Source organism: Physcomitrium patens, chromosome 15 (assembly GCF_059467195.1).
Source record: "Physcomitrium patens ecotype Gransden chromosome 15, ASM5946719v1, whole genome shotgun sequence".
Classification (NCBI taxonomy): Eukaryota; Viridiplantae; Streptophyta; class Bryopsida; order Funariales; family Funariaceae; genus Physcomitrium; species Physcomitrium patens.
This window is the reverse complement of record NC_143424.1, coordinates 2,816,732-2,887,563: the sequence shown is the minus strand read 5'-3', so window position 1 is coordinate 2,887,563 and position 70,832 is coordinate 2,816,732. Positions and strand designations below refer to the sequence as shown.

Here is a 70,832-nt window from a genome sequence, read left to right as displayed (position 1 = left end):
CACCATCGCCTTCGATCTCGATGGCTGCGTTGTCTTCGTTCTCAAATCTGAGATTCACGTCAAAATGTACAATACGGTGAGGGTGCATCAATTTGACCATGTAGAAATATAGAGTACAACATAAAGCAAGCAGAACTCCATCCCACCGGAAGAACCGACACGCAAACGACTCAATATATGTATAGAAAGGTACATAGTTATTTCCATCTGCAGCAGACCGTGCACCGGACATCACCTAGTAGCTTAAGGCCTCTACATACCAAAATCAAGAATAGAAGCAGGGATAGGGTCAGACGAATTCATTGGAACACCATTCATCTAGGTCATGAGAGTTTGCACTGCGAGGTGCAGAAGAAAGGACCAAAGGGAAGCTTGAATGTGACAAAAATGTCACTTGTTTTGGTTAAAACCACGAAGCATTACAACACAATTACACAAATTTCAGCGCTTCATTCGTGCTTTGCCATAATAGCGCAAGGAGCGAGAGAGGAGATCAAATATTTCCAGCTGAAACCCTTAACTAATTCGTGAAAAGAACAAGTGTAGCAAATTTTGAACATTATTGGTGTGAAGGGTTTCAATGGCATGGAAGACGAGAGCTGACATCGTTTCAGCTAGATATGGGCCACCTCGGAGGATTGAGGGAAAAAGAGACGCGAGATGACATTAGTTAAGTGTGACGAATTCTAAGTAGAGAGCCACAGCTCCCGCGCAACAAAGACGACACCGCGGAGGGACAAAAGCCCTTCCGCACTCGTACATTCCACCAAATGATTGGTTCACCTCGAATGAAATCACTCCCAATCCTACACTAGATTCAACACGCAACATCACCGCAGCAGGGTTAATTCAACCAACTCAAGCCACCGGCACTAATCAAACAATGCCTAATACCAACACTACGAAGAGAAACAAGTACCACGCAGGAGAGGCAGAGGATAAGAACGCACCCAGCTTCACCACCAACGGCGGCGGCTACAAACGACCTGCGGCTATGGGAACCTCGCGCGGTTTGCCGAAATGTGGGCCTCAGAGCAACAGCTGCAACCCCAGTCCGTCGCAAATGCATCATAGACGCAGACCCGGCATAGCCGCTACTGGTCCTCTCACCTTGCACCATGTGCAACGCGGGCTGCTGCCCCATCACCAACGCGGACGCAGCCGCCATTGCTGCCATTGTTACACAATTTCCTCACAAGCTCAAGCTCCCTCAGATGGGTTCCTCGCTCTTGGCTCCCCCTCTTAGCAGCAGCTGCTGCTGCAGCACCCAGATTGTGTGAGAATCGTATAGCGCCGCTCTCCAAAACTATCCCTCTCAACCAAACCGCTTCTCGGCACTGCGACTGCTTCGTCCTCGTCCCTCGGAGTCTAGATTTGCTTAATGTGTGTGACTTGGCTGCTCCTGGTCGTTTCATCAATCACCCCCTCTTTTTTCTCTATAGATATTCCTCATCGCCATTTCCGATGCGGGCCCCCTGTTTCACGGCATTCGGCAGCCCCCCCAGTTAGGAAAAATGCTGCAGAGGAGAATATCCCCCCTTCCTCCTCCTAGTCCTCGTGAATGTCGCCGCTTGTTCGTTCGAGCTGGGATTTTGTGGGTGAATTCGACCTCCCTGTTCTTTGTGTGGGTGAATTCACAACCCAGATGAGGTTTCTATTTCTATTTTTATCTTATTACATTTTCTTCTAGAGGGCGTTTTCGTTTCCATATTAGGAGGTGAGTCCACAACGATGTGTATGTTTGTGGGTGGTGAGCAATATATATATTTCTATATATTTGTGCTGCTTCATGAATGGCTACTTTGGATGGAACTTTGAGTTAATGCTGGATATCATCCACATCCAATTAGGGTAGTTGTTGTGAAGGGGAAAAAGTTGAGGTGAAAGTTGGTTTGTGCCATTATTTCATGTTACTGAATTCGATTGCCCCTCGAAGGGTAACCCTAAGTGGAACCCATTTTACTGATACTAGTAATATTAACATTTATGGGTATTAATGGTATTATAGTTTTACATTAAAATAAACCCCATCAGTTATCTAGTTGTACTCTTTGTGGCAAAGAATGACCTCAGTTTGAAGGTTCTGGAAACTACGAGAGCCAAATGGCTTCCGTTTCACACCCACCACCACCATAACGGAGCTCTCAATCTGGCTGCCACGTTTTATTATTCTGATCAGTAGTTCCATTCCCTTGAAAGAGGCCCCACATCTCTAAGAATCTCCTCTTCCCTTCTTACCTTTTTTTCACCTTTCTGCTTTTTTGCATGTTTTAACTTTTTGCTAATCATGTGAATATAATCTAACAGAAAAGAAAAATGATAGATTAGCATACTCTTGTATGTTTCGTGACTAGCTATTTCTACACAATGATTTTGTGACATGTCATTGTGATCCTTCCACTATGTTGCTTTCTTATCATTTATCTACCTATTGAATGAATACTCTATTGATAATTTATTGAGATCTTTGCATGTATTATCTCATTGTGACATTGGTTGTTTTTTATTTACCATTAATTTGGCTAAAAAGTTGATGTCAGACTATATTTTTATTTTGTTTGAAATTTTCCAAATAATATATGATAATGGTTTTGAAACCAAACTAGAAGTATGACATATCAATGCTAGAGATTTATAGTTGTTTAGTTTTGTGAATACTTTGATTTTTATATTATTATAAAGTCAAAATTCATATGTTTTTAATTAGATAGAATAAAATATCTTCACTTTGATTGATTTCTAATCTTTGTTTTGAAATAGTATTGCACTAAAATTAATTAATTTATTTGATACAAACACAATATTGTTAATCATCTTAGACTAGCAAAAATATTTAGATATAAGCCCTTCTTGTTTTAGCATCAATAGTTGTGTGTATTAATGTACATAAAATCTTACCTTGTTAAAACTATAGATCTAAAAAAACATGAATTATCATCCCACTTAGCATAATTCTATTGGACTATCTAATATCTTTTGATTCTAGTAGTTTTCATGCCATCTAAGTTCTATTCTATCTACACAAGAACTTCATACTTCACATTAATTATTTTTTGATCTTATCTTTATTTATTTATTTTTCAATTAATCTTATTCAAATTAGTTTCTTTAAATTGGTATTGTTTCATGGTTCTTCCTAAAGGATTTTGTATTATTTTAGATTTATATTTTCCATATCCATAGGATTTGTAATAATGACCATATTAAACTAAAACATTTGAATTGGAGAAAAAGAGGTATTATAAGTATTTTTTGGTCTTGTATTTTATTTATTTACTTATTTATTTTTATATATATTCCAATTTTTTTGGCCAAAGAACACTTTTTTGATAGATAATATTTTACAATTTCATATTCTTTAGACTTATTTACTTCCAAAACTTGTATATGATTTTTTTGTAGTTTATAAAATATAGAGCACAGAATTAAGAAAGAATTTAGGTTTAACTTAATCTCTTTATGCTTTTATAAATAAGCTTTTAAGCATTATTTTTTAGAAGAATAAATCTTCCTTCTTGGTTTGATTTTTGGTCTACATGTCTTTCTAGTCAAATTGGTGATTTGGTTGTATATCAACTTTGTAAAGTGTTGAAATATATTCTTAGATCATAGTGATAACATATCTATTTCTAAAATTAGAATTATTTCTTAAATTTGAAAGATTAATCTTGACAAAAGATTAGTTATTTTGTTATAGATTCCAATCTATTCATATGCTTAAGGGCATTATAACCAAATATTTAAAATTCTATACCAAGCTATAAAAATAGAATTCAAGAATAATTTTAAAATCACCATGAATTTTTGTTATGGACATACATATTTATTCTAATAGATACCTAGATATTATGAATAGATAAAAATAGATTAATTTGATAATATCTTATATAGAAGCTTTTTAAAAGCTATATACAAGTGATTTCACCTTTATACATGTCTATAGATGATTGGTTAACAAATTAGCCATATATTGCATGTGTTGGTAGCTTGTGGTACAAACTAACAATGTAGCACACATACAAGAAACTTGCCTTGCAAGTTAAGATACATGTCTTGCAAATTAAATATGTATTGGAGGTCATATAGAATATTAACATGATATAATACAACTACTAGGTGAAAGAGTTATAGAAATTATTATATTATAAAATATCTTACTTCAAATATTGTAGCAAATTATCTTACAAAATAGATAAAAGTCGAAAAGAAAGTAAAACTAAAGGTATATATGCTATTTTTTTATAAAATAGACTTCTATTTACTTTGTAAGGCCATAAATAAGACAAAACAAGGTATACTAGAAAAATAAAGGATATAAGATTTTATAAAAAAAAGTTAAGAGTTGATTTTAACAAAAATTAACTCAAAAAGACAAAATTTGAAATCTATATAGGACCAATTATCAACTTGGATCGAAATCAGACCCTGAGGCACAAAACCTAGCAACTATAGCAACTTTGGGATTTTTTTTATAGATCAAAGAGTGGGATTTGAAAAAAAATTTAATAGGATTTCTTTGGGCATTGAATTTGAGTGGTTTGAGTGTATATTGACTTTGTAAGAGCTTTGTAAAGTCATAGTTGTTTTGGGTGATTTTGGAATTTGTGAAATAAAAAAGATATTACGTTTTGGAGATTTTTGTGAATTTGGTAGTAGATTTATAATTCAAATTTTGAGGACTTATATGAATAGTTATTTAGAATGTATGCTCTAAGTTTAAGCTTGATCAAATAGTTGAATTGAAGGTTTTTTGAATTTTAAGTAGTTTAAAGTCTTAAAAATTGGACTTTAAGGAACAGTGTCACGGACACAGAAATACAGACTCGAGATCTAACAAGAAGTTCAAGAAGAACTGGCAAAAACTAGATTAATCAGATGAGAACAACACCAGAGAGGTGAGCTAGAGCTCCAAGAGATGTGTTGTCGAGACTGAAGAACTCTTCAGCCTCGATTCCAATATATACTTCTATTTAGGAAGCTTCTCAAGCAAATTCTACCAACTAGGAAGCTTCTAGAAGGTTCCAAAGACTTGCTTCTAGAAGGTTCTAGAAACTTATCTCTAGAAGGTTCTAAGGACTATGTCCCTAATATCTTCTACCAACTAAAAAGCTTCTAGAAGGTTCCAGAGACTTGCTTCTAGAAGGTTTTAGAAACTTGCCTCTAGAAGGTTCTAAGGATTATGTCCCTAACATTATCCCCTCCTTTAGCTTCGAGGTCTCTGAGAAGCAATGTTGTTGATCACTACCAACGCAAGAAAATGAAGATGTGTCGCATAACATCTGCTATGAACTCCAAGTGTTATTCACGAGGCAAGTGGTTCATTGGCCCTTGAAGCCAACAATAGTGACCTACTCCTTCAACTTCAGACCAAGCATGAACTTTCGTGTCCTCATTATGAAATTGTCCTGCAAACATGCCTTCTTGCTGACCATCGTAAGCATGCTCGGACTCAAATACAATCACCAGTGATCAGTTACTCGGTATCCTCCGTCGTCGTCATGGTGTATGCAATTCTTCATCTCGGGGTCGCCTTCGTGACCTAGTCGGTTGAGATAATCTGACTGGCATAGTATCTATCTCTTGGCTATCCATATCAAAAGACCAAACTATGGCTACTGAAAAAATTCTATTTTATCTTGGAGAAAATAACTACATCAACTATGAATTTTGGTGGTGCTCTCCCCCTTTTTTATATTCTTGGGTGAGCAAGCTTCAGAAGGAAGCTATCGTCGAACCGGCTTAGGTTTATAAGGATGTTGTTGATGAAACTCTTGTATCTTTTGCGGCGCATTGGCAAGATTTTCAGCTGGCTCCCACGTTTGCTCATTAATGTCGTAGCCCCACCAATGAACAAGATACTCCAACTTGTCCCACCTTCGTCGTGAATCCAGTACCTTTTCAACCTCGTATTCCTCGTGGTTCTCAATCTCAATACTAGGTGGCGGACATTGTACTCTTCCAAGAAAAGACGACTCTCGATAAGGCTCTAACAGAGAAACATGAAAGACTGGATGTACCTTCATAGAAGCCGGTAATTCCAAACGGTACGCCACTGGATTGATTTGCTTCTGTATGATAAATGGTCCCAATCTTTGATAGTCTAACTTATCACATGGTCGCTTAGTCTTGATATTTTATTGTAGAAGCCATCATTTATCTCCAATTTTGAAAGTAGGAGCTTGATTTCGAAATCTATCTGTAGACGCCTTGTAGGATTCTTGAGCGGATTGTAATTGAAGCTTCAAGATATTTTGAAGCTCTGATAGTTGTTTCGTAAATCCTTCAGTTGCTGGATTGTTATTTGTTGACGGACTCAATAAATCAAGCTTTGGATGATATCATAGTTGAAAAAGAATGGTGTGTATTGAGTCGACGCATGGAGGGTGTTGTTATATGCAAACTCGACTAGCGAAAAATATGTGGTCCAATCGTCTTGCTGATAGTTGATGCTGCATTGTAAGTATTGTTCCAAGACTTAGTTCACCCATTCCGTTTGGCCTTCAGTTTGAGAATAAAAAGCCGAAGAAAGCTTGATATTGACCTTTAGTATCTCAAAGAGAGATCTCCAAAACTTTGATACGAATTGGGTTCCTCGATCTGATACGATATCATCTGGTAGTCCATGATATCGATACACATTATCGAGAAAGAGCCTTGTTGTGACTTCACTGGACGATGTCTTCTTGCAAGGAACAAAGTGTGCCATCTTTGTAAGCCGATCTATCACGACAAAGATGCTGATGGAAGGTCCGTGATGAAGTCCATGGAAAGTGAAGATCATGGTCGACGTGAAATCGGCAATGGCTGTAGGAATCCATAAGGGCGATGCCGAGGATTCTTGGATTTTGAATAGATGTTGCAGGAGAGGACAAAATCTTTCACATCCTTCCACATTTGGGGCCACCAAAAATCTCGAGAAATAAGCTCCAAGGTCTTGTTGAATCCAAAATGTCTTGCAGCTGGAAAATCGTGGCGAGGTTAAAGAACTCGGAGTCGTGCTGGTCTTTTTGGGATATACAACCACTCCTCAAAGTATAAAAGATCTCCCTCCACCTTGAATTTGTCGTCATTGGCACGCTACTTGATATCAATGGCTACTGAATCTTTAATGGTCGCGGCTCGTACTTGATTCAAGAAGACAACATCAATTGGCACAATAGTAGCATGAAGCCAAAATTGCTCTAGCTTCAACAACGTCATACATTGTTAATCAAACGCTGCTTCTCTAACCTTTGGTATAAGATACGATCTCCTCGACAAGGCATCAGATAGTCCTTGCTACTTTCCAAGTCGATAAATGATAACAAAATCGAACCTAGATAGCAACATACTCCACCGAGCTTGACGTCGATTTAGAACTCGAGCTGACATGAAATACTCCAAATTCTTGTGATCTGTGTATACGGTCACTGGGTGTACATCTCCTTCAAGAAAATGATGCCATTCTTTGAAAGAATCTACTATAGCAAGAAGTTCCTTATCGTGGATCTCATAATTGATTTCAACAGCAGAGAACTTTCGAGAATAGAATGCAACCGGATGGAGCTTCTTGTCTTCTCCCATTTGTGAAAGTACAGCTCCCAAAGCAAAATCCAAAGCATCAGTTTTTAAATAAAAGGCCTTTGTAAAGTCTGGATGTACCAAGATTAGAGCCGTAGTAAATGCGATTTTTAGGTCTTGAAACGCCTTATCCATTAGAAGTCCCCATTCCAGCTTATCATTGTGTATCAACTGAGTGAGAGGAGCAGCAACTTGAGAGTAATTCTTGATGAAGATCTGATAGAAGTTGGCAAAGCCAAGAAAGCATTGTACGTCTTTCACCGTCTTCGAAACCTCCCAGGACACGATTGCTTCCACCTTCTTGGGGTCCATCTTTAAGCCTTCCGTAGTCGCAACAAACTTCAAAAACTCCATCTCTATTTGGTGAAATAAACACTTCTCTAACTTGGCATATAGTTCCTGCTCGCATAGTTTCTCCAAGACCAAACAAACCTGCTTTTCATGCTCTTCCTCATTTTTAGAGAATATTAGAATATCATCCAAATAGATGACAACAAAATCGTCAAGGTACTCTCAAAAAATATCATTCATCATATGTTGAAAGACCGCTGGAGCATTGGTAAGACCAAAGGGCATGACATTATACTCAAAATGGCCATACCTTGTACGGAACACTGTCTTCCACTCATCTCCTTCCTTGATTCGTACGAGGTTGTAAGCTCCCCTTAGATCAATTTTTGTAAAAATCCTCGCACGTCCAAATTCTTCTAAGAGACCAAAAATCAAGGGTAACGGGTAACGATTCTTCTTTGTTACCTTGTTGAGGCCTCGATAGTCCATGCACATCCGCAATGAGCCATCTTTCTTCTTCACAAATAAGATGGGTGCTCCAGCTGACAATTTTGAATGACGGATGAAGTTTTTGGCTAGATTCTGGTTGATGTACTTCCACAACTCTGCCAACTCCGTCTGCGATAGATTGTAGATTGGGCCAAAAGGTGGTTGTGCTCCTTCCTGCAAGTCTATGGCACAATCATATAGTCTGTGTTCTGATAGCATGTCGGCATTCTTCTTTTGAAACACGTCTTTAAAATCCTTATATTGCTTTGATATACTTGTTATCGAGATCTTCTCCCCGGTAGTTGGAGCCGCATAAATGACAAACGGCGTGCCTTCCGTGGACGATCTTATAAATGCTCTTGCTCCAATGAATAAGGATTTCCCTATTTGGGGTTTTCTACTAGGCTTGCTCTTGGGTGGTTTTGTGGGAAAGATCATCTTTTGCAACTTCCAATCTATGGATGGATTATGCTTTTCTAACCAAGAAAGACCAAGAATAAGAGGATTTGATGGGGTTCTAATAATATTGAAAATAATATGACTACTATGGCCCTTAAACATCACTTCTATAGGTTTTGACTCATGGGTGACACTACCAGACAATAAAGGTCGCCCATCTATGACCTCAACGTGAACAAGTTTGGATTTTTGTACTAAAGGGATCTTATGACGCTTCGCAAATTCTTCATCTAAGAAACAAGAAGATGCTCCTGAATCTAATAATGCTAAGGTTCTTAGTTTTTGAGGGCCAATAAGTAAAGGGATTGTAAAACTAAAGGCAGGTTGAGCGGAAAGAAAGGAACATGGTTGTTGCTGTGATGTTTCACTGTCCGACCGCACGGTTCCTATTGTGGCTGGGCATCCTCGTTTTCCTGAATAAACGGGCCCCTAGTCTTGACAATACGTCGATTTTGCTTCTTGGGGCAGTTTCCAACTTTGTGGCCTTCTTCACCGTAATACAAGCATAGACTTTCTTCCATACGTCGCTTTTTTTCTTCTAGAGTAAGAGATTTGACACGTATCGCATCAATTTGCATGTCTTCTATCTCTGAATGTGAATTCACGTTGCTTGCCGACATAGTTGGGGCATGGCGAACCGTGTGTTGTCTTGAACGTTGGTCTTGGCGGTGTTGGAATAGGCGGTTATCGCACTTCAGAGCTTGACTAATAGCTTCGTTGAGGGTTTGTGGATCAGGAAGAGTTAACAACAAATCCTTCACATTATCCCTTAAACCCCAATAGAATTGACTCATCAACGCTTCTTCATCCCAATTGAATTCACATACTAATTGCTTGAAGTCTGATGCATAGACTGATGTAGAGCGCATCCCTTGTCGTAGTGACCGGATCTTTGTTGTAGCCCATCGAACCTTGTCGTGTTCACCAAATGCTTCCGCAAACGCCTCCAAAAAGGTTTCAAAGTTGTTTAGTATGGAGGATCGTTTCTCAAACAAAGGAGCAAACCATGATAGAGCTTGTCTTGTAAGTAAGGTTCCAACAAGCCCAACACGTGACTCCTCCGTTGGATAGCGTTCGGGCTGTAAAACTGTTATCAACCTGATTTGGTTGACGAATCCTTGAAACTTGGAATGCGTACCATCGAACTTGTCCGGAAGACTAACTCAGGGCTCCTTATGTTGTAGAACCAGCGGTGCTTATCGAACTTGAGGCAAAGTTGCTTCTTCAAGTGCAGAAGTTTGAGGTTGGTGCAACCTAGATTGTGCCATCCTAGATGCTCCATCATTATGAAGCCTTGCCACGACTCCTTCAATCTCTGCAGTTCTTTGCGATAACGTAGCGAGGGCATTCATGATAGCATCCAACTTGGACTCCGAACGTTCCGTCATACTAATGTCTTGGCAGCCGACCATTCTAAGAGAAGGACAAAAATGACTCTACAAGAAGACAATATTGGTTTAGAGGAGGGTATTCCGCAACCTCTAAAATGCCTTAAGAGCTTCAAGAAAAAGGGTAATCCACTCTCTCCAAGAAGAATAAGACTTCAATATTGTAACAAAAGAAGTATCAATTTAGAAGAGGGTAATTCGCAACCTCTAAAATGCTAGTACACTTCCTAGCAGACGGGTAATTTGCACTCTAACGAGGAAGAAACTAACTCTGATATCTGAGGTGAGTGAAGTCTCGACAAACTGTCATGGACACAGAAATACAGACTCGTGATCTAACAAGAAGTTCAAGAAGAACTGGTAAGAACTAAATTAATCAGATGAATACAAGAACAACACTAGAGAGGTGAGCTAGAGCTCCAAGAGATGTGTTGTCGAGACTGAAGAACTCTTCAGCCTCGATTCCAATATATACTTTTATTTAGGAAGCTTTTCAAGCAACTATCAACTAGGAAGCTTCTTGAAGGTTCCAGAGACTTGCTTCTAGAAGGTTCTAGAAACTTGTCTCTAGAAGGTTCTAAGGATTATGTCCCTAACAGACAGTTATGACTTCTAAGATCTTCAACAATCTACTAGTTGGATTGGAGTGAAATTTATGTGTGAGGATAATAGACTTGATTTCTTATACACTTGTGAAATTTGAAAATAATTGAATAATTTGAAAAAGAGATATTGACGCTGGAAGTTCAATATTTAGATTAAAGCAGGTGTCAAGGATATGAATCTTGAAGAAAGAGAATCCTCAATACATTCTTCTATCACTGAAGAAAACTAGAAAGTCATTCAAAAGGTGATGTAATATTAACTAGAATGGCTATTGCCAAAAACAAGAAGATTAGAAAGTCTTAAAACAAGACTAAGACTAGAAAGGCGTTGACAAGAATGAAGAAGGCTTCACTCTTCCTTTTATATATACTATCTAACTAAGAGCTATGTGGCGATGTCCTATAGGACCTCCAACATGTATTGACTTTGCTAGCCACATATCTTATCTTGTAAGGCAAGTTATCTATGTATGCGCCATGTAATTGGCTTGTTCCACAAGCTACTACATGGAGGTAATTCATTGTCACCACCATAATCATGTAAGCTAATAATTACATATAGAAATAAGTAGAAGTAAGTAAAAGTATGTAAAAATACGTTAATTTTATAATATTTAATATGGAAGCTTTTTAGAAGCTTTGTAGATGCTGCTTTGACTTCATAGGTGTCATTAATTGACTTTTTGGATTAGAAATGTGGTCAACAAGTTGGCCATGTGCCACACATATTGTTAGCTTGAAGATCAAGCTAACTATGTGGCCCACACGTAGAAAAACTTGCCTTGTAAGTCAAGGCATGTGTCCTACAAAGTCAACACATATTGGAGGTCCTATAGAACGTCGCCACGTAGCCCCTAGTTAGATAGTATATATAGAGACAAGAGTGAAGGCTTCTTCACTCTTATCAACTCCTTTCTTACTTCTATTTTAGTTTCAAGGGTCTCTAGTTTTCTTGTCTTTTGGCAATAGCCATTCCAGTTCCTCTTTCAATATATATACTTATTTATATATATTTTGTTACCTCTCTTTGAGTGAAGGCTCACTTGTCTGAATTATTTTTTTCATCGAGTTCTTGTCCTTGACACTCATTCGACAAGCTATTAATACATGGTTAGCTTTTTGGCCAAGTTTCTAACCTACAATCACATCTAAAGTCAAAACTGTGGCTATGAAGCTTCTCTAGAAGACTTTATGAAATTATTCTATTTTACCTACTTCTATTTAATCATATTAGTAATTATTGAGGTAAATATATATGTCCATGATATTATTCCCTCTTTTAGGCACGAGTTCCAAGAAGAGCGGTCTTCATATGTTGAAGAAGTTCAAGATGCAACAAATTATATTTGCTACATACTCCAATCTTTGCTCTCATTGAAGATGTTAGATAGGTCCTCTCAACTGTCTATAGTGTCCCATCTCAAGGCGAGAAGATCACCCTATTATTTGGTCATTGTTAAGGCCTTCATAACTTCCTTCAAATAAAACATTTGGATCACCGTTAGGAGTAGTTTCTACCTCTAATAAAATCACTAAACATCGAGATTCTCTTCCAAGGTCATGATACCAAACATGTTGTATCTTGCCATCTATTCGAGGAAAGACATGTCGTTCTTAGGGATCTTCATCTCGATTTCATCGCCTTGAAGGTTGTGACAATTATAATGTCTCATCTAATAAGTCCCCAAATGAAAGTTCTTGAGTTGAATCTACTAGTTGTTGGTATTCCATCTCGTCACAAATACACAAAAGCTACAATGAAAGATAGAAGGTAGAATATTATTTTCCTTTGATCTTGTTTCTTTTATAACAAAGGTTTGTTATTCTTCATCTTCATTTTGATGGATGTCGTTGATAAAAGACTTCAACTTTCTTTGCTGCATTTGTAAGATTCTTTGATGGCTCCCATGTTCATTCACTAATATCGTATCCGTACCAATGAACAAGATATTTCAACCTATTTCGGCACCATCTTGAGTCTAAGACTTCTTCCACTCCAAACTCTTGGTTATTATCCATTTCTATAGAGGGAGGTAGCATTTGTCTTCTTTCTAAGATATTCACTATCTTAAATGGCTCCACAAGAAATACATGAAATATAGGGTGGATCTTCATAGACTCCAATAGATGTAATTGATAGGCAACAGGATTGGTTTTTTTAAAAATACGAAAAGGTCTAAGCCTACGATAATCTAATTTATCATAAGAACGAATAGTCTTGATATTACGACAAAGTAACCATACCTTGTTGCCCATATTATATTGTGGTTGCTCCTTGCGATAGGCATCCGTGTTGGTCTTTTGTCATTCTTGAGCTTCTTTTAATTGTATCTTCATTGTTGTATGCAGCTCTGACAAGCAATTTGCTAAATCTTTCACCCTAAGATTATCAATTTTTGAAAAGTCAAAAATATCAAGACGTGGGTGATAACCATAATTTGCAACGAAAGGTGTTTGTTGAGTGGAAGAATGTACCGAATTATTATATGCAAACTCTGCCAATGATAACAGAGTTGTCCAATCATCTTGATGATAGTTGTTGGTACATCTCAAGTATTGCTCCAAAACTTGATTTATCCATTTCGTTTGTCCATGAGTTTGAGGATGAAAAGTTAAAGAAAGCTTTATATCTACTTTTAGAATCTTGAATAGGGTTCTCCAAAATCTTAATACAAATTGAGTCCCTCTATCCGATATAATATCTTTTGGCAATCCATGATAGTAATAGATATTGTCAATGAAAAGCTTAGCTGTTTTTTTACCTGTGATAGATTTTGTACATGGTACAAAATATGCCATCTTGGTAAAACGATCTACTATCATGAATATAGAGTGATAAGAACCTGAGATTGAAAGATCTGTGATGAAATCCATAGAAACAGAAGACCATGGTTGTTCTGGAATAAGTAACAGCTGAAGAAGTCCGTAAAGTTGATGATGAGGAGTTTTTGATCTTGAGCAAATATCACAAGATTGTACAAAATCTTTGACTGCCTTCCACATTTGCGGCCACCAAAAATCCCTAGATATTAGTTCCAAAGTTTTATTGTATCCAAAATGTCATGTTATTGGAAAGTCATGACGAGCTTCAAAAACACGTAATCGAGCTTCACCTTTTCGAACATATAGGCAACCTTCGAAATATAATAGATTATTCTTGAATTCAAACTTGGAAGTATTATGGGACTTAGAAGAAGTATCCTTGATATCCTGAATAAGAGAATCAGAAGACATGCTTGATTGAATTTGCTTCACAAATGATGAATCAACAATCAATGTTGATTTTATAGCTCGAAGATGAAAATGCTCGAGTTTCAAGAGAATTAATCTTTATTGATCAAAAGATGCATCTTCTTCTTTTGGTGTAAGATAAAAACATCTAGAAAGAGTGTCTCATAGACTTTATTATTTTTCAGGTCAATAAGTGATCTTAAAATTGAATTTAGATAAAGACATGCTCCAACAGGCTTGAGGACGATTCAAGACACGTACTGACATGAAGTATTGGAGGTTCTTATGGTCTGTATACACTGTAACTAGACTTGAGGTGCCTTCCAGATAATGATGCCATTCTTGAAATGAATCCATAATTACAAGGAGTTCTTTGTCATAGATCTCATAATTAATCTCGACTATTGAAAATTTCCTCGAATGGAAAGCTATTGGATGGAATTTGTCATCTATTCCTATTTGTGACAACATGGCACCTATAGCAAAATCTGACATGTCTGTTTCCATAAAAAATGCCTTGGAGAAGTCAACACAATATAAGATTGATATAGAAATAAATTCTTTCTTTAAAGCATCAAATGATGCTTCCATTTCTTTATTCTACTCAAGTTTGTCTTTACAAGTCAAACAAGTAAGTGGAGATGTAACTTGAGAAAAATTCTTGATGAAGATTTGATAGTAATTAGCAAAGCCCAAAAAGCATTATACATCTTGTATTGTTCTTAGAATCTTCCAATCTATGATAGTTTGAACCTTCTTGGGATCCATCATAAGGCCTTCATTAGAAATGATGTATCCTAAAAGTCAACTTAAGTAGTGTGGAATACACACTTTTCTAACTTGACATATAATCCTGCATCTCTAAGTTTCTGTAACACGTGATGAACATGAAGCTCATGTTCTTCTGTATTCTTAGAATAGATTAGAATGTTGTCTAAATAACAAACAACAAAATCATCTAAATATTCACAAAAAATATCATTCATAAGATGTTAAAAAGTAGCCGATGCATTTATGAGTCTAAAAGGTATGACATTATATTCAAAATATCTACACCTAGTTCAAAAAGCAGTCTTCCATTCATCTCCTTCTTTGATATGAACTAAGTTGTAAGCTCCTTGTAGATCTATTTTGGTATAAATCTTTGCTTGATTGAGTTGGTCAAGAAGTCTTGAAATCAAAGGTAAAGGATACCTATTTTTGATGGTGATCTTGTTGACTCCTCGATAATCCACACACATTCGCAAAGATCCGTCTTTCTTCTTCACAAATAAGATAGGAGCTCCAATTGGAGATTTAGAATGGCGTATGAAGTTCTTTGCCAAATTTTCATTAATATACTCCTTTAATGCAGCCAACTCATTCTCCAATAAGCTATAGATTGGTCCGAATGGTGGTTGAGCTCTTTCTTGTAAATAAATTGAACAATCATAAGGTCGATGCTCGGGAAGAATATCTGCATTCTTCTTTTCAAAAACATCTTGGAATTCTTGGTATTGCTTAAGAATACCACTCGATGTTGTTTCACCATTGAAAATGGATGTAGGATATATAACAAAAGATGATCCTTCTTTTGCAGCATACATGAAAGTTTTTGCACCAATTAGTAAAGGTTTAGGCATACTGGACTTACATACTTCTACTTTTCTAATGCGATCTTGGATTATAGTATCAAAAAAGTTAAGGTTACGAGAAATCCAATCCATTTGAGGGTTATATTTTTTTAGCCATGATAATCCTAAAATAACCAGATTAGAGGAAGATTTCATTACATTAAATACTACTATGCTGATATGATCTTTAATTGCTATATCTAAAAGAATAGTTTTATGGGTAACATTTCCAGAAGACAATGAACGACCATCTATAACTTCTACATGTACGGATTTAATTTTCTTCACTAAAGATATTTTTTGATTTTTGGCAAATTCTTCATTTATAAAACATGCTGAGGCTCCTAAATCTAACAAGGTAAAGACTTTGTGATTATTAGGTCCTAAATATACTTCTATTATAAAATAAGGTGAGGGGTCTGAGGAGAGGATAAGATCTTTATTAGTTATTGTATATGATTCCAGCCGCACATTCTCTATTGTAGTTGGAGAAACTCGTTTTTCGACACATTATTGTCTTTGGTAATTGGGCTATTCATTTTGTAATTGTGTTGCTTCTTTGGACAATATTGAGCAGTGTGTTTAGCTTCTTCACAATATAAACATAATCCCTCTTGGCAACGTCGAGTTTTTTCTTCCTTTGTGAGAGGTTTAAAATGTATCATATCAATTTGCATTAGTTTTGACTTTGACAAATACGTTTCAAAAAACTTGGGAGTTGCCGCCATTACTTAACTTATTCCTCTCTAATCAAATCTTTATTCTTGACGCCTTTCAAATAAATAATTGTCGCATGCAATGGCTTGAGTAATAAATTGTTTCAAAGATTCTACTTTCGGCATTATCAATAACAAATCTTTAACGCTATCCTTCAATCCATATCAAAATTGGTTGATAAGTGCTTTGTCATTCCAATACATGTCGCAAGCAAGATTTTGGAATTTGGCAGCATATGTAATAGATGATTGTGATCCTTGCCGTAAGGATAGAAGCTTGGTCTCTGCTACTCGTTCGCAATCACTTTTTCCAAATATGTCCATAAATACTTCTAGGAATGAAATCAAATCATAAAAGAGTCGTGAATCTTTTTCTATTAAAGGTGTAAATCAAGAGAAAGCACTTCCTGATAGTAGTGCGCCTATAAATCCGACTTGGATAAATCCATCAGGATATTAGAAAGGGTGTAACCTTAGATAAAACTTGACTTATTGCAAAAATCCTTGAAATTTTGATCTTGTTCCATCAAACTTCTCAAGCATACTAATCCTTGTCCCTATCATACTTGTAGAAGCAAAACTCCCTGGATTTGGTTGTGATGTTGATCTACTTGCTTCTTTCAACTACACAACTTCTTGCTGCAGACTCTTAACTTCTTCCATAAGCATAGGTATAGTACTTCCATGATTCATGTTGGAAATACATGAGATTTTTGCTCTTAGAGTGTTAACAAGCTCCTGAAGATCTGCTATAGTTACAAATCTATTGTCACTTCCATTGAAAGTAGCATCTATAATCTTTCCTTCCATAGAAAACTCAAACAAATTCAAAAGTTAAATTAGAAGAGGGTAATCCATAACCTCTAAAAATAAATCCCACAAAGAGGAGTAATCCACTCTCTTTAAGGAAAAGATCAGTATTAAAAAATAAGATTTTTTGTTTAAAGGTGGATAGTCTGTAACCTTCAAAATATAATAATAGAAGTAGGATAATCCACTCACTTCTAGATCAAGACAAAAATAATATGTTAGCACTCTTGTCAAACTGTCAAGGACATGAATCTTGAAGAAAGAGAATCCTCAATACACTCTTCTATCACTGAAGAAAACTAGAAAGTCATTCAAAAGGTGATGTAATATTAATTAGAATGGCTATTGCTCAAAACAAGAAGATTAGAAAGTCTTGAAACAAGACTAAGACTAGAAAAGCATCGATAAGAATGAAAAAGGCTTCACTCTTCCCTCTATATATACTATCTAACTAAGAGCTATGTGGCGATGTCTTATAGGACCTCCAACATGTGTTGACTTTGCTAGCCATATATCTTATCTTGTAAGGCAAGTTATCTATGTATGCGCCACGAAGTTGGCTTGTTCCACAAGCTACTACATAGAAGTAACTTATTCTACAAGCTACTAATACATGGTTAGCTTTTTGGCCAAGTTTCTAACCTACGATCACATCTAAAGTCAAAACTATGTCCATGAAGCTTCTCTAGAAGACTTTATGAAATTATTCTATTTTATCTACTTCTACTTAATCATATAAGTAACTATTGAGGTAAATATATATGTCCGTGACAGCAGGAGGCCAGCCAACACCCAAGTAGATTTTAGGATTTTACTTCCATTTTCAATTATCTTCAAATTTTGTATATATGGGAGCAAGAATAAAGCCTTCTTCACTCTTGTCAATGCTTTTTTAGTCCTTAGTCTTATTTTAAGATTTACTAGTCTTCTTATCTTTGGCAATAGTCATTTTAGTTTAATTTCATATTATCTTTGAGTGAATTTCTAGCCTTTGTGAATAAAAAAAGAATATATTGATTTTTTAGTTCTTTGAGATTCATGTCCTTGTCAATTTGACAAGAATGCTAATTCATTGTTCTTGACTTATTTTTAGAAGTGAATAGAATACCTCATTTCTATTATTGTATTTTGAAGGTTGTTGACTATCCACCTTCAATCGAATATTTTAATTTTTTAATAATGATTTTTTTTAATAAATAAAGTGAACTACCTTTCTTTGTAGAAATTTTTATTTAATATTAGAGGATGTGTATTATCTTCTTCTAATTTGACTTATAGATTTGTTTTGAACTATTTATAGAAGAAAAAATAATAGATGCTATTCTTAACAAAAATGAGAATAGATTTGCAACTATTGTAGATCTTTATGAGCTTGTCAACACTCTTAGGGTAGAAATTTCATGTACCTCTAATATCAACTATGGAAGTAGTATTCCAATGCTTATGGAAGAAGTTAAAAATGAAGTTCAAAGTCTATGCCAATTTTTTTACAATTGAGAGAATCAAGTAGATTAAGTTCACAACTAAATCTAAAAAATCTTGCTATTAGAAGTATGAGAGAAGTAAGGATAAGTATGTCAGAGATTTTTGATGGAAAAAGATCAAAATTTTAAGGATTTTTACAATAAATAAAGCTCTATCTAAAGTTGCATCTTTTTCAATATCTTGATGGATTTATTCAAGTTGGATTTCTAAATGCACTTTTCTTTGGAAGCCCTTTTTCTTGGTTTCCAATTTTGATGGAAATGGATTCACAAATACTTTATGATTTAAATTTATTCTTAAAAGTATTTATGGCTATATTTAAAAAAGTGATTGAAAAAGGATAATAGAGATCAAATTTATATCTCTACGATAAGAATCACATTAAGCACCATATATGCTATTAAATTCTAAAACCTTGCTTGTGATATTATCATGTTATAATAAAATTATATAATAAAAATATAATCAAAAATAAAATTTTAATTAATATCTAATCATCTTAGTTCAATAATAATTTAAGACATTTAAATATGGCTTTTATAAAAATCTTATAGTTTATTTTTTTTGTCTTCATAGCTAATAGATTAAAGGTTTGTTAGTAATTTTACCTTCTAGATTATAGAAATTCATTTACTACTTTAGAGAGGCCATAAATTAATAAAAATAAGATAGAAGAGATAAATAATTAGTATGGTTGATACTAAAATTAAGTTGAAGGTAAGATTGGGCTAAAAAATCCTAAGATAGATTGAATTGATATCTATGGATTGACCATTTGTAGAATAGGATCAAAATTAGACTTCTAGCTACTAAAACAACTACCTAAGATAAAATATGAGAGATATTTAAAGATTGGTAATTAAAATTAGAGAACTAACTTTAAGCTCGTTTCAAAGGCATAAAGCTTATTTTCATAAGATTTGGAATGAATTTATAATTTTTGTTCAAAATTAGAGTTTGTATTGGTGAATTTGGATTTATGCAATATAATTAGGATTAACACTCTTCACTAGTTTGTGTAATTAGTGTCACATCTATAGTTCAAAATTTGATAGTACTTGATTGATTGGGTGCATTAAGTGTGTATAAAATTTTATATTAATCTAATAATGTAATTAAAAGATATGTAGTTTTTAGTATAAGAGGGTATTAAAAGTTGGTAATTTGAAGTTAGGTGGGATTTCTATAATATCTAAAGATCTACTAATTGGAACAAGGTGAAATTTTTCATGGTATTATAGGACTTAAAGATCAAGCTAAATACCAATTTTGAGCTGAAGTTAATAGTTGAAGAACGAAAATTTGCTATTGGAACATCTACATGAACTTTTGAGTTAATAGCTGAGTGACATTAGTGCAGTTTTGGATGTTTTTACACAATTTATGAGTTGAATTGGATTGAATTTTTTAAAACATGTAAAAGAATTATATTGGCATTTATAAGCAAAATTTTGTACTTAGAAGACAATCAAATTAGGAGTTTCAGCTTAGTGAAGTTCATTGACTACGATTAAGACTTGTAAAAAAAAAATTAAAATTGCCTAATAATCAAAGTAATAACATAATTGGAGTTTGTGTATGGTTGAGGTTACTAAAAAGAGTGTTTTTGAATACTTTATATTGACTTTAAGTACTTTTGAATTGAAATTTGAATTGTATTTTTTTAATATAGGTGAAATCTATTAAGGTTTCATAGATTCTTATAAAACTCAACTTCATCTTCCACAACCAAAAATCCAATGTATTCCTAAGTAAGACAATATACAATACAACAATGTAGATTAAAATGATAAGGTTCTTATGAATCAATCTCAATATGGATTAAATAATAATAACAAAGATTTTCTATTGATGATGCAAAGAGTAGACTCATTAGAGCAATTTATTCCTTAAGCCATTGCATGCAATAATTGACTCTTTGAAAGATATCAAGAATAAAGATTTGGTTGGAAAAGTATAAGTCTAAGTCAAGTCAAGTACATAGAAGCTTATTCATTGAGACTAGAATCTATGCAAATTGACATGGTACATTTCAAATTTCTTACTAAGTATTTTATTTTATTTTATTTTATTTTATTTTTGATATTGTCAAGAAGGGTTGTGGTTATATTGTCGAGAATCTAAGCACACTACTCAATATTATTTGAAGACGCAACTCAACCACCAAATGATGAACATGGTTGTCAAAGAAGATAATGTCGTATTATATATATTCTTACTTGAGAATGCACAAGGTACCTATCTATAAAAGATTAATAGAAATGCAACAATAAAAACCTATCAAGTCTATTAGATTTTTAAATAAATCTTAAATAATCTTTAACAATCCTAAACAAACTTTAACCAATCCAAAAGAAATTATAAAAGAAATATAAAGAAGTCATCAATTAATCTAAAAAATAATAATAATAAATCTTAAAAATATATAAAAATAAAATCTTAAAGAAATAATAATAAAATTTAAGAAATATTAAAAATAGATTATTTTTTTAAAATCTAAAAATAAAAATTTTAATAAATTTTAATTAAATTTTAATTAAATTCCTAATTAAAATCTTAATGAATCTTAATCAAATCTAAGATCAAATCCTAATTAAATCTTTAGTATGTGGTTTTATGCCTTAAGATTTGATTTGAATCAAGTTTATAACTGGTCTTCTTTGAGTATCAATTTTTAATAATTTAAGGTAATTTTTGCTTAAACCTATTGTCAACTCTCTTTTAAAGATGCCTATATTATTTCATTATTTTATTTACTTTGATTTGAGGCATTTATACTCTACAAAGTAAATAAAAATTCTTTCTACAAAAGTTAGCATTAAGACTAAATGTTTTACTACCTTCCTATTATTTATCTTCATTTTTCTACTATACCTTTCTACTAGGTTCTTCTATGATAACATCAATATTTTTATTTTTCACCATATATTCATGTTACCACATGATAATGATGTATTGAAAAATTAGTTTCTTAAGCTACAATAGAGACAATGTGGCTGAAATCTTATGCAACATTTAGTAAAGGTTCTATCTTCTCTTTAGATCTTTTGCCTTGTTTTACAATAGAAATTTGTTTAGAACCAAAAAATCACAAAATCTAAGCCTTGTTAGATTTGAGAGTTTCAACCTGTTTTATAAAAAAAGATTTTGTTATAAAATAAAGAATATATTTTATTAATAAAATCAAATCTATTTATATAAAAGTAATTAATGATCATTTGTGGTCTTTTGGAGATGTTATCTATAAAATTATTATTTTTAGATGTAGCAACTAATAGTCATAATAATTTAATAATATTTAATATAATTAAATCTCTTTTTAATTAAGTTATTTTAGGATTATTGTATCTAAAAAACTATAACCTCTAAATAGACTAGAATTCTTATAATTTTATTTTTTTTCAAAGTTTAACTCAAGATTTATTAGTCAAGTAAAAATCCATAAGTCTAATATGTCCAAATCTTTATTAATAGATATAAGAGTTTTTATATAAGCTCAAAAGAAGAATCAATCTTTGTTATATATGCCACATCTATTTTTTATGAAAAAAAGATTTCAAGTGGCATTCCAAGCCAATATCAAGATTATAAAGATATTTTTGAAAAAAATAATGCAAATATTCTTTCAAAGCATTATTCTTATGATTGTTCTATCAATCTTCAAGAAAGAGCTTAATTTCTATTTTGACCAATCTATAGCCTATTATAGAATAAATTGGCTTCATTCAAGGAATATATTCATGAAAACTTGATTAAGAACTTCATTTGCCATTCTAAATCTCTAGCAAGGGCTCTTATTTTATTTGTGAAGAAAAAAGTTGGAACTTTATAGATGTATGTAGACTATTAAGGATTTAAGAAGATCACCATCAAGAATAGGTATATTCTATTTTTGATTTCAAGACTTTTTAATCAATTCAATTAAGCAAAGATCTATATTAAAATAGATTTACAATGATCATACAATTTCATAAATATTAAAAAAAGAGATGAATAAAAAACTACATTTCAAATCAAGTATGGATATTATGAATATAATATCATGTCTTTTGGACTCACAAATTTATTAGCTACTTTTTAACATCTAGTGAATGATGTTTTTTGTAAGTTTCTTCATGACTTTGTTTTTTGTTATTTGAAAAATCTTTTAATCTATTCTAAGAATACAAAAAAATATGAAGTTCATGTTTGTTGTATATTACAAAAACTTAAAAATATAGGATAATATGCGAAGACGAAAAAGTATATATTTTACATTACTCAAGGTGAATTCTTAAGATATATCATTTCAAATGATGGCCTTATGATAGATCCTAAAAAATTTTAGACTATCATGGATTGGAAGATTTCAAAAACAATAAAAGATGTGCAATATTTTTTGAGATTTGCCAATTATTATTGAATCTTTATCAAGATTTTTTTCAAATTGTGGCCCCTCTTACATGTCTAACATGTAAAGACAAACTTAAGTGGAGCAAAGAAGCTAAAGCATCTTTTAAAGCCTTGAAGACAATATTTATTTTTGTACCAAGTTTATATTGTGTCAACTTTTCTAAGACATCTTTTATGAAAATAGATGCATCAAATTTTGCTCCAAGCTTAGTTTTGTTACAAATGGGAGCAAATGACAAGCTCTATCTAGTAGCTTTCTATTTCAAAAGAATTTTAGCAGCCAAGATTAACTACAAGATTTACAACAAAGAACTTCTTATAATTATGGATTCATTTTAAAAATAGAATCATTATCTAGAAGATGCTTCTAATCTAGTCACCATATATATAGATCATAAGAACCTCAAGTACTTCATATCAATAGGTATTTTGAATCATCACCAAGCCCATTCAAGCATATCTTTATGATGATTTGATTTCAAAATCACTTATCAACTTAAAAAATAAGAAAGTTTGTCATATGCTCTTTTTAAACATTCTTATCTTGTATCAAAAAAAAGAGATGCATCTTTTGATCAATAATAAATTATTCTTTTAAAATTGGAGCATTTTCATCTTCAAGCGATGAAATCAACCTTAAATATTGATTCAATCTTTCTCAAGTAAGTTCAATGAAGTATGTCTTTTGATCTTTTTGTTTATAATATTAAGAATAATTCTTTTGTCTCAAGATAGTTCTAAGTTTAAATTCAAGAATAATATACTTTATTTTGAAAGATGATTATAAATTCCAAAAAGCAAATTATAATTACATATTCTTCAAGCTTGCCACAACTTTCCAACAATTGGACATTTTGGATACAATTAGACTTTGGAGCTAATATTAAAAGATTTTTGGTGGCTTTAATATGGAGGGTAGTGAAAGACTTTGTATAATCATATAATGTTTTTTTAAAATTAAAAATTCCTTATTATTGTCCTTACAGACTTCTTCAACCATTACTTATTCTAAAATAACTACAGTCTTTTGTTTCTATAGACTTTATCATGGATCTTCCAATCTCAAGTTCTTTTGATTCTATATTTGTGATAGTAGATCAATTCACCAAGATGGCATATTTTGTACGATATACAAAATCTATTATATGTGAAAAAACATCTAAGTTTTTTTTTAATAACATCTATTACTATCATAGATTATTAAGGAATATTATATTGAATAGAAGGATGCAATTTGTATTAAGATTTTGGAGAATCCTTTTTAAGATTTTGAAGATGGATATAAAACTATCTTTAATTTTTTACCTTCAAATTGATGGCTAAAAAAAGTAAAAGAATCAAGTTTTGGAATAATATTTAAGGTGTACCATCAACTACCAATAAAAAGATTGAATAATTCTTTTATCATTGGTAGAGTTTGTTAATAATAACATGATACATTCTTCTACTCAATAAACACCTTTTTTTGCTAATTATGATTATCATCCATAACTTGATACTTTCGACTTTTCAAAAATTGATAATCTTGCAACAAAAGATTTGACAAATTATTTGTTAGAACTACATACAATAATAAAGGTGCAACTAAAAAAAGCTTAAGAATGACAAAAAATCAATGGAGATGCTTATCATTAGGAGTAACCTCAATTCTATGTTGGCAACAAGATATGATTATTTTATTGTAACATTAAGACTATTCACTCTTATGATAAGTTAGATTATTGTAGACTTCAATCATATCTAATATGTGATCAGATTAATCAAGTTGCTTATTAATTATACTTATTGAAGTCTATGAAGATCCATCCCATGTTCCATATCTCTTCTTGAGCCATATAAAACAATAGATATATTAAGATGACAACAAATGCCCCCTTTTCCTATAAAAGTAGATAATAACCAAGAGTATGAGGTCAAAGAAGTCTTAGAGTTAAGGCAATGCCAAAATAGATTAGAATATGTTGTTCATTGGTACAAATATGATATTAGTAAATGTACATGGGAGCCAACTAAGAATCTTACAAATGCAGGAAAGAAGATTGATATTTTTCATTGATAATATCTATCAAAATTAAGATGAAGGATAACAAAACTTTCTTATAAAAAAATTATAATTTAAAAAAGATTTTATTTGACCTTCTATCTTTGCTTGTAGTTTCTATGTATTTGTGGTGCTAAAGAAATGGAGAACCAATAGTCAGCAAATTCAACTTAAGAACCATCGTTTGTTGATTCATTAGATAAGATATTATAATTATCACAACCTTCAAGATGACATAATCAAGATGAAGACCTTTAAAAATAATATATTCCTCTTCAAATAGATGGCAAGATACCATGTGTTTAGTATCACAAAGTAGAAAGAGACTTTCAATTTTGGTGATTTTATTGGAGGTATGAATAATTTTTGATGGAATTACAAATGTTTTGTTTAAAAAAAGTTATAAAGACCTTAACAATGATCAAATAATAGTGTGGTCTTCTTTCCTTGGAATGAGACATTATCAATGACTAAGAGGACTTATCAACTACCTTTAAAAGGAACAAAGATTAGAGTATGTGGCAAATATAATTTGTTGCATCTTAGACTTTTTCAACATATAATCACTATTCCTTGTACAACTTGTTTCTAAAAAGAGGAGCAATGTCATAGATATACATATTTATTCCAATAATACCTACATATTATGAATAGATAAAAATAGACTAATTTCATAATATCTTATAGGAAAGCTTTCTAGAAGCTACATAAATATAATTTTACTTTTATATGTGTTTATAGGTGATTGGTAGGTTAGAAGCTTGGCCAACAACTTAGCCATGTGTCACATTTGTTGATAGCTTGTAGTACAAGCTAAGAATGTGGTGCACATATAAGAAACTTGCGTTACAAATTAAGACACATGTTGTGCAAATTAGACACGTCTTGGATGTCCTTTAAAATATCGCCATGCAGCTTTTAGTCAGATAGTACATATAGAGGCAAGAATTAAGCCTTCTTCAGTCTTATCAATGTCTTGTTGATTCTTGTTCAATTCTTTGATTATATTTGACTTCTTTGTTAAAGAATAGATATCCAATAAAAACCAAGCCACCACTTACCTTCTTTAAATAACTACTTGTAATATTTGATATCTTAGAAATTATTAGACTTCAACTACTTCAAATTATAATTTCATAATGATTCATTTAACTAAAAAGGTAGTTAAGACATGTTGTGGTCAATTAAATTAAGTCTTCTTTCATTAGTTGGTTTACCAAAATTCTATAGAACCCTAACTCTAGTGTGGTTGATAATTATCTTACAAATATTTCCTAACCAAAATTTTTATTCCCTTTACACTGTTGATAATGATGTACCAAGGAATTTTGCAAAACTTGATTTTCAAAGCATAAAATTTCCCAAAACTTCCAACATGCACACAATCTGGATACATATATGGCAAACACCTTATGTCAACAATGAACTTATTCCAACAACCCACTTGTCTAGAATTAGGCTAGCTTTGTTTAATGCTATAAATGCAAAGTGGTCTCAAGTGCAGGCATTTTCAACACAAAATTCTAGGTGATGGATGCTGAAGCTAGCAGTAATGAGATCATGGGACAACAAAGACCATGTAATCACCACAAGGTAATTTGTAGGTCAACAACTAAAACTGCACTGGTGAACACATACAAATGCATTTAGTTTGCTGGTTACATCTAAAAGAAGGCTCCATGTAAATACAACACCAGTCAAAAAATTCTGTAGCAAATAAGCTTTGCTATAACCTGCAAAGTGCATCCTTTTCCCTAAGTAGTACAGATCAAAAAATTGTTGCTGGATTCCACAGAACTAGCCTAGAGTTCGGTGACGAGAGGATTTTGGCGAGGGAGATTGTGCGAGTTGGCCCAATCGGAAGAAATCGCTATTACTGTGAGCATATCTGACAATGGTCTGCCGCCGCTGTTCCGCACATTCAATATATTCTTGAATGGGAGGGAGGCCTTGTGCAGGTCCGTTACCTGCCTGACCCCTGATGAGCTGCACACCATAAGAAAGAATAAAAAAGCAGTCAGTATTCTTGTCTATCAAGGAATAAACATTAAGTTTACTCCAGCATCAATCAGGTTCTGCTACCCTGCTTTCCTTTATCTACAACTATAATAACCAACCTTAAGTCGAAATAAATTACCTTCGATGCCCATCGCCGCTCCGCATGCTGGCACACATCATGAATGTCACGGCCAGACATGCTGGTACAAAAAAATTCATGTAAATTATCAGTAATGTGTGCATTAAGTGACTGTTCACGGCAAGGACAATAAAGCGGCTCAAGATGAAGCTGTACTTCAGGTGTACTATAACAGCATGATCCTAATCCTAGAATAATAACTTCAACGGAATTGAGCAGCACTATGATATATAGTCTTACCCATCACACACAGAAGCCAGATTCTTGAGATCCGGGGAAGATAGGTGACGGGCATATTGGGATGCTATCTCTTCTCGGGTATTTTCATCAGGTAAATTGAATGCCACAGATGTATCAAAACGGCTGCACAGAACCAAGAACGAAACATAATCAGCCTCGTAAGCATATTGACAGATGTCAGTGTTGTGGAAGACCTAATCGGCATCTTCAAACACCACCTAGTTACGTTAACTTGATTATAAGATATAGAAAGAGAGCTTCTATTGTAATAAACAGTTTGATAATTCAGTGAATTTTTTTAACGAACATACATGTATGAGGTTAAAAGTTCTGCATAGCGTTTATGTAAGCAATTAAACGTGATCAACAGAATTATTAGTAGTAAGAACTTCACCTAAGTAGTGCAGGGTCCAAGTCTTGTTTCCGATTGGTGGCAGCTATTACAATAACCCTCTTGTCTTGCTCAAAACCATCCATCTGCCACAACAATTTCTTATTCAAAGGACTGAGACAAAAGATGCTGTTCAAGAGAGCAGAATTTAAAGAATCTACTGAAGGGACCATTTCAAGCTATGGATTTGACCATTAGCAACACAAACCTCAATGCTCGTTTCATTCCATGATTTCTAAAAATGCTCACAAGAAAGAATGTCATATATTCAGACCACTAAGGAAGCGAATAACAGATTTGACCAAGACAAAGCGTGTCATCTTACTTGTCTCAACAGAACGGAGAGCATCCTGCGGGTAGCTTCATGCATTTCACTATCACGAGTGGTGGCCAAAGAGTCAATCTGCAAAAATGAACGTACAGGCCTGCTAATGAGAGCACTGTGATGATTCAATGACCAAGAGAAAGGTTGCATTGGAGCAAATACAAAGAAAATGCAGATGTTAAGTAATTACCGCATTCGTGAAAGCAAAAACAAAATTGAGTAGGGGAAATGACAATTGCTGAAATAAATTATGCACTAACCTCGTCCAAAAAGACTATTGCACCTTCCGGCAGCTCATTCCCAGCACTGAAAACGGAAGCGAGAAGCCGCTCACTTTCACCATAATACTTGGACATCACAACTTCCAAAGGAACATAGAGCAAAGGGACGCCCTACATGGATCTCAACCATCACAAAAATCAATCTCCACGTTTCTATCAAACAACTTCCCAAACGAATAAGATGATCAATTGTAACGGTTGTGCAATTGTCTGGCTAAAAAAGCCTGGCTTCAGATAAGTTGAACGTGTACTTACTGATTGGCTTGCAATCACTCTGGCACAAGAAGTCTTTCCCGTACCTGTGAAGTAAAATAAGATAAAACAGTTACATATTTGCATAAAATATTTGATGGGGAAGGAACCACATCTTCAGACAGGAATAAGAGAACATGATGAAAACTCACTAAGTAGGTTAACTATCTATAAACAGAGTGTCATTTACCTGGAGGACCTTCGAAAAGAATAGCTCTAGGTCGATTTGTCTCAAATTTCCGCCGCGTTCCACGAGCTATATTGTCATAAACCTCCGGTCGCTTCAAGGCCAACAGTACCATATCTTCGATCTCCCTACACCATGACCTCAGTTACTAAATTACCCAAATAAAAGGAACAAAGAGAATAATCGTCAAAAGAAATCAAGTTAATTCACCTTGTCTGTTATTTTATATTCCAAACCTACGCCAAAAGCATACATCTGATAGTAATGAATTTCACATTAATTTTTAACTTTGGGAGGAACACTTTCAAGAATCTGTTATAAATATGTAATATTGGTAACAGATTCAACCGCATATATTCGACCTATTGCTTGTACTCCACAAATTTCATTATATACTATCACATAATTATAACTATACTCATATTTCAAAAGCCTTCTCATATTCAGAATAACACTCGGGCATTCGAAAAACAATAACCATCACACCTTTTCTGCTCGTAGTAACCAGCAATGTTGTCCCAGGAAATATGTTCACCCTCCAAAGCACCTTCTATATTCTCACTTCCATATATCTTCACCCCCATAGCTTCTAAACCTTCCAGTGTCTTCGATTTCCCTCTCGCAGGCACCCTGTTGGAGCCTGAACGCTCCTTCGGTGGAGATTCTCCAGGAGGCACGCCTCCTCGGTACTTCCACCGGCTGCCAGGCGGCCACTCATCCAGATTTCCGCTGTCAAGTTCTCCTGGGCCCTCAGGTATGCCTTCTACTGTGTTCCCCTCCTTTGTCCGCTTGGGTGCTTTTCGACTGTCGTTAGGATCAAAGCCACTGGCAATGCTCAATGAGCTAACAATGGCGTCAAGCTCCTCTCTGGAAAGGTACCCTTTCTTCAGAAATTCTATTTCCTGAAAACGAATAACTCGCATATGATCAGATTCAATTCAGGTTAATGAAAGGATGTAACGGCAGATTCTCCTACTAATGGAAATTTGATATGCTACATCACTTCTTGTGTATGTCATAGACGTTTGCAAATAAATGAAGATTCCATCTGCAAAGAAGGTAAAAGAACTTACGGAGGATTTATAATCACCTATCAGGGGCTCGAACACCAAGACACAAAGCCGGCTGGTCTCTGGATCAGATCCCTTGGATGTTCTATCCACAGGATGATCTGCACTGGAGTCCTTTGGAAGCCCGTTGATGTCTTGAACTTGAGAGTCTCTGGCTGATATTAAGAGCTGCCGGGCAACAGCACTGCAACACATAAAATAGAGTTGGAAGGATAAAAATCTACTTCAACCAAAATTGCATCTTGCAGATAATTAATGTACCGACATTGCATTTCATTGAATATTAATCTTCCAACATTCTTTCCCAGCATGTTGGACCGCTGGGTGGACCCATCATGCTAGTGTGACCAAGCGATTGAAAAAGAGCAGCTAATAGAGCCTAAACTACATGAAACACACCTGTCCCAGGCTCTCACAACCACTTCGTTGCCACCAATGCCGCCATCATTTATTGGTCCGCCAAGCCGAGCCACCACATCCACAAGTAAATGTGAAATATCACACGAGGGAGAGACAGGAAATCGGACTGAGACCTGTAATGATCAGAGCCATATTATATTACTGAGAGGCACTGTTCAGCTAAATAACAGACAGATTTACCAAAAGAACACACAGAAATGAACAGAGTGCCTATCCGTAAAGTTGATACTTAAATCTAATTAAAGCTCAGAGGTAGACGTAACATAAAAATGCTCAAGTAAAAAGAGGGATAATTTTAAGCTAAAAGATGTTGAGATTGGGGCACTCGCGACGCACTAAACCCACAAAGACTACTACAATAAAACGTGTCCCTATTTCCATCAGACGATTTTGAAAAGACCATGTGTAATGTCGTAAAACAATCGTTAATCTTTTCAATAAGGAAAGTTTAAACTGCACAACCCGAGCAGACCTAGCATTCAAAACATCGGTGAGAATCAGTCAATCAAATGTCGCCATCGCAGATGTTTATCTTGAAGATTTCATATTGAAAGGATCTAAAACATGTAGAAGTGCAATATATGTCGGAGGGAATGGTTATTTATCATGTTTTAGTGTTGATTAAGTTTACATGGACCCTTGCGGTCCAGACCGTTTGATACACCGCCAGGCTACGACCATCACACAGTACATACACTAAATAAATAAATAATATCTGCTTCAAATTGCTGTTTGTTTTTGCTGGGTCCATCCCACAACTCAAAGGAATCGGGGGTTGGAGGTGGACAGAAACTGGAAAGCAAAAGACAGTACCTGCTGACCTTTGGCAGCTATGGTCAGAGGAGGGAGGACATAATTGAGGAGCTTGAGAGCTGCAAGGCGTTCATCCATTCCAGAGCGCACTTGCTGCACCACCTTCTCAGTGTCCAGCGCAACCTCTGAAGGCAAATGATCTCCTTCTGCTGCTCCAGTTACATTTCTATCAGTCTGCATAGTAGGAATTAATGGCTTCATCAATATTAATGAGGCAAGTATGACGTCTGAGTCGGACGTTAATTTGAATGAACGGGCAATGTTCTGACGGGTGAATAACGATCAGCATTTAATTCGCATTCAAATACGCGGATCGAGAAATTCATGGTACACACTAAGTCCATGATACACTTACAGAAGCTTTTTCAGCCAAAGCTTGTTGAGTTGCCACAGTTACACCCAGAAGTAGGCCTACCCCCATAGCAAGATTTGATCGGATATCTTTCGGCGTGACTTGAAAACCCTGGGTGAAGAGAGCCCTGAACATGCATTGCATCCCTGCAGCGAAGCACCAGAAGCACTGTAAGCAAGATAAAGGTGGGGGGGGGGATCATATTGCTGGCACCATACATTGCAGGAGTGCAAAAGAATCATAAAAGACGTCTCCAAATCAATGAGAAACTAATGACCGAAATCAAATCTTGTAACGCCGCAACCCGTAGAAAGCTCATGATTTTAAATCAGTTATTTTGAAGTTATCCCGAAGCATGTTCTGAAATTATACTGTCGTGCATCAATTGAGACCACATGATATGAACTTACACTCCCTCAAAGCAGGCACGTTGGTACTGCCATCCGATGGTATTCTCCCCAATGAAGATGCACTCAAGCATTCTACTGCGGGAGACGACGTGCAATGCGAGCTTGCAGCTGGAGGAGTGTGGATTCGAGCGAACGAAAGTGCCCGAGAAAGAGCGTTAACCCTCCTCATCGCCAAATTATTTCCTCAAGGAACACCGCACCTACTGGAAGGTGAAGCAACTTCATGAAACTGAAATAACAACCCTAAGCTTCTTCGTGCTCTCTTACAGCAAATTGATGTTAATCCTGTAGTAGCGCATAGAAAATGTCAATTTCATGCTTACACATCTTTAAAACCCTAATCTCAAGACGGGAAACCGACATATTCCTCATCTACCAACAAAAATTTGTGTAACCATAGACATGTCACTGCAGCACCTAAAACCCCGTAACCTAGTCCTGTGCTCATGTAATACATATCTTATATGCGAAGTCTGGAGGATGGCACGCAATGAAATGCTGTATGTCCTCTCTTGCATACAGGATGCAATAGCAATATGGAAAACAATATAAACATATTTATAAAATGTACGCCCAAGTTCAACTGTTTCGGTTATAGAAGGTTAAAATCCTCAAAAGACACCAAGCTGTTCTGCGTGAGAGTCTGGGCCATGCCACCGACATTCATTAACTTCCTCTGGGGTTACAAAATTCTAGAAAGCTGCACCTCCACCGTCTGGCGCCTTGAAATTATACAACAAATTCACGGTGTGTAGGATTTCCACTCGATCAAATACACTTCGCAGTGACTATTTGTTTAATCTGTGATGATTGAAAGTTACTTCAGAACACCACGATTTATGCACGGGTTTCATAGTTGCGACGAGGTTGTACTTTGGATATATAGGACTTGAAAATTAAACCTCTCTTGAAGATGCATTCACAGACAATGGTGGCACTTCGAAGATTTCCTAATAATGGATATGCCAAACTTCTGAGAGTGCCCCTCAATCAATTTTGCACCGCAAAAATACATTATGATCGAAAATTGTAATTTAACAGAGAACCTCGCCACGTCCACAGCAACCGGAAAACATACACTTTTTTGTACATAAATTCGTGCGTATCACGCCGATAGTAATAATGCTCTCCGTCAGTCCTACACTCGCCACAACTAAACAAACATCGACTGGGCAAACGCTGATTAACTAAACCATCTGTCACTCTGGTGCACATTTCCAAAATTAATACCGACCTACACAGAAATCGTACAAGTGAAAAGACAAAAATTCATCTACACACCCTCGCATCACAGCCATCACTCTCACGCAACCAACAAAAGCAAACGCGAACACTCATGAATCGCTAAACCAACCGCGATCAAATTCACACGAACAACAATTCTGACTGCAAAAATTCTCTGAAATATCTTCTTTAAAAAAAAACCTCAATTCGACGAAACATTTCCCTACAATATGATACCTGAATTGGATTACAAAAGAACCCACAACTGATACGCACTAGCAAGCACAATCGAAGTCTGGAGCAAGTGTGAAGAGAACATTCAGCGGCTCTTGAAGCTTCTCCGTTCACCTTGCAGTGTCGAGGATGGATGATGACATTACCCTTCATGCGCCGCATTTCCTTCGTCCACCTTCATCCATGACAAACCTTGAATTTCCTTCGAAGTGGTCCCCGGTTTGGCTTAAACTCTTCAGTTTGGCATATTCGATTCCGGCGTGAAGAGCTGGGTCACCCGTCATCGGTTCTAGAACTTATTTGTTAGCATGATGAAGTAGCAGATTGTCTCTGTTATTCTATACACTTTGTTGCTCATGGCTTTGGCATCGACATTAGCGCTAGTGTCCCACTCTCATGGGCTTCAACAAATGGAATCAAGAGAGTTCAACAGGGTCTCCGAATTGTTTAAACGTTTGCCTGTTGAGCGGAGGGGAGGGCGGCGGGGGCGTCTAGAAATAAGGAAGATATTATACATGTGAATTACTTTTCCCTACGCTTACCTCGACACAGTCTTCTGTATATATCTACCGATGCCCTTTGCGATCAGATTCTCATTTGCGTTCGCCATCGCCGGCTCGGTCTGCACCATCTGCTCTTCAATCGGTACCCCATCCTCATACCTTGCCTGTAAGCATCCGCCTTCAAACTGCTCACTACTTCTATATCCATGTTGAATCTCTCAGTTGGCATTCTGATTTGGTCGAAAGTAGCCTAGACGCTCATGTGTAGTTCTTGAAGACCTAGTTCTTATGAGGCATTTTTTTGAGTGTTTCTCAATTTTGAGGCACAGGGCTTGTTATTATGATGCTTGCTCACTAGGAGCTACCCACCGACCTGGTGGGTACTGAGGAGGAGCCACTAGATGATTAGTTATCGGCTTCCACTTCGATAGTTTCTATAACCAAATGCGGGGAGGTGGATTCATTTACAATGTTTACGACTTTAGCATCTCTCGTCGTGCAACTAACGAATACGATGCTCCTCGTTTCCTCGGCACTTTGCAACTTAGCTATCATGCTGAGAATTCCACACGCTGTATTCACCAAGTCGTACACGGACTTGTACAAATTGGCAGCAAGCCGAGCTGCGTCCTCGTTACAGGATTTGCAAATGCTTACTTATAGGGTTGCTTTTGCGAAAGAGGAGAAGCACAAGCTTGCTTTGCTCCTGCATTTTGGTTCTCAAGGAAGAACAGTGTTGACAGCTCATAAATCTTGATTTGTTGTGTGAAGTGAAATTTTCTAATCTCGCGAGACTTTTGTGGTCGTTTGTGTAGCTGGGTATGGCTGACGTCGAAAGAAAGCCTCCCTGTCCTCCTTTCACACGCGAAACGGCGCTGGCCAAGGTGAAGGCCGCCGAAAACGCATGGAACTCGCGCAACCCTGAGGTTGTGGCCCTGGCGTACACCAAAGACTCCGAGTGGCGCAATCGCACGGAGTTTTTCAAGGGGCGAGAAGCCATTAAAGAATTCTTAACTCGCAAATGGGCGCAGGAGCTGGACTACCGACTGATGAAGGAGCTCTGGGCGTACACCGACAACCACATTGCGGTGCGATTTGAGTACGAGTGGCACAACGAGGCTGGAGAGTGGTAAGAACTCAGTTGATTGCAATCTACCTCTGCGCAGTCTGTTGGAAAAGTTTATCCTGCAATTATCAGTAACCAGATTATTGGCTGGGTTGGTGAATTGCTTCTTTTTGGCCATTGTTTTCCTGGTAGGTTTCGGACGCATGGTAATGAATTATGGGAGTTCGATGAAAACGGTCTCATGCGTAGGCGCGATATGAGCGCTAATGATGTCCCAATACAAGAATCGGAGCGGCGCTATCTTGCCGATGCCTGAGAGCTGACAAACAAAAGTTTCTCAGAGAGGTTTCGGATTTTCGAGCTTGTGTCACTTCAGTCAAGAGCTATGCAGTTTATATACTTAACGTAATCAGATGATGAACCTTGAAACGATAGTATCGCATCAATAAACAGTTTCTTATTTTCTTGGCACAAAATCAAGTGTGTTTGAAGTCGTCTACCTCCACAGGAACATGGCAAATTGACCTCGGTACTAATTACACTCATGAGACTATTTACTGTTGTACACAGTATAATGTCGCCTAGCATTGTTTCGTGGAGGTGTAGGATAGTGAAAAGAGCCCAAGGGATTTGATTCCAAACAGGTGGATACAACATGTTTGATCTGGTAAAAAACCCTCAACGTAACCCATGGACGACGTTTGATGTTTGCACAGGCACGATGATCTAAACAGTTAATCCTGTCTATTTACACGGATCTTCCTGATCCTCTCCATCTTGCATAAAGAATACGAGCATTTTCGGCTCATTGCTAACACTACCGTAACTTTCAAACCCAGAAACAGGTCCGTTTTTTGTCAGAAAAAAGAGAACTAGAAACAGGAGGCAGTAATTGCAGCCTGAAATCCTTGCGCGTCACCAGGTGGCTCCCTGTCGCTATGAAACTCACATTGTGAACCTCCACTCTAGGACCTTGGAAAGGTTTCTCCAATTGCTCCGCCCAAGCATGCAACCCTTGATCAAGCATAACTCTGTCGTGCACAACATAGACGACGACTGTCCTTGATAGGGTTGGTTACTGCTGTGATTGAAGGCAAAATTGTACTTCCTGACACTTAATCCGGGTTACTGCCATGATGATGCTAGGTGACCGGTGTCATTGGCAAAGATAGGGAGCGAGAGACCTTGCAGCTTCACCATGCCATGATATCTTGATGACCCACGTACAAGTATGAAGTCTAGTGACCAGGGTGCCCTACAGTTGAATCCATATGATTCTAACTTTTGATATTCACACCTTCCCCAAGTATCCACAAAACCTTCAGAGAATCATCACTGGCAAATCCAGCGAGGAGAGGTGGTGCGAAGGCCACATTCAAATGGACCCGTCGGGCATTTTAAACTTAAACGTATCTCATTTCTTTATCAACACAAATTATACAATTTTTCTATCCAATACAGAATTGGGCATAAACTAATTTGTAAAATAACAAGAACCGCATCATCACATACATTTAGACTCCTAATCTTGGTGTCCAACTGAACTGTACTATAAGTCTATTCATCTTTTACAAGACCATGTAAAATCTTCTCCTGAAATCTTAATGTTGCTGAGAAAGGGTGCTGTCAATGGAAATAACAGAGGGCTTCCTTACAATTTAGAACACTTCAAGTTGTCTGTGGTTGGGGATGCTTGAACCATCCTGAAAATCTGCTAGCAAGCTGCTGCTTTCTTCTTCGCCAGAACCATATAGCTGCACTATATTCCTCGTTGCGAACTTGTTTAGTGCTTGCTCGCCAGTCATACTTCTCCACCTCCTCTCGACCTACAGGACAGATAAAATTGAGTTGGTGAATTACTGCAAAAGGATCCACGTATTTTGGCAAACCTGAACTTCTGCAATTGCAACTCCTTGATACCGTTGATGGGAAGTCTCCGCATTACTATTAATAACACTATTGACACCATGACACTTAAATATGGCCCACGAGCCTACCAAGTCCAACGACAAGACACGAAATCGATTGACCGAGAATATCATATTCAGATCCGACTGTTTTTGAGAAACTAGTTGGCGCACCCTCTCGATCTAGCTTTAGTGAAATGTTAAACAAATAACGTTAGCGCTCCACAAAGGTAAGTGCCACAGTTGCTCGTCATATTCATTGAGAGTAGCATCAACTTAGTATAAAAATTAAAATCAAAAGAAAGAGAAGGAAAAAAGAAAGAAAGAATGAAAGAAAGAAACCAATCTATGTACATTCTTTCCTCTACAACTTACTCAATTTCATCCAACTAATTCCTTCTGACTCCTACAAATTTCAGGATGCCCACTTAGCAGCAAGCATTATTCGTCAGAATGTTACCTGCACGGCCAGTTCTGTCTCGCAATTCTGGAGATTCAATGAGAGCTTTCAACTTCCCAACACAGTCATCCACGTCTCCGGGAGTGTACAGAAAGCCCGTCACACCATCTTGATTTACAATATCCGGGATCCCACCAGCTCTTGCACAGACGACAGGGACGCCAGATGCCATTGCTTCTAAAACCACAAATCCTAAAGTTTCAGACTCTGATGGTGTGATAAATATATCACCGCTGGCATAGGCTTGTGAGAGCTCTTCGCCTGACAGCATGCCTGTGAAGTGGACATTTTTGCCTTCAAACAGTTTCTCCAATGTTGGCCTATTTTGGTCCAGAATCATGCAAAAGTAAGGCCCATACAAAAGTTGAAATCTAAATCATTGCAACAATGCAAAGGGGGATATCATTAATGAATTACTTAATTCGTTCTCAGTCATATATCGACAGAGATGTTCACAGAATTTAAGACATAATTGGCACAAAATTGTAGGATGGTGATAGTTGACATACTTGTAAGGTCCATCACCCACAAAGACAAGTCTTGCTTCAGAAATTCTCTCCATGACTCTGTTACAAAATTTGAAAAATACTTTCAATCAGTATCGCTGGTGAAAATGCAAATGGAGGCTAAAACATAGGATTATATCGCCCTTCACTATACCCACATGAAATTAACCTTTAATGCTATGTTATCCAAATCATGTAATCACTAGTTATTGAGCTGAAATCATACTAAATATTGAGCACCGTGTAACAAAGCATCAAAATATACAAGGCGAAAGCTGACGAAAAAGTAACTTACTTTACAAGGAAGTCAAGATTCTTCTCCGCCCCAAGACGACCTACATGGATAATTGTTGGGGTTTCTGGCTTTCCATCACTGCAAAAATCATAACATGGGATCAAAGATCAGTTACACAATTTTCTACTCAAGATGACTATCCACATCTTACTGACACAGCATGTTCGGGGCGTCCTTTTGAACAAAATTTTAGACAACCTCAAAAGATTTACATACTACACCGACAGTGCCTGAAGTTATCTCATTGAACTGCAATGAACCACCTCACAGCAACTGTGGTAGCCCAATCTATGCTATGGACAACTCGAAAAATTATACCCATACTTAAAATGCTCTTCATCCCTCAGAAAAACATACACTCACGTTAGTTTGTGTCGCATCTCTGCACTCTTGTAGCGAGGATGAAAACTATCTGAATCCACACCCCTCCGCCAGATACGGATCCTTTCAGCTGCACCCACAGATATACTGTTAATAGAATTGTATTTGGGACAACTGAGTGCTTCACATGCTCACACCAAGGATTATTGACAACTGTATGACTACTCACAATATGCAACAGCCATATTCAACGTGTGATAAGGATTTCTTTGTAACCAATTCAAGCCCAAATAATTTACAGATTCATCAATGACGTTGACGGGAGCAATTCAGAGCTTACCAGTGGAGGCTCCAGCAGATTTCAATTCTTTCCCAAGTGCAACGGACATAACCAATGTTAGATCTGCAGCTCTGTGCAGAAATTCTGTCACAGAGATGAACATATTAATACTTTTTCTCTTGTATCAGTCAGCTTTGTTTTTCTAACACCAGTTAGATATGCTGACGCGGCCAAAATTTGAGTCATGGAAAAGGCGGATTTTTGACTTTGAACCTCTAGCACTTAAAGCACGATTCGGAAGGGCACGGAGAAACTTACTGATAACTAGCCACATTGGCTTGACAAGCCAACTAAAGGTGTATTTTGGAATATACCTGCAGAACAGAGTTGTCCATCAAGAATTATACAAAAAATTGATATGAATACTCGGATGAAAGTCATGTGAGCATGAGATTCAATCCGAAGTAGTTGTATGCTAGTTTGCAATGGGTACAGAAATTAAACGACGAACAACAGCAAGGGGGGGCGTCCCTCACATCGGGACGTGTGTGTGATAAGCCATTACAACTGGAACCCCAACAAGCTTAGCTATAATCAGGGCTCCAAAAACCTGCGAAACGCAGTCCTTAGCGTCCAAGCAATAAATTGAAAGAGCTGATATGTAAGGACCAAGCTGGTTTCAGTCGGCCAGCTCTACGAACGACTCTGAATTAACGCTTCTTTCGACAGACATTCAAGAGTAGTGCTACTCTTTTCTGGATTCGAACAAGTGGTTTTCATAAGTAGGACTCTTTACAAAGTCTCAAATATGTAAGATCTAATGAATGAATATATAAGAACAAGACGAGGTCATATTGACATCATTCACTAGAATCCAAGCAACACTTACCATTATTCCAGGAGATGATGCATGAATAATATCGGGTTTGAAGTCCTTCACCTCCTTGTATATGCGTGGGCTCAACGCAAGCGACATAGGAACAGCCTTATACCAAGGCAGTGGAAAACTGCCAATAAGAAATACTAAAACTTTAACGTTACGACACAACAACCTGAACCTGTTAAAGACTTGTTTAAATATTCCCAAGCAGGCACCAGAAATGACAGGCTCAATGCGAGTGGGGATTTTGATCACCGTACCGAACACAACGAAATTCATATGCTAGCTAATGAAGAAGTTTACCTCCAGGAACCGATAACCTTTGCCCCATAAAATTCCGCAGGCACACCATGATGAGTCGTGACGACTAGGACCTGCCAAAATAAAACAACTCTAGAAAAATAGGACCAAAACTCTCTCTCTCCCTCAATGAATATATATATATATATATATATATATATACATATCTGTGTGTGTGTGTTTTCGACTTGGATATAAAGTTTGGGAATCAAAATTAAGCAAAGATTCACTAGTGAAACATATGAAGCGCATAAAGACTTCGCTAAATCAAGCCAGATTCTCGAGAGTTGACTTTCTTCTTCATGGATTATTCTAACGTGAGAAATTCACATAAATCACGTTCATAATCCGAGTTCCACATAACTTTCCCATCCAGCAGAGCCACGCTTTAGAGAGAACCATCATTAATGAGGCCTAAAACACGATAAGTTAAGTGCGAGCAAGTACCTCGTCTCCAAGTTCTCGCAGGTAACGTATGAAGTTTTGGTAACGATTCTTGTACCCTGAGATGTAGCTGTATAATAAACCACGCAAGATTACAGTCATCATGATTTTCTAAACCAGCATATTTAGAACCAGAAAAATACTTTCAAAGGCTTCATTCTCTAAGCTGAATCTAAACACCGGACTTCAACGATCACCCAACTTCACAGCTTTTATGAGGGAGACTAATAGCCCCTTTCTAAATGACTTCAAAAATTAAATTACACACTCTATTCATGCGTATTAGAGATGGATCTAAAACCCTAAAGCAATATCATGTGATAATCACTTTCAAATCCATCAACAATGTACGTCTTCCAAACTGTCACCTAAACCACCTAGGTCACCTACGCCTTACTTCTGGTGGTACAGGGCTGTATATTTAGTAAAATTAACATAAGAACACATGAGAATGCACATACGAAAATGGGGAAGGCTCAACGAAAAGGACAACACGTCGAGGCTTGTGAGCCCACTCCTTTGCGAACTCTTCCTGCTCAGAGGACCGGAGGGGCGCAGCAGCAGATGCATCACTATAGGCAGACACCAGAAAGTTATCGTCTGCGATTTCTTTCCCTTTCGAACAAACACTACTAATGTCTCCCGAAGACAATCCATACTGCATTTTTCTCTTTCTTAGAGAACACGAAAAACCCATTACTGTGGGCGAGATGGCGCTGAAATAGAGACTCTTCGCGCATCCTGTACTCCGAAGAAAAGGCACTGAAAATCGTGGATTAGAGGAACTGGAGGCTACGGAAGAGAAATCAGTGGGGGATGCGGTGACGGTGCGCATGGAACCACATGGTGATTGTACAAACGACATGCCTCGGGCTGGAACGGCAAAGAATGCACCCTCCGCTCTCCCTCTGGATCCGCAAATTCTGAAACACCACAAGAGGTTGTCAAATTCTCGAAATCGGAAGGCAAAAACAGAACACAGTCACTTGGAGATCACAAATGTGCACGAAATCAGGATTCTCTTGCTGTGAAATGTGGTATCAGGTAGTGATGTGGGATGATCAAGGGCTGTGGTGCTCAATAAGTTCCATGGAATCTCAAGTTAGTATTAGAAAAAGAACTGGATGAAGACTGAAAATTTCAGGTTAAAAGACCAGTCCAACAATCAACGTTGAGAGTGATCCACTACTAGAAAGTACGCGTTTCGAAGTATCTTCTTCGCTTGAACAACTTTTGGTCTGTAGAGGAAATAGACGGATTGTCACAAAGATTAAATTTTCGTCAGCTTCAAGAGGATAGAAAGGAGACAAAAAGAGCAAGAAAACCCCGAAGGATTAAATGGTGACAGTGATTTTCACCCACGCATTCTCTGGGTCATGCTAATCACCTCAACAAAAATGCACATAAATGGAGAAGCCATTTTCTAGCCAAGTGCTGACTTCAAGATTGTTCCAAGCTAGAAGCGCATTAGTTCAAATGCATAATAAAATCTTCGTCTTGTTTTTTTCTTTTTTCTTTTTTCTTTTTTTGTTTGAAGACAATGAAGGACCTCTATTGAAATCCTATGACGAGTTAACAGGTGACAAACGGAAAGCAACAAAGCACTCCCCGAGAAGAAGAAGAAAAACGCAAATAAATTCAGCGAGAAGCCTGACCAGGAAATTCACAATCTAGCTCCAAAGATCTCACAACTACTCCTGAACAAAATCCGCTGCATTCTGAAATTCTGAACAAACACTTCAGGAAAGAAAACAAAAAAAAGTATCACGCACAACTGGTGGCATTTCAGGATTGAGGCTCCATTACCACACTCAATGTCGCAAGCAAATTCATCAACCAAAGTAAGAAATGCGAAAAAGGCAGAACCAAGCTGAAGTCAAATGAAGCAGGGCAGAAGAGCAAACGCAGGGACTGCACGCAAAAGCCAACACAGCACGCACCTGCGTTGCAATCAGAAGAAGCGGCAGCAGCAGTGACAAAAGCACAGCAGCTGCAACTGAAATCCTTGACAACGAAGAGGGAAGCAGCGTGCACACATCGGAAGGCACAACGAAAGCCAGCCCAAGAATTGAAAGAGATATTGCACAAAGCAACAGAAGCACGGTTGGCTCCTTGCTGGTCACTGTGCCGTTCCTAAAGCTGCAGCGTTCATTTCTACCCCGTCTGACGGTCGGAATAGACGCTCGCAAGTCGCGCCGTGCTGGGATACTTCACGACTTTTACGTTCCACGTAGGACAAAGGACATTCTGAGATAGTTTGAAAACAGGATAGAGCACCTGCACACGTGGAAAAAAGGACATCTCAACCAATCCGAGAGAAGAAAAAGCATGAAAATGAAAAAATAAACGTAATTGATAGGTGGATGCTGATGCGCTTCCCGCCAATAACACTCCACCCTTCGAAGGTCCCAAGGACAAAAGAATGTGCTAGAATATTCCTCACGACTTGTTCACACTGACGTGTGAAATGTCGTCAAAGTTGGCATCCGTTCCCGGTTGATTCCCAGTCGATTCCCGGTCATGCGGTGACAAGAACTGAACAGAGACTTGTGCAGAGCGGGTTCGGTGGCTTGGCCGGGGTGCTGCAAAGCCGGCATCTCCGAGAGCATCATGCTTTGATTCCAGCTTTTCTTTGCCGGGGCACTAAAACCGGGTTTCTCTGTCGCCCGTCCACCCTGTTCGCGGGCACCCCGGTAGTTGGTCCTCGCCCGCGGTGCGGAATGTCATGCGCCACGTAATACAGATCGATTCCAGCCGAAATATGTTGACCTGCCTGCAGATTATGTGCAATACCCACTGTCCTGCCTTGCGGATGGATGTTGACTGGATGAGGATTCCCGAAACTTCAGCCCCTGTTGCTCAAATTCAAAATTTATTATTATCATTATTATTATTTTTGAATATAAAGTGTGTCAAAAATAAATTAATTTTGAATTTGAATTGTATTAAAATGTGAAGAAAATGTTTTGAACATGTGCAAATAAATGAGAACTTATAAATTTGTGTTTGAATATAATAAATTTTCTGTATATCTTTATTTATATTCAAAAGTAAAATAAATTTAAATTCGAACGCCATGGAAAAATATTTATTATAAGAGCAATAAAAAGCCCATATAATTAGTATTACTATTAACTAAAATTATCAATCTTGTTTTTAATTTGTTAAATTTATGAATTTATGTGATTATTTATTTTATTTGGGTAATTAAAATTTGAAAATTGAATAGAATTCTTGTGTAAAATAATAACTTTGAAAATCTTGAGGAGAGCCTAAACCACACACACACACATATGTATATGTATATGTATATATATATATATACACGTATACACATTGAAATTAAAACCTTCTCAAATTATTATATTGATACTTTAACTTGTAACAATATGTATTAACTTAATGAACTTCTGAAAAATTAATACGCACATTAATAGTTGATGATATATATTTCATAGTGCAAATCTTTACTCTTCAACATACACATGACGATAATTTGAACTCCTAAGCATTAATATTTTACCTGCATAACTATTGAATCTAAGGTTTGTAAAATATACTAGTGACTTGTTTATTAATATTGAAAAAATCGATGTGTTTAATCTCAAAAAATCTATTTATTTACTTTTAGTGAAAATGATCAAAAAGTTACTAGACACCTCAATTTCAGATTCAAAAAGCACTTTAGTCCTTTTCCAATACCAATTGAAGAATATTTTTTAACAAAAAATGCATTCATTAAAGAATTTATATCTGTAAAGTTTTTTAGTTTTTTAATCATGGAATTAAAAAAATATTATGGTCGATTTCATATTTACACATTTGTATAAATTAAAACTATATATATATATATATATATATATATATATAGTTGATATATTATTGCATCCTCAATATCAATGAATAAATAAAGTAAATTAAAGATTAGACTAATTTTATTTTTTTTAAGTAATATAGTTATTCTACTAAATAGATAAAATATAGATAAAACACAGTGTTTATAGAGATTTTATATTAAATCTAACAGAATATTAAATTGACTCAAGTAAATTTGAACTAATTCATTTTTGCTCTTAACTTCCTCTACCAAACTCATCCCTTTCTTTCCATCTAATTTTAAACTTCAAGCCATGAACATAAACATTGCACAATGTTGCAATGGAGCCCTGTACATTAGAGCTCATTCTTATTACCAAATGGTGATGCCAATTCCGACTATTTCCTTGTAGTGAAGTTGTTACGCACATCACAACCTCTAATTTGAATTCAAATTATTTTGTGCATGTGAACAATAGTAGCCTCTCACACCTGAGCCAACGAATATGTCAAACAAGTTTATGTTCAATTAAGGGTTCCAAAAATTGCATGTTTCAATGTAATTCTGCTTGCATATTATTGATGTGTGCCTTAATGCTTAAAGAACTTGCTTAAGTATTACTAAGTCAAATTGTAATTTGGTACTAGATAGGAAGAGTTCTATGGGTCAATTTAATATTCCTGTGTATGTGTGTATATATATATATATATATATTAATATACATACATAGAACTATATTTGAAGGTAAACTATATAATTTTTCAATGCATATTCAAATTGATTTTATTGATATTTTAAACATGTATAATTTTTTGAAATAAAAATATTTTTTGCACTAATTTATACATATCTTTGGCACATTATTTTTATGATTTTTACAAGCTTATCAAAATAAAATCTTTACAATTATTATATATATATATATATATATATATATTTTTTGTATATTTGTAATTGTTGACATACGTTATTACAATTTTTTTTTGTAATTATAAAAAACTAATTAAATAATGATATTAATTTATTGCATATTGATTTAATTTTCTGCATATTATAGTGTGTTTTATAAAACAAGAACCGTAATGTTTGCAGGTTTTCTAAACAATATTCTTTGTATGATATCTAGATATCTATTAATCACATGATACCCAATCAATGCAATTTTGACACAGATTACTAAATTCAAAAAAGATTCTTTCTGAATCTACCACGACTTGCCACTGTCAGCATTATGCATTCATAGATAGTCAACCAAATTTCACATTGCATTAATTAGTTTTGCAGCTTAGAGTTTGATGTTTGAAACGTAATATTTTTTTGTGACAAGGTGAGCTTGGAGCCCCAAGTGCAATTTTAGTTAAAAGAAGCTCTTACGTCTTGTAGCACTCTTGACAGCCTAGGAACTCTTAAATGGCTTCCTCTAGTCACAGGGAGGCTCTATCTGCAAGGGAGTCACAGGAAAAGTAGTATCGAAGCCCACAGACACGGTATAACGGTCGGCGGAGCTGATAACCGTGCGATGCCGCGGTAGCTAGATGCGTGATCCTGTGTCAGTGCGGCTAGATTTATGGTGCATGGGTGCGGGACTTGTGAGCCGCACGATTCTCAGATGAGCGGGTAGTTTAAGGCGCCGGCTCATCTCGGACACTCGCCGCAGCACCAGATGCGTGGAGCCTGCAGGCTGCACAAGTGAAAGGCTCCCTGATCTGTGCAGTGCATTCACGCTAGTGACGGTCGATGGGGAAGATGGTGGTGGTAGTGGTGATGTTTCCAGCATTGTCCAGGATTGTCTGCCTTGGGGTCGCAGCGGTGCCAGGCTGGTGTCTGGTTGCAGCCATGGTCTGCAGTTTAGCGGAGTCACCTCATGCCGTCGACTGATGGCTGCAACTGCCTCGAATGGACTACAATATTCACTTCTTGTCACAGTTTGCAACCCTGACTCCCATGGATCATTCGTGTCTACACTTTTAGTGATCTTGGTCCTCTTCCTCGGCAAGTGCAGGAGGTCCTGGGTATCCCCTGAATGTGTGGTGCAGTCATGGCTTTGGAATCCGACTTCGTTGCTGGTTTGTGCTTGAGGGTGACCGCCCCGTCCCGCATGGGCCATCTCCTCCGACACGTTGATTTCTACATTGAACAACTTGAATTTGGTGGAGTCGGTGGGGATATTTACAGAAGGGTTCATTATCGATGACTTCTTGACGTGTGCTGAAACAAATCCTGTTTCGGATGTGAACCTCTGATCGCTAGAGCTCAGCGCAGATCGACCGAACGACGAGGGAAAGTCGTTGGATTGAATCGCTACTCTTTCTGAATCTGATGATATTTTTTCGAATACCCTCCGTCGCGATGAGAAGGCGGAGCCTGTTGCTAAACACAGCATTTCCGCATGGGATGTGCCACGCCCTGCGACATGAGGTTGCAAATGCATTGGCCGAGTTGTTTGCTGTGAGCGAGCACCGGAGCTGCAGGCCCCGTTTGCTAGAGTGATATCTTCTCCGGAGGAAGTGCAGGCGCAATGCCTGTCAGGAGATCTGCAGCTAGCCGGCTGAGCGCCCCAAGCTCGGCTGTTCTCGTGACAAGTTTTAGGAACAGCGTCTTCATCCTACACAAAATTGCACGTTGTGAGTAAACTGCTTAGTGTCCGCATCGTTATCCTGATCTGGGTAATCCAAGAACGTTATTGTACTATTGTAGTTGCACGACTTCAAAGCGATGATTGAAAGACTTCACTTCGGCACAAACTTGCAGCTGGCGTTCAAGCTTCGTCGGTTCAAAGGCATGAAATGGAGTTCTATGCTAATGTGGATTTCAAACGGAAATCCAGCATTACCTTGTCTGCCCAATATGATTTAAGCTGTTCAACCATGCAATCGCAAATGACGAAAATTCTGAATTATACCTGACCAGCTGGGACGGACTTTGTAGTATCAGAGGTGGCGAATATGGTGGTATTCTTTGGGGATGTGAAGGACTGCTTTTTCTTTGAGCGAGATGAGCGCTTCTTCTTGTTCTTCTTTTGCGAAGATAAGTTGCGTCTTTTTAAGGAACACTTCTTCCTCAGCGCACTGCAGGAGCCGATGTTGGTTCCTGCTGTCAGTTTCGTGACCTCCTCTGCAGGTAATAAACATTGTTAACATAGTTCATACAAAAATATAAGCTAAGTGGCGTGAATTACAACTTTCTTCAGACACACTAATTTAGACGCTACCCCAAAATTCCGTCAAATTTCTCATGCAAAAAAATTGAATATGGTTGTTTACATTATGAACATGTTTCAATCATTTATGATATTACCAGGATCTAACGCAGCTAACCGTTGCCAAGCATACGATGGTATGTTCCTGACGTGGTGAGTGTTGATGATCCAACTTGCCATTCCTCCGTAAGAACATCTTACTGCTTCTTTATATACGGCCCTGAGGTTCATCAAGCACAATAGACAAAATTTTGAGAGTAATCCAGTACTAGATTATTGACTGGTTTCAGAAACTCTCTTGCAACAATTGTCAACAGGTGAATATTATCCAAGTTCGATACTAAATAGTAAGATAATCTGACTTCGTGGCACAAGCAGAGAAACTGAGAAGCATTGAAGACCTGGCTGCATCTTCTTCAGTGGGGTAAGTAGTGCCCAAGATAGTATCTCTACATGCACAACATTCTGCAAACATCAGGGTCAATAGAACAGAAATAAATTATTTTAATTTGAAGTAATAATTATAAGGTTAGTCTATTATTCTCAAATATGCAATAAGAAATGCATTACAAGCAATGTATAACCACAGATCTTCTCTATGCTTTAGGAAGTGCACTGCGAAGCTAGAATGGATTGAGAGATCCTTTCGCTCTCATATCCAGGTCAGTAGTAAGTGATACACCGAGATTGGTCCCGACTACTTGTTATGGTAGGGCCGAATTAAGTTTTGAAGCATATTCTCCTCAGTGTGCGATTAATAAAACGTTCAACTTTGTTCTAAGTCATACCCACACGCAGCTTGGTATGTATTCTTCTTGATATGCTTTACTCCAGGAAATGAGGCCTGAGCTCCATAACCTCTGCTATCTCGCCGCAGATAAATCACAAGCTGTTCCTTGTTGAGCTTGTACAGCTGCCACACCACGTGTAACGTGAGAACTAAATTAGCTGAATGGTCTAGTGAATATACGGAGACTTTTGAGACAGCTCTTGCTTGAAATTGAATGAATTCTTAACACTAATCATAAAGAATATAACTTGCGATTATCTCCACTAACATTCTCAGTAAATTGAATGTGGTTAGGGAGTTTTAACATGTCTCATTTCCATTGGGTAGTCTTCAGGTTTAAAATTTATGTCTGCATCGGGGCCAATCAGCAGGATAGCAGCCTTATCATATGCCCTGTAGGTGCAAATGAAAAGGAAGTTATGTGAATAAAAAATGGAAAAAATACCAAGTTGTCCAAGCCAACATGAACGCGATGCACATGACCAGAACCGATGAAACTGTCGACGAGAAGCTAGTACGTGTATTTAGACATGAATCTTAGAAAGTACACTACCTGGCAGCTTCTTCTGTTGTGTCAGATGCACCTGCAAATACATTTCATGTTAAAGTTTTCAAAATTGTACCGTGAAAACTGAATATACGTGTGAGATTAAGTGCTCTGAAGTGACATTAACACTAATAAAAAATCACTCCGTGTAATGATGATAAACTAGCGCTTCAGAGATACCAAGTTCATGAGGACGCCAACTTATTTTCACCTTCGGCGAGGAACGTACATTCCAGATTAATTTGTACCGCTTCAACATTCGATAGACCGAAAAGATCTGAAAAAGTGGTGGCTTATGAGGTAATGTTTACTCACCAAGGTACACCTGTGCAGACTCATGCCTGCCACAGCACACTGTGGAAATTAGAAGTTTACTGATTTCATGAAATCAAGCACAAGAAATGAGCAAGTAATCATCTGCATGAAAGAAACACAAGCCAATGCGTAGAACTAGTGAGCTCAGAGGTGGAACGTACCAAATATGGGCTTCCCACTTTCCCGTCCTGGTGTAGAACGTCACACCTCTATATTTAGAACTCTTACTCTTGGGACCATGCCGTGATTGTTTTCTTAGAGCAACTTCTTCCTCGTTTCTATTCTTCAGAATAGGGGGAACATCCTCGTCATTGCCAGAAGCGAACACTGGGTCGTCTCCTATAGGGCAGCCAGGTGCGAGGGCCGCGGGGAAGGGAGTCTCACAGAACTCTAAACACCGCTTGCAGGGAGATGTAGGGGTGCATCTCTCTGTGTTGAAATCAAATGTTGCATCGAATGCCAGGGCTTTAATGTTTTTTTCTCTGAGGAGTTCCTCTTGATGTTCGGTACTATTGACCACAGGTTCTTGGTCAGCCGGCCTGAGATTGTGTTTGGATTTTGTTTGATTCCCAAGTGTCGCACCTTCTTGAGATGCTCCTGTGAGCTTCAATGTTCCACTATCAATGCGAGTAAGTGACTTACGCAGCTGGCTTGTATTGTTGGCCGCTTCTTCAATTGTTGGTTCGATTACTGCCTGGATTTGAGGGAGGACCGAGAAAGCCAAGGATTGTGTCAAGTGACAAATAGAAAAGGAAATGACATGCTTCGATCCTGATGAAGGAATTGCACTTACTGTAGCGAGAGACTATACTCATACAATTTTTTGTAACGATTTCGTAGTGCAGATTTTAAAGATTAGGATGAATAAGAGTTAAAGTGGCGCGTCTCATACCTTGGGTTTAATTCGCTGGCGCATCATGGTTTCTGAATGTTCGAAATCATACATATTTGGACCGCGACCTTCACTTTGTTCATCAGAAACCTCGATATGATATTTGATGTTATTCCCAACATTGATATCTGTGGTAGACTGACAAGACATCTCATTTTCAGGCAGTCTCAATTCCAACTCGCTAATTGACCACATCTCTAACAGTCTTTTCGCTTGCTTTTCGAAGAACGGACGCATATTGAATATTGCAACTCCCTCGGTTGTATTTGAGGTTACAAAGCACGACTCCATGGAGCTCCGCTCGGTGGTCAAACACCCTGCTGCTTGAGAATGTGGTGCCAGCAATGAAGTCCAACCGTTAGGCTTCGCGTTAGCAATTTTGGCTCCCTGATTCATTACCCCACCGAGAGCTTGCCATGAGATGCCATTTGCAGCACCATTTTGGAGCAGCAAGGACACGTTTGTGTCAACAGTCGACGATCTCTGGCTTCGTCTCTCTGTGGTCCACTCCAGTCTTCGATGACCTGTGAGATGTCCCTCCACTGCGACAACTTCTTCCATCTCTTCATCCAAAGCAGGCAACTTGTTGAGATCGAACAGTTTACGAGGCGCCATTTTGTAGCAGAGGCTCCGGAACTACATCAGTTGTGCAATGTCACGATGAGAGTTTACTACAACAATCTCTTACACAATAAGAAACTTACTTGTAAATAGAAAGTAGCAGCGTCATGAAGACCTTCTCAGCCAGGAACAGTAGACTGTAGGTAGACTTTAGGTAAGCCTGAATTCTCAAATCTGGCGCTTGATCAGACTGCATGTTTGAAAAGAAAAGTACCCTTAAAAACCTTGTGTTGATGAACCTATCGCCAAGTACAGTGTTAATACAGATAACTAGACCAGCACATGAAGGGCAACCCCATGTGATAGTGCATTTTGCGCCCTTATAGAATTCGCGTCCTTGAGCTGCAACAATTCCTGCCTAAGGTTCTCACCACTCGTCAGACTCTAGAAGGGAGCCATCGATGAACATGTTAAAAATCATCATCGCAGATCGCATTTAGAAAACCACAGCCACAACCATAACCACATGCCTGGAACTACGAGCTCCACCAACTCTAGCCAGGCTCGCTACGTTGGTAAGCGATGCTGCGATACTAGTGTTCTGGAATTCATTAACTGTAGTGGAGAGCACTTGAACAGTGGTAATATCTCCGTTTCAGCAAGCGTGTAGTCCTCGTATTAGGACTATCGAGGAAGAGTGTGGAACGGAAGCATAGGTTGAAGGCAACTGCTACGATGACGATGACAAGGTCGACGAGTGAGCTCAAGACAGATCTCTTCCTCGCCTGCGAAGATTTTGTACTCATGGTCTGGAGCACCCAGGCCCTCTCCTGTCCATCTCAGGGGCTCCACCACAGTCCACACCAAAAATATTGTAACTTGCAAATGTTACTTCGACTTGACCTGTCGCAGCGCATACTTAAGGGTGCACGATCCAGGGCGATCGCATGCACCTCACCAGAGACATCCTCCACCGCTTGGCCGGCCATTGTCAACGAATCTTACTGTTTATGCAAATGACACGAAGGGTACACTGGAGCCCCCACCCGAGTCACATATCATTATTATTGCTATCAAACTCGACGTGCACTAGTATGGGGTTGGAAAGATACAGCTATCGACTGAGAATAAAATTGAGAAATGCGATCTAGCGCACCAAGCTTTTCAGGCACCATCTCTATCAGCACGAGCTTCATTACCACATTTTGGTTGAAGTGTCCGTCATAACAGCTTGCTTGCTGCTCACCAAAGGGTGATCTGGCTTCTTTGGCCACTGGTTAAGAGGTAGTGAAGAGAGAGAGAGAGAGAGAGAGAGAGAGAGAGAGAGTGACATAGAAAAATGGTCTACCCTAACCATTGGAGGAGCAGAATTGATTCTTCGTTCAGATGATGGTGTTCCACGCCCACTGATCAAGAAGTAACCCTGGAGTCCATTCACTACAGTTCAGGGTTATTCTGAGACTGTATGAATAGTCAGGGTAACTCTGAACAGAGTAATTCTGAGACAACCAGAAACTATGCTTCCATTCTCTTCTTCTTCTTTCAGTGGGAGTTATTTAATTGTGCCCCATGCTCTATTCAGCTCAAGTTACAACTCCAAACTGGAGCGATGTTCATCACTCCCTAGAGCTCCAGAATATCCTAACAGATCGTGTATGTGTCATGTGTAAAAACTGTGAGCTCCAGCAACACGGTACTGCTTCATGTGTTACTTGGATGGCTCGACCACATGGTGATCGGTGGTGGAGCGTACATGGCTCTGTGATAATGGCAGGAGAGGATTGCTGTTCATGTGCAGCAGAGAACCTTGTCAGGGTCGGCAAACTCAAATCTCAATGGTGCAGTGTTTTCAAATCTGCGTTTTCCAAAGTTCCTGCCAGTGACCCGGCAAAGTAAAAGACGAAACTAGTGGCACTCTTAGAATCCCCTGCTGGAGTAGCTTGAACATGACAGTGAGTGTAGACCCCAAGGTTTTATCCTGGGGTCCTGCGTGAAACTGTCCTACAATGTTACAATAGTAACATTATCATACTATCTTGATTTCAGTAGGAACTGGAACTGGATTGTGACTTCCGCTGTGAACCAAGCCAAAAAACCAAACCAAACCAAAACGAAACATGACCTCAAATGGTACAGTGTAGTTGGCCTATCCCCTACGGCAGTGCTATTTTTCGCACAACCTCATCAACCCCCTCTCGTGCTCAACGAGAGTTGTCAGCCTGTCGATGCATGATTTTGAAACAGTTCAGAGAGTTGACACTGCTCCAAACGGCTTGCAGTCGGTTTCCAAATCTGCCGATTTCCACCAGTGTCGGTACCGTGTTGTTAGCAGTTGTCGATCTAGTATTTTTGCTCCGCCACACACATTGTTGCTTACTGTTTCTGCAACTCTGCAATGAACCCAACACTGCGTTTCTCACTTTCTAATGAAATCGATCAGACTTCGGTGAATGTCGGTGTTCACCGACACAGTCTAGATCACTGAATCTTAACACTTTTAATCACCACTGTGACGGGTGTAATCGTTGGTTAGTCCAACATACTTGTGAAATAATTATTCGATGTTTCAACATGTTAATGTTCGCATGTAGATGAAAATTAGCGATGATCAATTTTTGTGAAGTATGTTTTGGCAAATGGTCTTTGCTTTCTGTTGCCTGCACCATATCAATTACTTGTTTTGAAGCAAATGATTTATTCATGTTATTTGGGTTTATTAGGTACTCTTTTATAAAGTGTAAAGTAACTTAGAATTTGGAATGTGATACAATGAACCAATATGAAACAAAAAAATATATATAAAAGATAAAATAATATAAATGTATTGTTCTATTCTTTTCATAAAATTCACAACAAAGAGTAAAATACTATATATCAACATGTCACAATAAACCACAATTATAACTTAACTAATTAAATCCATATAGTTGTCACCAAAAATTGAATCTTGAGTATATTATAAGCTATCTAACTATTCATTGTCAATACAAAATCATTTATTAGACTAAGCAATACTATTTCAAATTGAACTTGTATATTTAAGAATGAATTACACAAATGGTTGCTAGCTTTTTGAGTATTCTAAAACCTGATTAAAACATTCTCATGCATGTCAACGCCTTATGAATAGGCAAGTTAAGTTTTGCTTCACTTTTGATAAAAACAATACTTGTGCATTATCTAGTTTTATTTCACTTTTGATGAAAACAATGAAAGATACAAATAGCAAATTAGAGAAGGTTATTGTCTCCATTGTTTATCCTATATATTTGTCTCTTTAAGTTGTTTTATGTAAAGGATATTGTTTGTTAGGTGTTCATTTTTTTTTTTTTTTTTTTTTTTTTTTTTTTTGAATCTATAAGATTAGATCTTATATTTTGAATATTGTGATATTTTTATTTCTCTAGCTACAAGATTTGATTATTTACACAAATATTTCCAAATCCTTATTTCGGCTACAATAGGATTGTATGAGACTTAAATTGCACTTTTAATATAATATATTATGTGCGCTATTTAGTTATTTTTTATAAATTTTTAAAATTTAAAGTAAAAGTTTTAGAATCCATATTTTATTTTCAAATATAAACTATTATTTTCAATAATTAAAATTAAGTGAAAAAACCAATATAGTAAAATTTGGTTGCTCTTATAATATGTTTGTTTCATAAAAAATTAAATTTTAAATTTTAAAATATTTTGGCATAATAAAAAAAACCAATTATAAAATAATTAAAAATCTAAAAACATTTAAATTCCATAATTTTTTTAAATTTATTTATTAAATAAAATATACTCTAAGATTATAAGAATCTTATAAGATTCTTATGAATTTAATTTTTCCAAAGATTATAACATCATAAAATGCTTATAAGTAAAAATGATATCTTAATTATGTGTATATATATATATATATATATATATATATATATATAGAATAAAAATTTAGAAAGAAAATATATATTTATTTTATTAAATTATAAGATAATACTATTAAAAATTTTATAATAATATTATATTTTATTTGTATAAATACAAAACCATGCGTATTTTTACATTTGTTTGTACTGGTATATTAAAAACTCTTGAATGTTGTTTACATAGTCTTCTTGTTTATTCAATATTATCAAAATATTAAAAGAAAATATCTAATTTTTTTTAACCATACTTGTTTACAATGATATTATTTATACTTTATATTATATTATTATTATTTTTAAAATATTAAATCATTAATAAATTTCTTATTTTGAAATCTTAAAATATTAAACATATTTATTTATAAATGAATAAGTATTACTTTATATTGACTTTAGAGAAACAAAATTTTAAAGCCAAATGAGTATTAAATAAAAATATTAATATTAATATAAATACTTTAAAAAATATAAAGATATTAAATTTAAAAAATATGAACATAATTTATTAGAAAATAAAATATAATTCAATAAATTTCTTCAAATTATATAATATTTTTATTTATAATTTATACTTTGAAGTTAAAACTCTAATTTTTTAATAATACAACTATTATTGTTTATAAAATGAATTTAAAAATCTATATTCTATATTTTATTTTGATAAGTTACTGGAATTAATTATTAAATAACTTTATTTAGAAAAATATTAAAATAATCTAATTTTTTTAAAAATTAATCTATCCATTATCACAAAGAATATAAGATAATGGCAGCAAATACCTTATCATTATTCTTATCCATATTTGAATTGAAACAAAAATGGCTTTTCCATCTATTTTTAGTACTATATATCTTTATATATTCAACTTGTTTGTTGCATACTTTGGATTTGCTCTATACAAGAGAAATCCTTACTTGTGTTATTACTTGCACTATTTATAATGAATGTCACAAATTGTGTCAAATAGTTCTTAATGGTTCTACTTCCACTGTTTTATTTTTAAAAAGTCTATAAAATAGTGTATATTAATTTTCTTATCAATGTGACAAAAGAAATAAGGTAATTTCTCTTTTCTTTGGACATGCAAAATATTTTGAACTAACAAGAAAATATTCTTTTTTTATTGTTATGGATTGTATTTATAAAACAAATCAATTTAAAATGCATGTGTTACACATAGTAAGGATAACAAGTTTTAATACCTCCTTTATAGTTGTAATTGTTTTTTTTCTAATCAGAAATAAAGTTGTTGTTTTCTTGGTCTTTAACACAACTCATTCATTTGTATGAAAATATTAAACCAATTTGTATTAGATTTGATCAAGATTTGGCATTAATAAATGCCATTAAAAACATTTTTTTCTATCCTTAATGTACTACTTTATATACGGCATATTTTTAAAAATGTCATGGCAAATTATAAGAAGTATTTTACTATAAGGTTGATAGAAGATTGGTCTAAAGTTTTGGTAGACTGAACCAATGTGATAAATGCTAGTATAAAAGTGCTTTATAATGAAGAATAGAACATCTTCTCCTTTAAATATATCCCCACTAGTGTGCATATAATAGTCAAGTATTTGCAAAATACCTAGATACTTGTCAAGGACACTAATTGAAAGAAGATGCATAAACTCATAGAATATGTGTCAAAAGGCAAGTGAAAAAATAGAAGAAAGTATGTATATTCAAGGAAGAATTGGAATGGCTATTGCCAAAGACTAGAAAACATAGGACTCTTGAAACTAGACTAAAAAACAAGAAAAGAATTGACAAGAGCGAGGAAGGCTTGACTCTTGCCTCTATATATACTACTTAACTAAAAAATATGTGGCGATATACTATAGGACCTCTAATACGCATCTAACTTGTAAGACATATGTCTAATTTGCAATGCAAGTTTCGTAGGTGTGCACCATATGTCCAACTTGTACTACAAGTGGTCAACATGTCGATATGTGGCTCCCTTGTTGGCCAAGTTTTCAACCTATCAATCACCTATAGACATGTATAAAGGCAAAGTAGTGTCTATGAAGCTTCTAAGAAGCTTTCAACAAGATATTATCATATTTATCTACTTTGACTTATTTTTACCTAATCTTATTATCCAGATAAATATATATGTCCATGACAATACCACAAAAAAAATGTTTTATAAAAGCTTCAAAAAATAGTTATTTTCTTTTAAGAAGTGTAACTATATCTCAAGTTGAGAGTCAACATGTCACGGACATAATCATGTAAGCTAGTAATTACATATACAAATAGGTAGAAGTAAGTAAAAGTAGGTAAAAGTAAGTTAATTCTATAGTATTTAATATAGAAGCTTCTTAGAAGCTTCATAGACGCTGCTTTGACTTCATAGGTATCTTTAATTGACTTTTTGGATTAGAAACGTGGTCAACAAGTTGGCCATGTGCCACAAATGTTGTTAGTTTGAAGATCAAGCTAACTATGTGGCCCACACGTAGAAAAACTTGCCTTGTAAGTCAAGGCATGTGTTCTACAAAGTCAACACATATTGGAGGTCCTATAGAACGTTGCCACATAGCCCCTAGTTAGATAGTATATATAGAGACAAGAGTGAAGGCTTCTTCACTCTTGTCAACTCTTTTCTTGCTTCCAGTCTAGTTTCAAGGGTCTCTAGTTTTCTTGTCTTTTGGCAATAGCCATTCCAGTTTCTCTTTCAATATACATACTTGTTTATTTATATTTTGTTACCTTTTTTTGAGTGAAGGCTCACTTGTCTGAATTGTTTTTTTATTGAGTTCTTGTCCTTGACAGATTGATAAGAGTACACCTATAATATCAGAGCTTTGTCTAATCTTGATTAAGAGTGGATTACCTTTTTTTCTTGATAGGATTTAAGCATATTAGAAGTTGCGGATTACCCTCTTCTAAACTGATATTGTCCTTAGTTTTCAAGTCCTCTCTTCTATTTGTTTTGAGCGATATTAGACATCTTCTCTCTTCTAAGTGTTATCATGGCAGAACTTGTTCAAATGAAGAGTGCAATGGCACAAATGCAAGAGCAATTGAGGGAGTTAATGCTTGCGATGCATCAACTCAATTTACCACCACAAGGAGCAACAAGATTAGCAGGAAGTGAAGATATAGAAATGGTTGGAGCTGCTTCAACATCTGCACCAAACCATGTCCTTTCTCCTATGGTGGAACACCCTTCAAATGTTAGAGAACCAAGAATTGCCTTATCCGAGAAGTTTGATGGCACCAGATTCAAGTTTCGAGGATTTATCAATCAAGTGCAACTTGTGATTGAACTTCAACCCCAAAGCTATCCAACTCCAAGATCGCAAGTTAGATTCATTGGTACGCTTCTTTCAGGTTCAGCACTATCATGGTTTTCATCTTTTTTTGAATGATGAGATCCAATATTGGATAATCTAGAGGCTTTTTTGGCGGAGTTTCGATTCATGTATGGAGAACATGATGCAATTCGTGTTGCAACCAATAAGATCCGTATTTTATGACAAGGCAATCGATCAGTAATGTTATACGCTTTATAATTTTGACAACTTGCAACTGATATCAAGTGGGATGATGCTGCTCTTATTAGTCAATTTCTCTACGGATTACAATATGAGGTAAAAAAATTAATGTTCAACTTATCTAATCCTCAAACATTGAGTCAAACAATTGACTTTGCTGTGAAGTGCGACAATCGCCTTTTTGAATTCCGATCTGAGAACCGTATAAGTGGACCTCAACGTTACTATAATTCAATGGCAACACCAACACCTCTTTAACACATACATTTGGAAGTAGAAGATATGCAAATTGATGCAGTACGTTTCAAATCTCTTACTGAGCAAGAAAAGACTCGTCATCGTCAAGAAGGATTATGTTTATATTGTGGAGAACCAAAGCATACTACTCAACATTGTCTAAAGAAACGACGCAATCACCAAATGAGGAGTATGGCTTTGAAAGAAGACAATATGTCGGAAAACAAGTTTGTCCAGCTACAATAGGGACCGTGCAGCTGGAACCTTGCACAACATCTAGTAAAGGTCATATTCTCTCCTTAGAGCCCTCTTCTTGTTTTACATTAAATGTTATTTTAGGACCTAAACATTACAAAGTCTTTGCCTTATTAGATTCAGGAGCCTCAACGTGTTTTTTAGATGAAGAATTTACTAAAAGACATAGCATATCTTTAGTAAAGAAAACTAAACCTGTTCATGTAGAAGTCATAGATGGTCATCCATTGTCTTCTGGAGATATTACTCATGAAACCCTTCCTATAGAAGTAATAATCAATGGTCATAATAGTTTTGTAGTATTTAATATCATTAGATCTCCTTCTAATCCAGTCATTTTAGATTTATCGTGGTTACAAAATACAACCCTCAAATAGATTGGATTTCCCGAATTCTTACTTTCTCTAAAAGTATAACTAACAGTGTAGTTAATCAAGTAGAGAGTCATAAGTCCAATTCAATTAAACCCGTATTTATAGGTACAAAAGCTTTCTTGAGTATGTCCGTGACACAACATTCAATCCTCAAATCATATTTAAAATTTTCCATAAGAGATTTACATAAAGTATAAATTTTTCTTTCACTTTTTGTCAAAATACAACAAAATAGATTCTTTTCTTCACAACTGTTATTAAAAACATCTCCATGTTTACTCTCAACCTTGTGTTTGAGTAGTTTCAAGGTGAAAAAGAAGTATTAGACGTCAACTCCTTCACAAGCTCATTGATGAAGATGTTAAAAATTATATATAAATATAAACTTCAAACTATGGTTCATAATGGAGGTGTTTTAATAATCAATGACTTCCATCTTCAATACCACATGGTGAATATTACTGATTTACTTCTTCCATTACCAAAAAGATATATATTTGTATCATCCAATTATCTTCAAATGGTCCTTGATGTTGTTGGTCACATATTCAAGTTGCTATCAATACATCAATAAGAAAAAAATTTATGCTTAGCTCTTAGAGCTTGCATCAATGAGTGCAAGGTTAAAAAATCCAACTATGAATTGGCAAAAAATGCAACTGCAAGGAACAAGTAATAGTGAAAGACAAAATGAATGTTCTACTCAACAAACACCTTCACAATTTGAAGTTGTTGAAGCAGGAGAAAGTAAGAGGCATTGGAGAAATTGCAATAGTTATAGATATAATGTTAGAACTTATCTTATACAACCTATGGTAAGTTCACAAACATCTATAAGAAGTTCTCAAATATTATGAGCCATGTGTCAACTATTTATAGATATTTATTTAGTAAGAAAAATATTCATATGTAGTTGGTGAGGAATTTATTTTATTCAATGATATAAAGAAGATTTTGATCATGATTGTACAAGGGATTTATTTCCAACTCTTACACAACTTTATAATTGTATGCATTTAATTAGTGGAATTAGACTGAATTACATGCATAGAGTTATAAAAAGCTTTAAAGTGTAATTTAATATTTCAAAAATATTTATTCAACAAGATCCATCCAATTCCTTTGAATTGCATGAAATAAGTGTGCACCATCACTAGCAAAACATTTTCTTCTAGTTGCTCTTTTCGAATACAAAGTAACACAATACAATTTATACAACTGTAGTAGACAAATCAATTGGACAAGTTCCTATACCATGAAATCATGACTAAATATATGAGGTGATTTAATCATATCTTTTTGAAAATAGCCAAAGAAAAAAAACCAACAAGGATCTAAAATCCTAACAACATGGAGTCGATTGAAGCATCTTTAGGAACATAGAAAATAGAGCATTATTAATGAAAATATCTTTTTAGTTTACCTCTTGAAATTATTCTAATGTTGCGATGATAGAATAATGTGGATACAATGTAGTACTCCACTTCCCTTGATGATTGCAATACTTCTGTATGTTGGTGCATGTGTAAGTCAATTATTCTTAGAAATGGCATTAACATTTGCACCATAGCACTCGGATTTTAGAAGTTGGCCAAAGCCCAACTATAATGTCAGAAGCTACAAACTACAAAGAATTTTATAGCATTCAATTTGTAGGCATGATATACTCTCATGTGTCTAAATAAAAAATAATAAATCTTGAAGATTGATAGTTTTTTCCAAGTATGGTTTAGAATCTAAACTTGAAAAAAAAAATGTATCAACTCAAGAATTGTAGTACAAAGATAAAGAACATGAAAACAACAAACCTTGAATAGGTCAATAATGCAGAGTATAAAGGATTAGCAACAACAAGAGAGCAGATAATTAGAAGTTTATAGAGTTGTGAGGTTTTAGAGCTAAGCTCAAATAGATGAAGTATACTAGCAACTTTTACAACCCCCATGCATCTTTTAATAGCTCCATTGTTCATGTCATTCCCAATCAATTATGTTCCTAATACAAGCAAAGCTTGTATTGATGTTGTAATGCTTATGTACTCTATCCATGCTCTAGGTTCATAATTGTACCATGGCTTAATTGAAGCCATAACATAGGATTTAGATTGATGCAACAAAGAAGTCATATACAAAGCCAAGATGTTACAAAGTTGATAATGGAGCTTCAAAGCCTAAACATAATAATATATTTCTACACTATTATTGAATAAAGTAGACAAAAATCAAACATCATCTAAAAGCCTCACAAAAAATAGATGTAAAAATAAAATAAAATAGAGGTAATTATATTTGATGCTTACGTGGATCGATGACGTGGCGCAGGAGTGCTTTCGCCGAAGCTTCCGCCTCCAACGCTGCCTTCGACGCTTTCGCCGCGGCGGCGATGGTCAGATGCTTCGGGCCAATTCGTGCCACAATTGCCGTCATTGTAGTGGCACGCGCGGTGCGCGATGCCGTGGCCTGCCTCCTCGTCGACGTGGTACTCAAACTTTCCGCAAAATTTTCTACGTTTCCGACCCAAGTGTCGGTCCCTGTTTCTGTGACGCGAGCTTGCAATCTGTGCGAGATGGGCAGTGAAATCCGTCGATGGGTTTTTGGGAGTGTCGATTCTCGGGGACAAGGAGCTGTGGGATGAGTTGCTGAATCGAAAAGCGGAACTGGGCAATTTGGGTTTTGCAGAAATGGTTCTGGTTTGAGCGCAAGGACCGTCTCGGGGGGTTGGAATTGGAACGGAGGAGAATCTTCAGCTTCTGGGATATCTCGTGATCGTTGTGTTGTGGGTTTCGTATTGTGAGCTTCGAATTCTGCAGTGGAAGTGAAGCGGTGCCTGGTTTTCTTTTCCTTGGGTTTCTGAATACATTGCATTGTGGACTCCGGTGGTGACGAGAGTATTCATCTTAAAGGAGACAGTAGAACAGGTGTGGTGGTTTGATTCTTATTGGCGTGTGCAATGGGCACGGCGGTGAAGAGCGATTCGCCGAGGGTGATAAGTGAGGAGTATGTAATTGAAGCTATTGCTGTTAGGTCGGATGGGCTTGGTCTATCGTCGCCTGCAAGTGTGGTTAGTTTCAGTACACCTGAGGCCTTCGTGCATCGAAGAATGTCTCTGAAAGTATGTTCAGCTCCCGAATCATGTGCTGCAGGTATGGGAAATTTACTTGATCTGATTTTGGTTATGTAGGTTGTATTTGTATAAGTTGTACAATTTTGGTGCTTCATTTGAGTTGGGGTCAGTGGTAGTTATCGTTAGCTGCTTCATAAGGCAGAAATTTGTGGAGTGCGTGAGCTTGTCCAAAGTCAATTAAGCTGGCATTTTTGCATTACACATCTTCTTTCAACGAGCGAAGAACCTTTAGGGTATATTTTGGAGGGGGTTAAGTCTTATTTAAGGTTACAACTTTTGTCACTTGTTGCTCCCATGTAAAAACGGCGCTTCTTGATCTTATTGCCTTAGACAACCTGCCAGACCGAAATTGTTTCGAACTGTTCATTGTATTGCTACCAGTTGTAGTAGCTCAATTAAACTACTGTGCAGATTGTGATGCTGAGGTGATGGACTTCGTAAGCTACGATGACAGCAATGAAGCAGATTCTTTGGAGCTGCCAGTACCTGTCTCTCGGGTGCGAGCTTTTACATTGGCAAAATGTTCTGCAGGTCGAAGAACTAAGGTAACCTTAGAAACAGCTAGACTCAAACTGGATCGTGTAAAAGCAACTAGGGAGAAACGTTCGAAACGTTCGAAACGTTCGAAGCGTTCGAGGAGAAGGAAACTGGAGAATTTTCTTGGTGATAATGTGGATACTGGGATCAACCTGTTACTCTCTTCAGATTTGCAGGACCAGCCAGAGGCAGTTAATTCCAAGGGGATTTTAGTGGAGAAAGCTCGTGCGAAGCTTGAAGCCATCAAGAATAATGACCCAGACAAAATAAAAGTTCCGGAATCTGCAAACGAGTGCAGCAGAAAAGCCTCAAAATCAGACAGTATTTACGAACATCAATCCCAGGAAGGTGTTTGGGTGCGAAAGGCGAAAGTGAAACTTGAAGCAGCAAGAGAGAAGTCAATTAAGCTCAATTGCAAGCGAACTTTACAAGCCCTTGGAATTAAGAAAATCGATTGGCGACGTAGGAGCTCTTCAGAAGTTTCTTGCTTGCATAAAGGAGATAGAGAAGACATTTATACAAAAGTTGCTGCGGTAGGTGTCGAAGTTACATTTGATAGTGTAGGAAAGAAGGATGCTAGTGTGGAAGGAAAAAAAAGACGGGCTTCGAATCAGAAGCCTGTTAGAGCCTCCAAGCGCATTGCGAATAGTCGGCTGAGAATGCAACAAGGGCTTGTGCAACTTAAGTCCAAAGGTGAGATAGGCAGTCCAAAGATCAAGTTGAGTAGGAAAAACTCTAAAAAATTGGAGTCCAACATCGAAACCCACAGTGGTACGTTCCTGCTTGCGCTTGCTTTCCGATAGGTAAACTCGTCGTGGTTTATATTTTTTCTGCTGTGTCTTTTTTGCTTGCCTTGTCTACTATACCCCGTCAAGATACACGGTGGAAGTTAGAAGATGGAAAGACTGAAGCACAAATCTCCTGCTGTAATGTGCACCAGACCTGTCTAGGGCGAGAGAAGAAGCCACAACACTTTACGAGGATGCCGAATCGTCTCCAGTAGCGTCGATGGAGTTCTCGTCTTCTGTGGAGCTCACACCTCCGGCTAAGATGAAAATACAGAATTTTTTTGATGTTATGCCTCCTCCAGGAGCCCGTTTCTCAACCGGCGTAATGTTTGTTCCTCCGGTTTCTCCTTATGGCCTGATACAAGAGCATCTTTATGAGGACCCTTGGAAAGTTCTCGTAGCTTGCATGTTGCTGAACAAGACAGGAGGCCGTCAGGTACAATTTGTCTCCTATTATTCGAATTCTGTAGTTTCTTAGATGTTGTCGATTCTACAAACAATTTAGGACACTTTACGGACTGAGTGATTGCCTAGTGTTTCTTATTGAGAAATTTAGCCCCATAACGAGGGTATTCTGTTCTGGTGTTGCTTGGGGTGTACAGATGCATAAGGTGATCTGGGACTTTTTTGAGATGTGTCCAAATGCAGAGACATGCGTCTCTACTGAAACTGAGAAAATTGGAACTGTGATTCATTCTCTGGGGCTACAAAACAAGAGAGCAAAAACGCTACAGCGTTTCTCACAAGAGTATTTGGGAACAACCTGGACAAATGTTACTCAGCTACATGGAGTTGGCGAGTAAGTGTGTGTTTATACATATCTTGAGGGGGTTAACGTTTTGAGAGAAGAGACATCACTTAGTTTCTTAGCTACTTGGATGATTTTGTTCAGGATTAAAACCTTCCCAACGTGTTAACAATTTCTTTTACTGATTGCTGGCTCAGGTACGCAAGAGACGCTTATGCTATCTTCTGTGAAGGTCGATGGAAAGAAGTGCAACCTAAAGACATTGTCCTTAATGATTACTGGCAATGGCTGAACGAAACTCAAGGTCTGGGCTATGGCTTCTCACAACATCAATGATACAATTTTAGGAGATCTTCCGCTTCCACAAATTCGACCCTTCTGAGTTGACTTACAAATTGACACAAAGCAGTGATCAATCCTCTTCTATTTTTTCCTTATACTGGAGAGAAGTTGTGCTATGTGGTAAGTGAAAAAACTTTACATGTTAACGAATACTAAGCCTGCTCTTAAAAGTGCCCTGTTAACATTATTTCTTTGATACTTGTGTGTAGTTTCTTTCAAGTCTGTTGGCTCGAAGTATATGCTCATGGAATATTTTTGTGGTTTCTCCTCTCCCTTGGTGCCGCTGCAAATTGGAGTGACTTGTTCAAACCATCTTCATTGCAGATGCAACTATTAGTTCCATCTACAGAAGGCGTTCTACATCGCAAGATTAAGTCACATGGGGCTCTCAGACGGATCACTCAACGAATTCGAAGAGTGCTCAACTTCAAATTGGTTTTGATATCACCCAACGAACACTAGTGACCATGATCAATTAAGCACGAGTTCAAGTACTCCATTTTCTGGTATTTTGAAGTATATGTAGCTTGAGGTTAAATTATCAGTATTTTACATTTTGCATCTTTCTATTGATGTTTATACATGTAACTGAAACTGCAGACGATCTCAGTTCAATACAGATGGCCCAGCTTTTGTCTCAGGGAGCCGGTGAAAGTATACTTTATGTCTCTGATTTAGTGCTTTGTACTTTAGTCTTCATTGTCTACTCTCTTTGCACTCTGCGCTCCATCTCCACAGAAGCACTTTCTTTGTACACCCCCACAGTGCCACCCACAGCTTCATCATTCAAGTAGGTGCAGAACTTGAAGGTTGCTGCTAATTTTCACTTTCAGTGTAACAGGATATGATGTGTATAGGTTCGTGTTGTTTTGAAATGAATGGTGAAAAAGAATCTTCTTTTCTCATCTTTTCATGATACTTTTAATAAACCCAATGTTGGTTATGTAAGCTTAGATTGAGTTAGATTCTTCATATTTGAAATTGAAGGAGCTGAAGAATTTATTTTTTGATTCTCCAGATTTCAAAAATCATAGCTAACGTTTGCCTCCCTGGTGCTGTGTCCATCAGTATAAAATACAGACAATTGTCTCTCTGATATGCTTATCTAGACGTGCACATGCCAAATATCATTGCAACTAAATATTTGCAGTATTTATTTCAGTATCGATAGTTTATATCATGTGTGGACCCGAAGAATTTGGCTTACAGAGACCTTCGCATACAAACCCGATTCGAAAGCTGAGGTTGCAAACATCTGTTCTGTCCATTTACCGAGAAACCTCAGTTGATTCAAATTTAGCGTACCGACTTTCGTGAACATAAATGAACTTTTTTTTAGTGCAAAGGCATGGACAACATGAAATAGCGCCTCTACTGAAACGCCACCATTGCAGCTCTACTCTGTCAGTAAAATCACCTAAGAACGTGACTATACATTGAAGTCCAAATAAGTAAACGAACAAGCTCATCACAGATTATTTGGTGCATGCCATAGAATACATCCAGAGTCTTGAACGACTAAACGAAACAGAAAGAGTGATGATCCAAAAGAAAATAGTCCAATTATGAAAATAATCTGACCACATAACTACTACATCATTAGAAACACAGCATTGGTGTCATCAAAATTCTGTTTCACGGGATCAGGGGATTACCCTCCGTAAACAAATGTTTCACATCATATGCAGAAACCCACTCAAGTCTAGGTGGCAGCAACCTGCTTCCTGGGAGCGGCCTGTGTACCTGCAGTAACAAAACATGTACATAAGAAAAATGTACATCAAACAACATAAAATATACCTACCAAGCAAATCTGATGGTAAACACGCTTGAAACACTTCCGACGTATGATTCAAATATGACACCAGAAGGCAGATACATTAAATTACTTGAAACCATCTTGACGTGTAGAGCTAAACGTACCTTCTCTGAAATTGTTACTGAACCTACGAGGAAGGTGGCGAAGATGGCGCATGCGCCCTGTTCCAGTGGTTTTCCTTCTAATGGCCTTCACGCTCCAGTTATCTGCACGAACTCAAATTCTGCATCAACGTCTGGTCACAATACCAAAACATTCACTGAAAAATACAACATGCAAATGATGCCAAATTGTGGAAAAGAAGTCCCAATTACACATCAACGAGGACGAATCGTTGAATATGCATAGAGAAGCTCCAATCCAAGATGAAATAGAACATCTTCGAGGGTAAATGCAGCACGAGTGTTTAAAGTAATATCACAGCGTCGCCAATGATGAAACCATGTTCACTAAATTGCCTTTTCATGCAAATAGAATACAATGCTTAGGAACTCATCACCAGTGTCGGACTTTCTCTAATAACGCTTTAAGAGCTAAATTTCACAAATACGTAAAATCATTGACGACCCGGAACACGTGCACAAAAATCGTAGAAAGTTCAACTAAGTCAGGGGTCACGTACAAGAGCGAACGCGAGCGGCAGGGTAAGCACATGCCGAGCAACGGCTCTTCTGAATGTGAAAACTTCTCCGCCCACAGCGCCTGCACAGAGTGTGCGACTTGTTCCGGCGCTTACCGAAACTGCCTGTCCCCTTCGTCTGCAATTCTCAAACCCCCTTCATTCAATACATGACCAACACAACCCTCTTTTCTAACCTAGCTTTTTCTGTCATCCAAGCTGAACCCCCTAACCTCCATTCAAAGCACGTTGAGTGTCACTGCACAACGAAGTCCTAATCCTCCATTCTAGAAGAGATCGAACCACTTCTCACCCAAAAAACATTGTGGCCCTAATCAAAGAACTGAAACCCATCTGCTTACAATGCGTCACGTAACTTGGGCACACTACCGTAACACAAACAAGCGAAACCAGTCCCACAGCTCAATATAATAACAACTATGCTACCGAATTAGGGTTTCATGATTTGAACGAAACTCCGAGCTGAAAAAAACGAAATGGGTCTCAAAAGAAGCGCAAGAAGTCAGGGCGTGGCGACGGCACAGAATAGGCGAGGGAGGAGGGGGATCACCATGGCGGACGACGGCGATGGCGGGGCTAGCGAGCGAGCAGGGATATGGCGATGGAGGCGATGATCCGCGCTGAAACAGCTTCAACAGGGGCCGCCTGGGCTGATGAGGGGCCTGGTTTCCGTCCCCGTCCCTTTAAAACCTGGTCGTCCGTGGGGACCGACTTTAAACCTCCCTTTTAGGTGTAGTCCTCGCACATTTATTCTCCACTTTATATTTTAAACAAGTAAAATATGGAACTATGCATATATATATATATATATATATATGTATGGAGAAAAAATACTTGCAAATATGATAATTTTATTCTTTAAAAAAATCTATTATTAATAGAATTTAGTAGGATTTCTTTTTTAAATGGGATTTTTTTTTTTTTTTTTTTTGGAAATGAATTATATGAAATTTTATAAAAATAATTAAAAATATTATATAAGAATACGATGGATTTTTTTATAATTAAATATTACATTTAAAATAAATATTATAAAATTTCATTATTAAAGTTAGATATAAATTTAAACTTTCATATTATTAGACTATATTAAACAAGAGTTTTCTTAGTTGTGTAATTATCTTATATTATCCTCTACTTAAGTATCATAAAAAATAATAAAATATAAAATATAAAAAATTGCATCCACCATGACTATCTGTTTATCTATTTGATTATGTATTTATTAACAAAATTTGATTTAGACTTATCAAATAAATCTTATACTTACTTAACCGGCTTTTATTAAATGCATACTTTTATTTACATACTATGTAAATTAAATAATCAATTTTAATGATATTTTTTAAATTTTAAGTATAATAAGAAAAATAAAAAAATAAAAAAATAATACTAAAATGATTCATTAGAAATATTATTATAAGTCACAAAATAAAGCTTATAAAACTAATAATAGTTTTGTTTAGAATGCATATTTTTAATAATAAGTGGTATTTTAACAAGATCATCAAAAGGTATAAATAAAATAATTAAGAAGAAAAAAATTAAAAGGCAAATAGTTTTTTTGTATATTTTTTCTATAAAATGATTTATTTTTGAGTAGATATGAAATCAAATATATTTTTTAATTTATTTAAAAATATAAACTAGCATCAAAGTATAAACCATAATTATTTATTAGTACAATATACTACAAAATATTATAAATAATACAAATTGTATAAATTGTTCTAAGTATTTTATATTTTCTTAGTCTACTTAAAATGATGTTTTGACAAGACATTCTCTAAATTAGTATTATGAATAAATAGTGTACTAATAATTTCATCTACATCCACGTAACAAAGTTATGTCAACTCCATTATTTTGGAGCAATAAATAAGTGGCAAGTTTGACAAAATCTAATTATATTTAAATATTATAACATTTACTAGTATTAGTACTAACTAGAGAGATTAGTATAATTTGTTGAAGAAGTTTGCTAACTATTAAGTACATAGTCCTTAGAACTTTCTAGAGACAAGTTTCTAGAACCTTCTAGAAGCAAGTCTTTGGAACCTTCTAGAAGCTTCATAGTTAGTAGAAGATGTTAGAACGTAGTCCTTAGAACCTTCTAGAGACAAGTTTCTAGAACCTTCTAGAAACAAGTCTCTAGAACCTTCTAGAAACAAGTCTCTAGAACCTTTTAGAAGCTTCTTAGTTAATAGAAGTTGCTTGAGAAGCTTCCTAAATAGGAGTATATATTGGAATCGAGGCTGAAGAGTTCTTCAGTCTTGACAACACATCTCTTGAAGCTCTAGCTCACCTCTTGGGTGTTGTTCTTGTATTTATTTGATTAATCTAGTTCTTGCTAGTTCTTCTTGAACTTCTTATTAGATCTCAAGTCTGTATTTCTGTGTCCGTGACAGTTTGTCGAGATTGCACTCACCTCAGATATCACAGCTAGTTTCTTTCTCATTAGAGTGTGGATTACTCCTCTGCTTGGAAGTGTACTAGCATTTTAGAGGTTGCGGATTACCCTCCTCTAAACTGATACTTCTTTTGTTATAATATTGGAGTCTTATTCTTCTTGGAGAGAGTGGATTACCCCTTTTTTTGAAGCTCTTAAGGCATTTTAGAGGTTGCGGAATACCCTCCTCTAAACCAATATTGTCTTCTTGTAGAGTCATTTTTGTCCTTCTCTTAGAATGGCCGGGCGCCAAGACATTAGTATGACGGAACGTTCGGAGTCCAAGTTCGATGCTATCATGAATGCCCTCGCTACGTTATTGCAAAGAACTGCAGAGATTGAAGGAGTCGTGGCAAGGCTTCATAATGATAGAGCATCTAGGATGGCACAATCTAGGTTGCACCAACCTCAAACTTCTGCACTTGAAGAAGCAACTTTGCCTCAAGTTCGATAAGCACCGCTGATTCTACAACATAAGGAGCCCTGAGTTAGTCTTCCGGACAAGTTCGATGGTACGCATTCCAAGTTTCGAGGATTCGTCAACCAAATCAGGTTGATAACAGTTTTACAGCCCGAACGCTATCCAACGGAGGAGTCACGTGTTGGGCTTGTTGGAACCTTACTTACAGGGCAAGCTCTATCATGGTTTGCTCCTTTGTTTGAGAAACGATCGTCCATACTAAACAACTTTGAAACCTTTTTGGAGGCGTTTGCGGAAGCATTTGGTGAACACAACAAAGTTCAATGGACTACAACAAAGATCCGATCACTACAACAAGGGATGCACTCTACATCAGTCTATGCATCGGACTTCAGGCAATTAGCATGTGACATCAATTGGGACGAAGAAGCATTGATGAGTCAATTCTATTGGAATTTAAGGGACGATGTGAAGGATTTATTATTAACTCTTTTTGATCCGTAAACGCTGAATGAAGCTATTAGCCAAGCTGTGAAGTGTGGTAATCGCCTATTCCAACCCCGCTAAGACCAACGTTCAAGACAACATACAGTTTGCCACGCCCCAACTATGTCGGCAAGCAACATGAATTCACATTCAGAGATAGAAGACATCCAAATTGATGCGATACGTGTCAAATCCCTTACTCTAGAAGAAAAAAAGCGGCATATGGAGGAAGGTCTATGCTTGTATTGCAGTGAGGAAGGCCACAAAGTTGGAAACTGCCCCAAGAAGCAAAATCGACGTATTGTCAGGACTAGGGACGCATTTGTTCAGGAAAACGAGGATGCCCAGCCGCAATAGGAACCATGCGGTTGGACAGTGAAATATCACAACAACAACCAGGTTCTTTTCTTTCCGCTCAACCTGTCCTTTGCTTTACAATCCCTTTGCTTATTGGTCCTCAGAAACTGAGAAACTTAGTATTATTAGATTCAGGAGCATCTGCTTATTTCTTAAATGAAGAATTTGCGAAGCGTCATAAGATCCATTTAATACAAAAATCCAAACTTGTTCACGTAGAAGTCATAGATGGACGACCTTTATTGTCTGGTAGTGTCACCCATGAATCAGAACCTATAGAAGTGATGTTTAAGGGCCATAGTAGTCATATTATTTTTAATATTATTA

General features: G+C 36.5%; 7 protein-coding genes across 10 annotated transcripts in view; 2 read left to right on the top strand and 5 right to left on the bottom strand.

Annotated features, from left to right (window-relative positions):
* The window catches only part of LOC112292054 (putative plastid-lipid-associated protein 2, chloroplastic), a 3,139-nt gene extending 1,767 nt beyond the window's left edge, over positions 1-1,372 (bottom strand). Inside the window, exons 1-2 of the mRNA XM_024540156.3 lie at positions 951-1,372; positions 1-47 (exon numbers count right to left, since the gene is read on the bottom strand). The exon at positions 1-47 is cut by the window's left edge and continues 361 nt beyond it. Of these exons, the coding sequence (XP_024395924.1) occupies positions 1-47; positions 951-1,177 (274 nt within the window). The 5' untranslated portion in view covers positions 1,178-1,372. The remainder of the gene's footprint in view (positions 48-950) is intronic.
* A 25,271-nt stretch (positions 1,373-26,643) lies between these two features.
* On the bottom strand, positions 26,644-33,545 carry LOC112292340 (uncharacterized). The gene is made up of 15 exons (XM_024540689.3): positions 33,420-33,545; positions 31,959-32,243; positions 31,552-31,694; positions 31,197-31,370; positions 30,363-30,496; positions 29,967-30,147; positions 29,380-29,795; positions 28,897-29,021; positions 28,710-28,753; positions 28,434-28,565; positions 28,174-28,251; positions 27,852-27,934; positions 27,458-27,580; positions 27,218-27,278; positions 26,644-27,066 (listed from the first exon to the last, which is right to left on the bottom strand). Exons 2-15 carry the CDS (start codon positions 32,125-32,127, stop codon positions 26,878-26,880), a joined length of 2,052 nt encoding a protein of 683 aa, XP_024396457.1. The 5' UTR covers positions 32,128-32,243; positions 33,420-33,545; the 3' UTR covers positions 26,644-26,877.
* A 478-nt stretch (positions 33,546-34,023) lies between these two features.
* LOC112292342 (uncharacterized) lies at positions 34,024-35,461 on the top strand. Its single transcript, XM_024540693.3, has 3 exons — positions 34,024-34,085; positions 34,735-35,048; positions 35,178-35,461. The coding sequence occupies exons 2-3, from the start codon at positions 34,741-34,743 to the stop codon at positions 35,299-35,301; spliced, it is 432 nt and encodes a 143-aa protein (XP_024396461.1). The 5' UTR covers positions 34,024-34,085; positions 34,735-34,740; the 3' UTR covers positions 35,302-35,461.
* A 917-nt stretch (positions 35,462-36,378) lies between these two features.
* Positions 36,379-42,490, bottom strand: LOC112292341 (sulfoquinovosyl transferase SQD2). Its single transcript, XM_024540690.3, has 13 exons — positions 42,319-42,490; positions 40,840-41,301; positions 40,382-40,448; positions 39,938-40,008; positions 39,644-39,761; positions 39,291-39,364; positions 39,073-39,128; positions 38,815-38,898; positions 38,517-38,604; positions 38,154-38,231; positions 37,862-37,918; positions 37,353-37,672; positions 36,379-36,811 (listed from the first exon to the last, which is right to left on the bottom strand). Exons 2-13 carry the CDS (start codon positions 41,241-41,243, stop codon positions 36,654-36,656), a joined length of 1,575 nt encoding a protein of 524 aa, XP_024396458.1. The 5' UTR covers positions 41,244-41,301; positions 42,319-42,490; the 3' UTR covers positions 36,379-36,653.
* A 2,947-nt stretch (positions 42,491-45,437) lies between these two features.
* Positions 45,438-51,349, bottom strand: LOC112292339 (uncharacterized). 3 transcript variants are annotated; one of them, XM_090256205.1, is made up of 11 exons: positions 50,643-51,349; positions 49,939-50,501; positions 49,208-49,740; positions 49,047-49,072; positions 48,738-48,768; positions 48,490-48,577; positions 48,183-48,307; positions 47,796-47,843; positions 47,493-47,614; positions 47,098-47,309; positions 45,438-46,800 (listed from the first exon to the last, which is right to left on the bottom strand). In XM_090256205.1, exons 2-11 carry the CDS (start codon positions 50,497-50,499, stop codon positions 45,727-45,729), a joined length of 2,820 nt encoding a protein of 939 aa, XP_090112331.1. In that variant the 5' UTR covers positions 50,500-50,501; positions 50,643-51,349; the 3' UTR covers positions 45,438-45,726. The 3 variants fall into 3 exon arrangements, with proteins under 3 accessions (XP_090112331.1, XP_024396456.1, XP_073395199.1); XM_024540688.3 differs by having other exon boundaries at positions 49,939-50,574; positions 50,774-51,349; XM_073539098.2 differs by having other exon boundaries at positions 49,939-51,349.
* Positions 51,350-61,194: 9,845 nt separating this feature from the next.
* On the top strand, positions 61,195-64,990 carry LOC112292712 (uncharacterized). 2 transcript variants are annotated; one of them, XM_024541471.3, is made up of 6 exons: positions 61,195-61,937; positions 62,330-63,226; positions 63,396-63,679; positions 63,846-64,042; positions 64,189-64,453; positions 64,658-64,990. In XM_024541471.3, exons 1-5 carry the CDS (start codon positions 61,745-61,747, stop codon positions 64,325-64,327), a joined length of 1,710 nt encoding a protein of 569 aa, XP_024397239.1. In that variant the 5' UTR covers positions 61,195-61,744; the 3' UTR covers positions 64,328-64,453; positions 64,658-64,990. The 2 variants fall into 2 exon arrangements, with proteins under 2 accessions (XP_024397239.1, XP_090112332.1); XM_090256206.1 differs by having other exon boundaries at positions 61,237-61,937; positions 62,330-63,148.
* An 880-nt stretch (positions 64,991-65,870) lies between these two features.
* LOC112292713 (large ribosomal subunit protein eL37z) lies at positions 65,871-67,435 on the bottom strand. The gene is made up of 4 exons (XM_024541473.3): positions 67,343-67,435; positions 66,775-66,910; positions 66,257-66,358; positions 65,871-66,076 (listed from the first exon to the last, which is right to left on the bottom strand). The coding sequence occupies exons 1-4, from the start codon at positions 67,343-67,345 to the stop codon at positions 66,036-66,038; spliced, it is 282 nt and encodes a 93-aa protein (XP_024397241.1). The 5' UTR covers positions 67,346-67,435; the 3' UTR covers positions 65,871-66,035.
* Positions 67,436-70,832: the final 3,397 nt, after the last annotated feature.

Bases quoted from the DNA above. Each gene is read 5' to 3' on its own strand.
- LOC112292340 (XM_024540689.3), bottom strand. From the start codon at position 32,127: ATGAGGAGGGTTAACGCTCTTTCTCGGGCACTTTCGTTCGCTCGAATC. The intron at 31,695-31,958 runs GTAAGTTCATAT...GCTTCGCTGCAG, and splicing joins CGTGCCTGCTTTGAGGGAGT to GGATGCAATGCATGTTCAGG. The intron at 31,371-31,551 runs GTAAGTGTATCA...CCTACTATGCAG, and splicing joins CTTTGGCTGAAAAAGCTTCT to ACTGATAGAAATGTAACTGG.
- LOC112292342 (XM_024540693.3), top strand. From the start codon at position 34,741: ATGGCTGACGTCGAAAGAAAGCCTCCCTGTCCTCCTTTCACACGCGAA. The intron at 35,049-35,177 runs GTAAGAACTCAG...TTTTCCTGGTAG, and splicing joins CACAACGAGGCTGGAGAGTG to GTTTCGGACGCATGGTAATG.
- LOC112292341 (XM_024540690.3), bottom strand. From the start codon at position 41,243: ATGTCGTTTGTACAATCACCATGTGGTTCCATGCGCACCGTCACCGCA. The intron at 37,919-38,153 runs GTAAGTTACTTT...ATTTTGTAACAG, and splicing joins AATCTTGACTTCCTTGTAAA to AGTCATGGAGAGAATTTCTG. The intron at 37,673-37,861 runs GTATGTCAACTA...GGACCAAAATAG, and splicing joins GTGGGTGATGGACCTTACAA to GCCAACATTGGAGAAACTGT.
- LOC112292339 (XM_073539098.2), bottom strand. From the start codon at position 50,553: ATGGCGCCTCGTAAACTGTTCGATCTCAACAAGTTGCCTGCTTTGGAT. The intron at 48,769-49,046 runs GTGAGTAAACAT...ATGTATTTGCAG, and splicing joins GTCTGCACAGGTGTACCTTG to GTGCATCTGACACAACAGAA. The intron at 48,308-48,489 runs GTTAAAACTCCC...GTGGTGTGGCAG, and splicing joins ACCCAATGGAAATGAGACAT to CTGTACAAGCTCAACAAGGA.
- LOC112292712 (XM_024541471.3), top strand. From the start codon at position 61,745: ATGGGCACGGCGGTGAAGAGCGATTCGCCGAGGGTGATAAGTGAGGAG. The intron at 63,227-63,395 runs GTACGTTCCTGC...AATGTGCACCAG, and splicing joins CAACATCGAAACCCACAGTG to ACCTGTCTAGGGCGAGAGAA. The intron at 63,680-63,845 runs GTACAATTTGTC...TGGGGTGTACAG, and splicing joins ACAAGACAGGAGGCCGTCAG to ATGCATAAGGTGATCTGGGA.
- LOC112292713 (XM_024541473.3), bottom strand. The intron at 66,359-66,774 runs GTACGTGACCCC...GAGTTCGTGCAG, and splicing joins TGCCGCTCGCGTTCGCTCTT to ATAACTGGAGCGTGAAGGCC. The intron at 66,077-66,256 runs GTACGTTTAGCT...TTGTTACTGCAG, and splicing joins CAGTAACAATTTCAGAGAAG to GTACACAGGCCGCTCCCAGG.